This window comes from Mangifera indica, unplaced genomic scaffold (assembly GCF_011075055.1).
Source record: "Mangifera indica cultivar Alphonso unplaced genomic scaffold, CATAS_Mindica_2.1 Un_0007, whole genome shotgun sequence".
Lineage (NCBI taxonomy): Eukaryota > Viridiplantae > Streptophyta > Magnoliopsida > Sapindales > Anacardiaceae > Mangifera > Mangifera indica.
The window spans coordinates 91,243-163,331 of NW_025401099.1; the positions used below are offsets into that span (position 1 = coordinate 91,243).

Here is a 72,089-nt window from a genome sequence, read left to right on the forward strand (position 1 = left end):
TAATATAATATGTATAAATTTTTGAGATAAACTTTTTTATATAAAAGAATGAAACAGAAAGTTGATAGAAGTACATATTATTTTTTATATAAAAATAAATGAATTTGAATGCATAAATTTTATTAGGACAATTTCAAGTAAATAATTTTGTATACATAAACATCCTTCTTCTACAATAATATTAAATTTATGTATATTTTTATTTCGTATATTTAGTTAGAAAGACAATTAAATAGGTACATGACTACTAGTTCGGTAAAGAAACGTGTTGGACTTTTGCTTCGTTAGACAGTACGTGTAGAGTTGAGGTCATTAGAAGATGGTGGAATAGTAAAACCTTAGGTAAGCTAGCGACGCTAGAAATTCATCATGCTACACCTCTTTTTTCATTCAATTCCTTTTCTTTCCTCTTCTCTTTTTATCTACTTTATTTATTATAATACAAATTCAATCATTAATAATATTAATAGATTAATATATATATATATATATATATATATATATATGGAAAAAGTTGCTTGAAAAAAATATAAATAATGTGCTATCCTTTACTTACATTAGACTTTTTGATTAAAAAAAATTGATTTAATTTGTTTTTCTAAGGTACACATCCACAACATCTTTATAAGCGCCCTTTTGTGGAAGCACCCAAAGATACCTATCAGGATCGCAACATAGCTTCGTAAGAGTGTGTGCAACACACCATAGGCAGAGAGCCTCACTTCGCTTCACCAAAATTTTCATAAGTGAGAGTTCCTATAGGTGTCATGCCTATTCTCATATAGGTTGATGACTCTAATACTATTTCAACAATTCAATCAACAATTGTTAATTTTTATCAAAAATTAATTCTCAATCTTCATTCATTTATATCATGTATATATATCATGAAAATTTAACAATTATATTATTAAATATATGAACATAAAATAATTGGAAGAGATTTAATGATACCTTGTAATTGCTTCTTGAAACAAGTAATGAAATCCTTGAGAGAAGAACAAGTAAGAAAACTTTCCTTAAATTTTATACTTTGCGTAATTTACATCCTCCCTCATTTTATAGAAGAGAGTTATGGTTCGGACTCTAACATGATTTAAGTCTGCCTGACATAATAATTTTGAATCTAAATAATTGTACAATTGGCTTATTCAAAGGAATCAATTGACATTATATGACAATTGTTTTACATTTGACATTGGGGTCTATGTCTCTCATGTGTTTTAATAATTATTAATTCAAATGAAAAGTGTTGGCAATATTTTGAGCGTTTAATCACGAAGTGTCGGCAACATCTTATCCTTCCACTTGTCTTCTATATATTGGGTACACATCATGCATCTACGTGTTAATTGTTTAATTTGGGTTGATCAAATCTCCCACCTTCTTAGGCCTAAACAAAAGGTTTATCTATTAGGTCCATGAAGTTTCTAAAAGTGTCTTGAACTCTTGCATATTTGTTTAGTAAGGTGACTATTATCCCCTTATCAATATGAATCGTACTATCCTTTCTCAAGAGTTCATTTAATTTAGTTTGGACTTGCAATAGTTTACATATATGCACCTTGGTCCAATACCAGTCCTTTTTATCAAGTTTTTCCTAAATTTGCTACAGTGCAAATTATCCCATTAAGACATCCTCTCGAACCATTATCTTATACCATGGTTCTCTTACAAAAAATTCTCATATCTGTACAAGTTGAACGTTGTCATCTTCTTGAATGGAAGAAGTAATAACACAAGTGAAAGTGTGAATCTTTCTATCCAATACACAGAGTGCTTGTTTCATTGTATTTGATATCTTCGAGTCTACCGTTGCTTCCTGTACTTCAATTTCTATTACATCGATTCATCATCTCCTTAAAAGTTATCCATACTATTGTTTTTTGAGGAGTTTCCATGGAACATGTAATTCCATAGCTTTGTCTAAAATACAAATAATCCTGTTAGAAGATCTTTTACATCTTCTTCCTTTAGGGATGCTATTAAAGTTTCTAAAATGAGTTCTTCTTCTTCGTAATAGATCTTGTCTACTTCAAGCTAAGCTGGTCTTATTGCTAGCTTTTGCATTAACTGACTGAGCTTTATTAAGCCTAGGCCTGTCACTATAGTTATATGACCTTGAGTCTGTAATATTCTTAAATTAATAAAAAGGGCAATTTGGTCATTTTGTTATCATTCAATGTAATATTTACCATCCAATTATTTTTAGTATAAATCTCGTGCATGAACCTATACACAAAAATTATATACATCTGAGGGAAAACTCTAACGAGCATTACATGACTCTCTCTATATATATATGTGTGTCTATGCTTGAATATAATATATATATATATATATATAGTATGAGTAAAATTATCTGGAAGGTAGTGTATGTAAATGGGAATATGAATCCCAACAATCAATTTTTAGTCGACTTTGCGTAAAATATCTCATTCAAATTTGGCAATTACTCTTGGTATGATAACACTTGTCGTGAATCATTCTGCTGAAAGAAGTTTTGGAAGAAAAGACATAAAATGAAGAGGCAGTTTCAGAAGCCTCTCAGAAGAACATCGTTTTTCCTCTTTTTGCTTCCTTTTCTTACAAGAAAATTTTTTTTCTCTTCCCCTGTATGCACGAAAATACTTCTCGAATTCTCTTTTTACACAAAAAAGGAGGGAGAAGGACCTTCTATTCACTAGCTAGAGAAGGAAGTCATTGAAGAGACCATTGCCATGTAAAGACCAACGTAATCACCAGAGGAGAGGTAGACCATTATGTAGGATCGAATGGCCTAAGAGGGAGGGTGAATTAGGCAATTTTAAAACAATCTTTACCGAATTTGAGAATTAAAACAATTTATTCAAATCAATGAATGTTACCTATTTTTAATCCAATTTATGAGAATAACTAAAATATTCTAAATAATCAATACAATCAAAATAACATAACATAAAGTATGAGTTTAAGAGAAGAGAAAATCAAACACGCGATGTATAGTGGTTCGGCTCAACCCGACCTACGTCCACTCCTCCAAGCTTTCTCCCTTGGAGTATTCCACTAATCTTTGGTTGACCTAAACCTCAACCAAGCTTTTCTTCACAACCAAAATAGCTTTCAAGGTGCTATTAACCTCTACAAATGTTGAAACTTAATTTCTCTCACAAGAAATTTTCTAATCTCTTCAAGAGTGAACCTCACTCCTTTATAGCACGAATTTTAGTATGAAATTAAAATATGATCTCTCTCAAGAGTGTATATGAAAGTTAAAGCTTAAACAACCCAATACAAATGAAATTACAAAGTGTATAAGTAAGGGTTTTGATTAGAGAAAAGAATTTGCAAGTGAATAGCTCAAATCTAATTTGCTCTCAAATATATGAAAGTTTTTGGTGGTAAAAGTTCTTTTCGAATGAATTTGATTGAGTTTGTATAGGGAAAAATGAGGAAACTTACTGTTATGCACAAAGAATAGTCGTTTTAGTTTTCTGGAAAACGCACAAATCAATCGATCGGATGGAATTCGGTCAACCGGATGTGACGTGGCACTTCTGTGGAGCTTACGTGGTCTAGCCGTTGGAAAAATTCAAACCAAAATTCGGTTGATCGAATTTAATTCGGTTGACCGAATTTCTGGAAGCCGAAATACATGGCTTCCGGACAATTCAGAAGCTAATTCGATTGGTCAAATTCGGTCGATCAAATTTTGTCGCATCTTACCCCCTAAATTTTCAAAAATCATTTTGACCCCTAAAACTTTGAAAAGTGACAATTTAACCCATTTTTGAAAATTCTTTCATAACCAACTTTAAGATATGAAAATATAGTTCACAAAACTTCATAATTTTAAAAGAGTTAATAAACTTTGGTGAAAAAATTGGCTTCACCCAATAAGTTTGAAAAACGACATTTTAACCTAAAATGTGAAAGATATGAAAATGAGTTTTCAAGTAAGCTATCTCATGCAAATAAATATTCTAATTAAAACGAATGCTCCAAATTACAAATATATCTACCTAAACTTGAGTTTTACTTCAAAACTTCAAGAATTCTTCACTTGAGTCTTGTCTTTCATTTCCATCTTGAAACTCCTTTAAGTGCATTTGATAAATTCTTGCAATCTAAGCTCACACTCAAGTAAAATCATTAGTTAATATGTTTAGAGACATATTAGTTTGTTATCATCAAAATAAGAGCATAATGACTCATTGAGTCAACAATCTCCCCCTTTTTGATAATGACAAACACATATGCACTTCATGGAATTTTATAAAATATATCAATGAATATATTTCCTTAAAGTTAGGAAACACTTGATTTTTTAAAAACATTTGCAAGAGTTCGCCTTAAAAATCAAGTTTCCTCCCTCTGAATATATGCAAATAATAATATGTTCAACATTAATCTCATCAATCACATATATCCTCATCAAAATATCCACAACATCAATGAAATGAAAGTATCAATCATCAATCTAACTTTTCTCCCCCTTTGTCATTATCAAAAAGAATAAGGCAATGGATAAAAAGATATAATCAAGGAGACAAAATAATGGAAAAGCAAATGATCACCAAAAAGGCCCAAAAATAATCATCAAGGTTTAGTGCATGAATATAATGTCTAAATAAGTATGAGCATCAAAATAAGAGCATTAACAATTCAAACAAGATAACGCATCAAAGCATGTGGAAAGTCCGTCTACATTAAATATTACATTCATGATCATAATCAAATACATCCGTAATTAAATATAGAATATAACATGTATAACTTCTCCCCTTTCGTCATTATAAAAAAGAAAATAAGTAAAATATATATCCAATAAGGCAAAGAAAGACTAAAATACCTTAACACATATATAGAAGATATGATTATCAAGGCTAAACCAAAAAAAAAAAAAAAATCCAAACAATCATAATCATCCAAGTAAGAGTACTAATGCTTAGACAATATAAAGTGTAAGTTCATGTAAAATGCACAAAGATATCACATAAATGAACAAATGCTTAACTATGCACAAACTAATCACATAATTATCAACTTAAATAAAATGAAGCACAAAAGTAAGTTTGAAATGGAAAATAGAGAAGAACAAGTATAAATGTCATATTGAATGCAATAAAATGTGATGAAATGCACCATGGCTTTGAATGTATGTACAAGGGAAAAAATGTAAATCTACATGAACATTCACACATTTGAAATTTGAATACACACCCAAGTTAAAAATGGTGAGAGAAATCCAATGGTATAATTGAAATCCAAAAAAAAAAAAGGATAACCAAAAGAAGTATTTTAAGATAAAAATCGAATTTTGGATGATAAAATTAGGGGTTTTCGATTTAAGACTTAATTTCAAAAATTGGTATTTAGAAAATATTAGAATGATACTAGAAGAGATAAATGTGTGTTTTATATAAAATAACAAAAAATTGGATGAATTTGAGCAAATATCAATTTTTTAGGGTTTAGAATTTTTGGAGATTTTGTTGAAATTTTAGGTGAATTATGATGTTTTTGAAAGAGAATTTTGGTTAGAAAGTGTAGAAAAAATGTTGGGAACCAATTTGATAAAAAAAAGTTAAAGAAACATGATGTAAAAAGGTGGAGAAACATTTGCCCTTATACATTGCAGAACACTGTAGAAAACGGTCGACCGAATTTTGACAAATTAGGTCGACCAAATTTTCCAATTCGTCAGCCAAATTCTACAAAATTCTGGTGTATATTTTATGCACTTTGTTGTCCCATATTGAGTATAAACAAGCCAAAATGATCCAACTATGCAATTTTGACTCAATAACATAAAGTACAATGAAATTTGATGCTAAATATGAGGAAAAATTAAATCAAACACATTAAAAATCAATGCAAGAATAATTGGTACAAGAAAACTTCAATATTGCCAAACATGAAATGATGCATAAAACATATATTAACACTTTTAATTCAACCAAAACACCACAATCACAATAATATTCAAGTGCAAATGCTAATGTGGTGATTCCATGATCCCAAGCTCACCTCTAATTTTGCAAAACCGTTCTTCCCCAAGAGGTTTTGTAAAAATATCCGCAAGTTGATTTTCAGTGGATACAAAGTCAAGACAAATATCAACCTTTTGAACATGATCTCTAATAAAATGATATATAATTTCTATATGCTTGGTTCGAGAGTGTTGAATGGGATTTTTGGATAAGCTAATAGCACTTGTGTTGTCACACAAGATTGGAGTTTTAGATAGGCTAACTCCATAATCCCTAAAGGTTTGTTGCATCCACAAGGCTTGAGCACAACAACTACCGGCGGCAATATATTCCGCTTCCGCAGTCGATAAAGCTACGGAGTTTTGTTTCCTTGAAAACCATGAAACTAATGCATGACCTAGAAAATGACAAATACCACTAGTACTTTTTCTATCGACTTGGCTTCCGGTAAAGTCGGCATCCGAATAGCTCACTAGGTCAAAAGACGTTTCTCTAGGATACCACAACTCTAAAAATCTAGTGCCATGTAAATATTTGAAGATTCTTTTAAGGGCTTTTAAATGAGATTCCTTGGGACATGATTGAAATCGAGCACACAAGCATACACTAAACATAATATCAGGTCTACTAGCGGTTAAATATAAAAGAGAGCCAATCATACCTATATACATTTTAACATCAACATTTGGCCCACTCTCATCTTTGGTGAGCTTGATAGTTGAACTCATTGGGGTGCTTGAAGCTTTTAGTCCTTCCATGCCAAACTTCTTTAATAAGTCCTTGATGTATGAAGATTGGTTGATGAAGATACCCTTTTTGCTTTGCTTGATATTAAGTTCGAGAAAATACTTGAGTTCTCCCATCATGCTCATTTCAAATTCTTTGCTCATGAGGTTAGAAAATTCTTCACACAAAGAGACATTAGTAGATCCAAAGATGATATCATCAACATAAATTTAAACTAAAAGTATATCATTTTCTTTTCCTTTAAATAAACAATGTAGTATCTGTTTTTCCAATGCAAAAGTCTTTTTCAAGCAAGAATTTACTCAAACGTTCATACTATGCTCGAGGTGCTTGTTTTAAACCATAAAGAACTTTTTGAAGTTTAAAAACATGGTTTGGGAAATCATGACTTTCAAACCCAGGAGGTTGTTCAACATAAACTTCCTCCATGATAAATCCATTTAAGAAAACACTTTTGACATCCATTTGATATAAAATAAAATTTTTAGAACATGCAAATGCCAAAAGCATCCTAATGGATTCTAGTCTAGCTACCGATGCAAAAGTTTCTTCAAAATCTATTCCCTCTTCTTGGTTGTAGCCTTGAGCCACTAATCTAGCTTTATTTCTAACAACCACTCCAGACTCATCCATTTTGTTTTTAAAAACCCATTTTGTGCCAATAACGGATTGATGATCCGGACAAGGGACTAGTTCCCAAACATTATTTCTTTTGAATTAATTTAGTTCCTCTTGCATGGCTACAATCTAAAATTCATCATTCAATGCATCATGAAATGTTTTTGGTTCAAATTGTGAAAGAAATGCTAAATTATTACAAAGATTAAATGATGATCTAGTTTTAACACCTTGATTTTCCTCACCAATAATTAATTCTTTAGGATGACCATTTGCAAAGTTCCTCTTTAGTATCTGGAGAGTACCTACAAGAATCTATTTTGACTCTATCTTTTATATTTTTTAGTTTGATTTCAACAAATATGTTTTTCCTTTCCCAAAGTTTTAATGGCAATTCATCAAAACAAGGAGAAACTTCCTCTTTAAAATTCTTCATTTCTTCAAGATTTAAAGAGTCATCATGACTTTCTTGCATTAAAAGTTTTTCTTTATGCCTTATTACATCCATGCTCTCAGGGTATGCTTTAGAGGTGTCTTCCTCCTATGATCTACCTTGTGCGATCTGAGTTTTGTGATTACTAGGTGAAAACTTTTGAAATATCAAATTACAAGTCATTTTATTTTCCTTTTCTTGCTCAAAACTACCTGTCCACTAATTTTCCTTAGGTTTCTAGGAAAATATAATGTGATTCATTTCTACCCTTAATTTTTTAGGCTCAAACTTTAGAAACCTCTAACTTTGCAAGAATTAGGATCTCATGTCCTCCAAGAACAATATAATCATTATCTTGGATAAAGAACCTCACTTCTGCTTGCCTACACAAAAATGAGTTTTCAAGAATGAAATCAACTTTTAAATAGTTTAATAACAACACTTCTCTTAGAGTAAATTTCTTCTTGTTTAAAAGTATGGTTCTGTTTTGGACATACTTCGTAATTACACTTTGTCTTCCATTTGCGATGGTATTCATGATAGGTTGATCAAGTTGTTTCCATAATTCCTATGAAAAACAATGTTTTCTTGCTCTGTATTTTGTCGCTCTTATATCTACCAAAATATCTAAGGTATATAACTCATATTCTAGAAATTCTAGTTCTATAGTGATACAAGTATCTATTGTTCCACGTAACAAAGTATGACAGTGAATTTTGTGATTCATTATCATTCACGTAGATGAAGTTTCATATTCATAGACTAGTATCTAAACATATTTATAACCAATTATCCCCTTACAAAAAGAGTTCCTTGATTGACTTTTTGTATTTGAGTCATTGGTTCTTTTCTTTTCTAGTATATTGATCCGTGGTGCATTAGGTCTAGTATCTTTTCTTATCCTCCTTTTAGAAATCGAATTTTTAGGAGTAGGAAAAGTTATATCAACCCGATCACATATTTCCTCTATTATAATTCCAGGGTTTATTTCCATGTCTATCACGGTAGACTGCAGAGTGAAAGTTAAAGCCCAATTCCTTGGCCAAGTTAATTGTCAAAGATTAATCATTATTAGGTTTGTTGGAATTATAGAGTTAGATCCCAGGCTATGCATTTCAGTATTTGTATATCATCTTATATTGTATATCATCAATTGATATAAGATTAACAAAATTCATCAATTTGTATATCATCTTCTATTGGATAACTATTTCATTACTAAATTGTTAAAGATCTTCCAATCTAGATGTACAGACTTTAAGAACCATTATCCTTTTTAGGTTTGGATCCTTAAAGCTGACCATATATCCTGGTTAAATAGTACCATAAGAATCCTCTAAAGCCAAATTGGCATGAAAACCTCAAACTAAAGCTTTACTAAAAATGGTCCATCGTCTATCTAGTGAGGTAACCTGAATAGGAACTTTCATTTTTCCATGGAATAACCCATGTAGTGATACTTGTTTCTTGCCTGTTTGATAAGTTCACATGCCTTTAGTAGTCATTCATCATTCGATATAATGATTTCTCCTTCATTTGATTGAGTTAAGGCTACCTTTATAGGCTTTTCATGTATGTCCTCAAGTCCTTGAGCCTTAAATATCCATCGTGAAGTTCTTCCAAAGACATGAGAGGATGAAAGCTTTGGAAGAGCTTATTCATTTGGGTTTCTCGTTGTATCCTCGTAACTCATAGAAGAACTAATTACTGAGTTAGAAATTACCTCATTATCTAATGATATAAGTTCCTCATCATCATTGAAAAGATTAGAAGACTCATTCAAATTTTCTGCTCTATTCATAAATATGTTTAGCTAATGGAGAGTTAATGATTCCTTATCAAATCTTAATGAGCATTCCTTGTCAGAGTTACTAGATAAGTTTTCCTTTGATTCTTTAGAGTATTTTGAAATCAGTTCGTATACTAATTTGTCATCCAAGCAAACCTCATAGCCAAACACAAGCTCGTATTCAGAAGTTCTAGTTTTTAGATCTACATTTAGTAGCTTCACACTAGCTTTCTTTTTGGTTTTATTTGGACACTTGTCTGCATAGTGATATTTACTACCACAAATCTAGCACCAATTGCAATCTTTTGTGTTTTTACTTGAGGGGCAAGTAGCATAATGCCTTTTAGCTCCTTGTTCCTTCACTGTTAGTGAAGTTTTCCTTGTTTTTCTAATAAACCTTCCATGATCTGGAAGTCTTGATTTATTATAAACAAGTTTCTTCCTTATAGTTCAAAAGTGTTTAGACTTAAATTTGTCTTTCTTGAAGAAATTATTTCTTCTCCTATAAGTGTTCCTATTTTAAGTTTTTACTAGTTTATTACAATCATATTACCCTGAGACTCCCTCAAAATTGTAGCAATAAGTGTCATTGAAGTTAAGCGTTATAGCTTTTTTATCTAGCTTAGCATTTAGACAACTTGTTCTCATGAGTTGCCTTACAACTTCAATTCTTCCTCCTAAAGAATCAACAACTTGATTCTTTTCTAGGAGTAGCTTGTAAGCCTCATTAGCTACTTTATCCCATCTATTGGGCAACTTTGTGAAGAAGGTGTTTTTTATGACCTCCTATGTACCTCCAGGTAACTGGTAAAATATCGTCTATATTCACAGATGAAATTTTCATATTAACACGTCTCAAAGCCGAAGCTTTGTTAAAGCTTCTAAAGTTACCACCTCCACAAGGTTTTTATTGGATATAGATATCCTAGTAAATTCCCTTGAGAGCATGTCCTTGAAAAGTGCAAATATTCCTTTGTGACTTTTTAAGTCCTTTACCATGTCTAAGATATTGGTATTGGCTTCTGAACTCATCCAAAAGCTTCCTGCAATGTAGACCAAAAGAAACAATAATTTTGTCCTAGGTCAAATGATTTATTTTGGATATGGACCCAGTTTACAGTTTTCCAAACTCCGATTGTATCTGCTACATTGTTTACACAATCTATGTTTAGAAAACTTTCACTAGATGATATTTCCACCATTCTTGGTGTAAGTCTTAGTGTAAATTCTGACTTAATTTTTGTAGGATAAGTCCTGGGTGTATATTCAGGTTTTTCGATTTCCCTAAGAAATCCCTCGAAAGAATGTTAAAAAAAGATTTTTCATTTCTTCTAAAAAATCATCTTTAATCTCATTCCTTGAGATTAGAGATTAGATTTTCTAAATCATCCATTTTAAGACATAGAGAAATCCTTTTAGATTTCCCCTTTTTAGAAGTTTTCCTTCGTTTTTTAACTTCTCTTCGTAATATTTGCTAATTCTTTCAACATCCAAAAGAGTGATTTTTGAAAGTCCTTCTACCTTTTGTTTCCCTTCTTCATTCGAAATGAAGTATTCCTCTTTTATAGCCTTTAGATACAAGTTTTCAGTCTTCTCCTAATCACCTCGGGACTCTTAAGCTACAAAATTTGCACACCTTGGTGGCAAACTAGGATATTTATTTTGTAGACTAATAACAAACTGCTTTAGAGTTTCTTCGTTTGCTATGTTATCCTCAGTTTGGATATAGGTTAGCTGTTATCCCTAATTCTTCTAGGTTTTGTGATTCACTATACCAATATCCAATTACAGTTGCAACTTTATCGACCTTTTTGTTTCGAAATTCTAATTCGTGTGTTTCAATAATTATTATCCTACTAGTAACGAATTGTAAAATCTATGTAGCACCTTGCCTTAAGGCTAGATGAATCACGTCTAGTAGTCTCTTAACTCTTAGCCACTTCAAATCATCTTTTCGGATATTTGGATTCCTATTACAAAGGTCTATTGTCCACCTCTTAAACTCTTCTTTAGTATATCTCTCAATAGGTGTACTTACTTTATGTCACTCAAAGTCAATGACATACGATAATTTCCTATCTTAATGACAGTAGCATCAAAGCCAAAGTTCTTGACCAGAGTTTCATAGTTATCTATTTAAAAGAGTAGTTAACATACGTTCCAGAGTAATGATTCTTTGTAAATCAGAACTAACCTTTGTGATTGATTCGCCAATCTTACTTGGCTCTTGGTTCATTAAAAATATACGGTAAATAGTATAATTCAGTTTCCTATCGAGATTATTTAACTTGAGATTCAAATCATCGAGTTTATTTACGACAACATTCAATAAACCTATCACAAGTTTATTTTCGATTCCATGAGTCAATAAAAAAGTAATGATTAATAATGCTATAATCAAATAAAAAATAAAATTGCTTGGGATGTCATTGGTGAATGTTAAAATACATTATTGATTTTTTAATTATAATATTGTAAAAAATGAATTAAAGAAAAATATATGCTTAAAACCTTTTAAAATAGGATTAGTAAAAATTAAGGAATTTTTATGTATAAAAAATAAAAATAAAAATTTATTTTATAATATTAAAAATATTAAATATTTAATTTGTTTAATATAATAATAATAAAATTAATTATAAAATTTATTTAAATTTTATTTATTTAATATAATTGGTTTTATTAGGAGAGATCAAATCAAGGGGTATAAAGAATGGAATAGATAGAGGGAAATAGTGGCGGCGGGATGATTGAATTGCGAGCCGTCACCTAACCCTAGTGAGGTTGACATCCCTTTCTCATCATTTTTAACTAAATAAATAAGTAAAAACTACTTCTATTAAAATTCAAACAAACTTTTTAAACCTTGTATTAAAATCACACCTAATTTTTGTTCTTTCTTCTTATTCTTTTGACCAATAATATAACTAAATTTTATTCATCAGAATTTAACATTTCTGAGAGAATAAATTATTTAAAAATTAATTCAACAATATATATGATATTATTATTATTGGAAGATATTTATTTCCAATTGTTTATTTCAATAAAAATTCCTTTAATTTACTGTGATTCCTTTTTGTTAACAATTTATGTTTTCCCATGTAAAATAAATAAAACTTTTTATGTTAATGTTATTAGTGAAAACAAATTGGAGGTATTTTTTGTAATTCAGTCTAAATGCACTTTGAATGACAGAAAATAGAAAACAAAACGGTGGCTTTTAAAAATATAATAATAAGATTTTTATAAATTAAAAATAAAAATAATGAATAATTATACGAAAGTATATATTTTTTTAATTAAAATTGTTATTATACATAATAAATTTTTATTATTTAGAATCACTCTTTCCTCTCAAACATAAATTACTTCTGAAAAAGAATCTCAAAATTCAAAGGTGGGCAGTATTTATTTTAATTTATTATTATTATTTTTTTCGGTTTACTCTAATGAATTCATACTTGTTTCTAGCAACACAACATTACATAAAAAATAATAAATTAGTTTCCTTTCTTGTACACCCATCTATAAGAAGAATCACCAACAACTCATAATCAATCAATAAAACACCCCAAAAAAAAGTCAAAAAGGTTCAATATTTATCTTCAAACAGCTGCTCTTGCTTCTTAGGTTTTTTTTTCCTGGGCTCTTCTCTCAATTTCAGCTTAATTTTGGTAAATTCAGTGTTCTAAGTTCACTTTATTTTTACTGAATTACTCTTTCTTTCCTTCCAAATTTATTGTGAGAAAACGTTACTAATACAACTTGTGCCTCTAGGTTTATAGGGTACTTCTTGTTTTTTGTTTGGTGTTTTGATGATTTCTTACTATCAAAAGCTGCTTACTTTGTGTCTGTGATTTGGTTGTTATATTTGATTTGTAAACTTTGTTAGTATAATTTTTTGGGTTAGTTCGATAAGGTATTGTGGGGTGTCTTTGGGTTATCGTTTTTTGTTGTGTATAGTTTTGGTGAAGATGGTTTATTCATGGGGCGTAGAACAGTAAATATCGGAGCTCCAATTTATAATAAAGGCGTGAACAGGATGCCCAGCTACGGTCCTCCAGTTCCAACTTCTAATCAAATGTAAATTCTATCTTCTGTGTCACTTTTCTAAAGCTTTTGTTTTTGCCTGTCTTTTTTATTAGTTTTTTACTTTTTCATGACGTTACTAGAAGGTTTTCTGTCTGGCTAACTTGATTATGTTAATTATGTGCTTCTTAAAGGAGTATAATAGTATTTTCAGTTTTATGTGAGAATTGTTTGTATGGGGATGGTAGTCAAATTCGTTTCTTTTTTCTCAGGAGATTCCACCATTATAATTTGAATTTTCTAGGAACCAGTACTAGAGTTAATATTTTACTTTTAAAAATTCTTCTTGTATATTCACTTTGTCGAATCTCTGAATAGTCGTCTCATAAGATGGGAATCTTGTTTTACTGTCTTTAAGTGATGCTTTCATAAGTAGAATGTATGTCTTTGGGATTGATTTTCATGCAGAGAATGGGGAATGGGCTGTAGCATGAATATTTTATTTTTTAAGCTGTTGGAGATCAGATTAGGAAAGAGGGAACTTCATGTAATCTACTTCTCTAGTTGGTTGTCATCTATTAAGTATTAACTTAACATTGCGTATTTCTTTTTGCCATTATTGAGGAAATATGCAATTATGCCATTATATGAGTTGAGTAACATTATTGATTTATTTTTTGTTTTAAAGTGAATTAGGGATTTAATTCCTGTCTAGTACATGCTCCCACTCCATCATGTTCATTTTCTGTAATGCATTTGTCCATTCAGTTACTTAGGGACCTTATTAATTTTGATCTGCAGGGGCAAAGAAGCAAATACAGTTCAATCTGAAATTCCAGACTGTGGAACGCTTGAGCAATCACTCGGACTATGCATAGAGGATGCTGTTAACCTTAGCAGAAGTATGTAGGAACTTTTTTCTTTTTTGCTTTATCTTTCATTAAGGTTTTATAGCAATTTGTTGTGGTTGCTTATTCAATTGCTATGTTCACTTTTTGGTTGTTAATATTATAGGTGGAGGCTGCAATTTCCTTTTATTGATTGTCTATATTTTTGTACTCATTGATTTTACAATTTTCTAGGTAATGTACTTTATCAAATTAAGTCAAGTAGTCAGGCAGTAGACACTGATGACCAGTTTGGCTCTGTGAATAAGGTGAACCTTGGGCTTCCCTACACTAATTTTATATTTTTCAAAAACTTACAAAATTTAAAGTTATTCTCTTTTTCTCTCTCTCTGTGAGTGTGTGTGCTCATGCGTGCACGTGTATTTGTCTGGATTTTACACACTTGCAACCTCAGATTTTAATCTGTTTGCTGCTATTGTGGGGTCTCAGTTACTATCACTACCAAAAGAACTGCAGTCAAATTTGGTTTCTGTACGTAGTGGTCATCCAAAGAATTGGGGAGAGTCCAATATGGCAGAAGCCAGTCCTAGAACGGATACCTCAACTGATGATACAGAAGATAAAAATCAACAGGTGACCCCGCTTGCCTCCATGTTTGAATATATGTTATTTCCAGGAAGCAGTTAATTTCTCTTACTATTCTAAATAAAACTGCCTCGTGTCTGTCTTCCTCTCTTCATGTTGCAACTTGAAATAACTTATGCTTTTATTTTGTTGGTATTTGAATTCAAAATATATATTTAAAAAATGATCACCTTCCTTACAAGTGGATCTGACTGTTGGTTCTTTGTGGATACTAATATTTGTGTTTCTATTTGCAGTTTGAAAGGGGTCAATTGATGGCGGTTGCAGCCTCTGATTCGAGTGACAAGTCAAAAGAAAAATTAGGAGATCAGAAGGTTGTATTAATATAAGTTCAAGTCGATGATTAGATACTCAATTTGACCATGTCTATCCTATTGTTGTCTAGCAGACATTACGTAGGCTTGCTCAAAATCGTGAGGCTGCAAGAAAAAGTCGGTTAAGAAAAAAGGTAGCTCCTTTTAAAATTAGTTTTATCATGTTCTACTTTTGACTTACGTATTGTGCAAGATATGGACATGAAATGTATAGATGTTAGAGAATTTATTTATTTATTTATTTATTTTATTGTTGGTTCTCTTTACAATATGTGGTATTATTTTTGCATAGGCCTCTATTAAATTGTTTCCTTCTTTTTTTTTTTTCTCTTACAAAAAACTAGGCATATGTACAACAACTAGAGAGTAGTCGACTAAAGCTGACTCAACTTGAGCAAGAGCTGCAACGAGCACGCCAACAGGTTTGGCTTGTACCACAGAGAACTATCTCAAAGATTTTTATCATTTTCCAATGTCCTTTCGACAAGATGCACATTAGTTTAATTTCAGCCATTATTGTCACTGCAGGGTATATTTATTTCAAGTTCAGGAGATCAATCTCATTCAATGAGTGGAAATGGTATATAAAACTATTTATCTCAACTATCATTTATAGTTTGTTGGTTATAGTAGTGAAAGTTGATCTCACTAATTATGTCTTGTGGCTTGCAATTGGGTATGCACTATGTTGTATGGGATCCATAAAGCGGTATTCAGATCTATGAATGGTTAATAATTACCTTAGATAAAAATCCATGTTTCATAGGCGCAATATATAGTAAGATTACATGTGATCTGATTTGATTTATGGATGTTGTTATGTGTATCACTTCTGCATAGTACTTTATTTTATTTTATTGATTATGAATGCCTAATACATTATCTTGGATAATGCTAGGAGGGATTATCTTGTAGGTGTCATGGTGATGTAACGAATCATGTGAATGTCCCTTTTGTTGCTATCAAGAAAATAAAATGGAAAATGAATTATTTCATGTCCCTTTAAATTTAACTTAATCAAACTGATGTTGATGGAATTATGTTTGTGTTAGTAGATGTGCAAATACAAATAATTCAATCGTATGCTTGTATCCTTGTATATGGTGCAAGTTCTGGTGTTTTTCTCAAAAATGGGTCCAAACAAGAAGACAAATATAATATATGAAAAAAAGGGTTAGTTCGATAGGTAAACTGTACATTATATAGTAGTGAACCTTTTCTAAATAAGGATAAGATCAATGCTAGTAGGTAGTCTGGAAAGGGCCTCTGCAGCTTTATTGAGTGAGGGGAGCGGCGATTCGCCCATAATTGTGAACGAATCGACAGTAATACCTTGTGAAACCAAAAATCCACAAAGTTCACTAATATCTTTAGGGCGTGGCCAATCAACCATACACTGAATTTTTTTGGGATCTGCAGCAACACCCAAAGATGAAATAATGTGGCCCAAATATTCAAGTTATGATACGGCAAAGGAGCATTTTTTTCTATTTAAAACCAATTGGTGTTCAAAAAGCAATGTCAAAGCTGTATCCAAGTGCTCAATGTGATCTGCAAAGTCTCGACTGTAAATCAAGATATCATCAAAGAATACTAATATAAAACAACGCAAGTAGTCACGGAAGACCATATTTATCAAGGCTTGAAAAGTGGCCGGGGCATTGGACAACCCAAATGGCATCACTAAGAATTCCTAATCACCATTGTGGGTCCGAAAAGTCGTCTTTTCAACATCACTATCAACAATTCGAATCTTATGGTATCTAGATTTTAAATCTAATTTGTTAAAAACAATAACCCCAGATAATTCATCTAATAATTCATCAATAACTAGAATAGGGAACTTATTTGGCACTGTGAGCTTGTTGAGAGCCTTGTAATCAACACAAAAGCGCCAACCACCATCTTTTTTCTGAACCAGTAGAACCGAGCTAGAGAACGGACTAATACTTGGACGGATGATGCTGGCATTTAACATGTCTTAGACCTGTTTCTCTACCTCATTTTTTTGATGATGAGGGTAACGATAAGGCCGAATGCTTGGTGGAATGGCCCCCTGAATTAACCAAATAGCATGATCATGTGCCCGATGTGGTGGGAGGCCGGAAGGCTCTTCAAATAAGTGTTGGAAGCGTTGCAACACTGCAGCAATTTCTGGCTGTTTTGGCCTGTCTTTCTCAACCACAGTCCGAGTTAGTTTAATCCAATGGACAAGGTGGCAGTTTTTTAAGGTTTTACAGAACCCACGGAATGAAGTTTCTCTAGTAATTAATGAAGGGTCCCCCTGGAGAGACACTTGCTGGTCATTCCAATCAAACCACATAGTTAATGATTGCCAATCACTGTGGACAATTCCTAACGTAGACAACCAATCCATTCCAAGAATTACATCCACATTACCAAGCTGAAACGCATAGAAATCCTGAAGGAAATGAATGGAGCCCAAGTGTAATTTAACTGCCCTACATATGTCGCCTCCCTTGATGCTCTGTCTGTTACCTACAATGATTGAGAATGCCTTTCATTAGACCGGAAGAGCTAAGTTAGTGACTAATTGTTGAGAGAGAAAACTGTGAGTGGCGTCAGAGTCGACCAATACCACTACAGCTTTTTCGGAGATTTTTCCCAGCAACTTCATCGATCTGGGGGAGTTAATACCTGTCATTGCGTATCTAGATAACTCAATAGCCTGCCCAACCTACTGGTGAGCCTTTGGTGCTTCTTTCGTTGGCTTTGTGGACTCTGCTTCATCCTCTTCACAAAGCATTAGTCGAAGCTGTCGGAATCGACATTGATGGGTGGAGTTGTACTTGTCACCGCACTTGAAGCAAAGACCCTGAGCGATCCTGGCTTGGATTTCTGGTTGAGAAAGTCGACGGGGAAAAGAAGGCGGAGGTGGCCACCTACTTGAAATGGGTGGGGGATGCGTGGTTGGTGGAAGAGTTAATAAGTTTGAATGGTCGGAACTAGGGGAGGGTGGTTTTGGTTGGTCGGTAGATAAGGACGACGCTGAATGGGAGGTTGCGTTTGTCGGCGGTTTAAAATTGGTGGTTGAGGGAGTAGGGTGGGTGATATTTGGTGAAGAAGGAGTTTGGGTTTGGAAGTGATTTGAATAAGGGATACGGGTCTGGGCTATGGATTTGGCTGGGTAAGCGGATCGGGTGGGGTTTGTAAGATTGGGTAAAGGAGCGGCCTGGGTCGGAGGTGGGTTGTAAGCTGGGTATTGACAGTGGGCTTGGGCTGTAGGTATACTGGTTGGGTTTAGGTGTGAAAGGGTTGGTTCAGCCCAATCAAGCTGTGGGTTTTGGGTGTGGTTAGGGCTGTGTGATGTTGGGCCTATAAAGGGTAGGTGCGAAAAATAACCCGGTGGTGCACTGAGAAAAGAATTGACTTGACCCGGGTGGAAGTGGATAGCTTCAGCTTTACTGGAGTTCCCTCCCATGCCATATAATGCCCAATCGCGTTGTTCTACGTCTGTCGCCATCTGCATTAACGATCGGAGGTCCGTTGGTGCTAATAGCCGCAATTCGGCCTGAATGCGGGGGTTCAACCCAACCATGAAGGCGCCCTTCAACCAATCAATGGACACCGCCGGCAACATGGCCACCAATTGTTCAAAGCGTGCTCAGTACTCTGCCATTGTTCCTGTCTGTCGATGAAGAATGATTTGTTTATAGGGCGTACAGTTCTGTGTTGTCTCGAAACGGATAAGTAACTCCTCCTTCAACTCCCTCCATTCTCTGAACGGTTGCCCTAACTCCTTAAATTGCCACCAGCTCAAAGCCTCGCCTTCGAAACAAAGGATCACCGCCGGCAAACGTTCCCTTTCATCCATACCGTTCATCTGGAAATATTGCTCAGCCTTGGCGATCCAACCCTATAGGTTTTCTTCGTTAAACAAAGAGAGTTCCATCCTCCTGTGATAATGCTCCCGTCGATTCCAATGATCTGCATGTCCAAGGTGTGGCCTATAGTTGTTTCTGGAACCCTCCCCATAAACTACTCCAGCTCTAGGAAATAAGGGTGGCGGTGGTGGAATGGCCTGGTCAAAATTATCTCCCGTAACAACGCATGTCTCCGGTGGAGGTGGCGCTTGTGAAGGACCCATCATGGGTGTCGACATTGTTTCAGTTTCTTTCCCTTTGTTATTCTTTATCAGTAGTTGTTGTATTTTATACAAATTTCCATCTATTTTTTCAAGCCGTGAAGTTGATTGAGCTTCAGATTGCCCTAACTTCTCATCTATTGTCGCCACTTTCTCCGCCAAGTCCTTGTAATGCTTCTCTAATTCCTCAACTCTCCTTTCCATTCTTGTTGTTACCATTACCCGGCTCGTCGGCTTTGATACCAATTTGTTGCAAACCTGTGAGTGTGGCTAATTGACTTCCAAACTAGTGGTTCCAGCAGCTCTCAGCAACTGCTCCAGCTGGTTCTAAGCACGGCTCCTTCCTACAGATTCAATGTTCCAGTTTCCTGCCTACCTCAACACATTCATCAACTTCTTAGGATTCACTTATGGCAACAAAAAATAAGATATCCACAGTTTCATAATCATTCTCATGAGCGTTCCGTCTGTCATAAATGAACATTTCCGTAGAAGTTTATATAGAGCAGATTTGATAATTAATTCATTCCAAATCCATATAATAGAGATGATTTCTGTAAGATGACAAATCCATAACCAAGAGTTCAACAAAATAAACAAAGTTCCACACAAGCAAATAACAAAACAATTATAGATGAGAATAACTCTGCTGGGTTTCGAGAGCCAGCCCTCTCCCTATTTCTCTTCCAGTAGCAACAAACTTTTCTGTGATGATCCCCTAATGCCTTCATTTTTCCTTTATAAGGGCAGCCTCCTAACTGTCGCTAGGCCCCACCACTGGACTCTTTTCTGAATGCTGGCAGGAAACTTCAACTAACTTCAGCTGCACTAGTGAATTCTCCATCCTGCCCTCAGTCCCTTGGTCTTTAACTTTGCTCTCAACTGGGCTAACATCCTCACCTCCTGGGCTGCCTACTGGATTTTTCCCTTTGGGCCTGCGGTGGTAGACCTTTGTAATTAGGTTCCCATCAATAATGATAGGAGATATTTTAGAGAATAAAGGGGAAATATTCTCTATAATGACAGAAGGTATGGAGAGATATTAGGAATTTCAACAATAGCAAGAGTCATTATGTAGTTGTGTTGTTCCTTCAATCCTAGTCTCCCGGTTACTAGACGTTGGGGAGCTTTAGATTTTTAAATGAATAGTAACACATGGACTTAACAGTCGGCTGTTGTTGGGACCTGAACACGTTAACAGTTTTTGATATATGGGCATGTTGTTGGATATCTGTACTGTGGAAACTCTATGGTGACATTTCTCTATAGTGTCTTCATTTGGATGTTGTCACTGACACGGTGGATAAAATAAATTAGTGTAGTGTTTTGTGTTTTTAGTGTTTGCTCCCTTGATTGCTGGGTAATATTTGATGCCTAGATTTTTTTCTTCAAATCAGATCTTCCAATTTTAAACTGATTGGTTGGTTGAATTATAGGTGCCATGGCGTTTGATGTTGAATATGTACGGTGGCTGGAAGAGCACAACAGGCAGATCAATGAGTTGAGAGCTGCAGTCAATTCTCATGCTGGTGATGCTGAACTCTGCACTATTGTTGACAATGTTACAGCACATTTTGATGACATTTACAGACTCAAGGGCATTGCTGCGAAAGCTGATGTCTTCCACATCTTGTCTGGAATGTGGAAGACACCAGCAGAAAGGTGTTTTATGTGGATTGGTGGGTTCCGATCATCTGAGCTCCTTAAGGTGTGTGTGTCCCAGCTCCATTATGATTTCTGGTGTCTTGCAGCTGTTCTTATAAATGAATAAAGTAACATGTTTTTTGAGGGGGTTTGGAGGAGAGGCACAACTCCACCAAGTGAGATCCTTCTGTCAGTCTTAAAAAACTGTACATTTTAACTTAATTGAGTAATTTGCCAATATCAATACATATTTAAGGAACATAAGTTATTGCACAGTATTTCAGTACTTCATGACTTTGTTTAGACTTCTACTGCTCATTTTTGTGATGAAGAAACCAATCTTATTTATTAGCTGTCCTGACTATATTGCTTTACAGTTTCTGCTCAATTCAATAATAGATTTTTAGTTTTCCTTGGCATATGCTTACAAGGAAGAATTTTATGATGAGCCAGTGTATATGTATAAACATTGAAGATTCAACTTTTAACTGGTTTGGGTTAGTTTAGGGTTCTTGTTCTAGGTTGACTCCATGATAGGTTTTTAGTGAAGACATTTAGTCCATTTTAAGGCCTTATGAGAACTTTGTGATTCTTGGAATATATTATTAAGTTCGTAATTACAAAATGTGTACGTTCTCTAGTAACCAAACATAGTATTAAAAAGTTTACTAATGGATCTTACATTTAGATCCTTGGATTTGTTAAATTATTATATTTGTTTTGCTTTTTTATTCTTTTTATGTGCTTTGGAGTCTAGAGATTTATCTGTGTCAAAAAAAAAAAATGTGGCTTTTGATCTACATGCAGTATATGAGAGAGAACAGTAGAGCTGAAATATAATATTATGTTCACAAGTTTTGCATTAAATTTCTGGGTATTCTTACTAAAATATATATAGAGACATTTCCAATGAGATGATCAAATGCTGCCCATTCAACAAGCTAATAATGGACAGGAATTCTGACTTCATTTTCCAGCATGTTTGAAGGCCTTAGGTTCATGTTATTGTCAGTGATACTTGACACTGTTACTCTCTATGACTAATCTCTTTTGTTGGCATCCTTCTCCCAAAAATGCTCATAGTGTTCATTTTAAAGGTTCTTTTTATAAAAGAAAAGAATTCTTAAGCTGTCAAACGCTTATCTTCAAATTCATCTGTATAAACATCCTTGTTTGCTCCTCAAAACATGCTCCCTAACTTCTCTCTGTCAAAATTTTCTCAACATGACTTGTAGTGAAGAGTTAAATCAGGTATTAATATTGCTTTGACTGGAATTTTTAAAATTCCCAAGAAACATACAATTGTTGCCATTTTTCTTTTCAATTGATTAATATTTTTGTCAAAGTTTTGGCAAATTTTGGTCTGAAAATTGTAGCTAAAAATGCAACGTTTGCAACCCACTGTTTTAATCCAACCTCATTTTGTAATGATTCTTTTTATACATTACATTGGTTTATTTTTGTGATTTGTTTTATAAACTGGATCAATTCTGTTGCAGCTTCTTGTGAACCAATTGGAGCCTCTAACTGAGCAGCAGTTGGTGGCCATGTATAGCTTGCAGCAATCATCCCAACAGGCTGAAGATGCCCTTTCACAGGGGATGGATGCATTGCAGCATTCTCTGGCAGAGACTCTCGCCAATGGCTCTCCCAGCCCATCAGGATCATCTGGAAATGTGGCAAACTACATGGGTCAGATGGCCATGGCAATGGGAAAGCTAGGAACTCTTGAAGGGTTCTTACGTCAGGTAATCATTTGTCTGTCCTGTATTTGGAGAAATCCTTAGATCAAAAGAGTCCAGTAATTCACTATTCTGCTTTCCTTGTGTGATAGATGCATTGAAATCATTTTATGTTCAAAATTCTTTCAGATTATAGTGTGGCATGTCTAATGAGTTATGCATATTTCCCTATATTATTTATGCCCTTTGGACAAGTATCATTTAAAATAGTTTTATTTGTGGGCATTACCAGGCAGATAGTCTACGTCAGCAAACATTACAACAAATGCATCATATATTAACGACTCGGCAATCAGCTCGTGCCCTGCTTGCAATAAATGACTATTTCTCTAGGCTTAGGGCTCTCAGTTCCCTCTGGCTGGCACGTCCACGGGAGTGAACAGAGTAGGTTACATTGGGGTTAGCTAAGAGCTTATGGGTTTAGGTGCTGTGATATGAATAGAATATATTTAGTGTTGAAGGCCATTGGGAGCATATATATATATATATTTATATACACACTGTATTTTTTATAGGTTCCATGTCCATGTCCATGTGTAGTTATAACATGAAAAATGTTGTTTTAGGTGTTGTATTGTAAAACAAATAATCTGAGAAATGTTTACTGTTAGAATCAGAAATGAAATATGTAACATAGGTTCAACTGTACCAGATATCATCACATTTAATCAGGGTGGAATTGGCATAGGTATCTTTTTTGTCTGTCTGTCTTGTTCAATGTTTTTTTTCAGCTTTTACGTTGTGTTTTGTTTTAATGAAAAGAGGATGAGATGATTGTCAGATCCTGTCATAGAGTTCTAATTAATAATTTACTCTAATTATAATTTGTAATAGTATGGTTATTTGCATCGAAAAAGTACTCTACGAATTCTTATATATCACATCCTGAATTGAAATCAATGTTCATGAGTTTTCTCTCAGTCTCAGACTATGTACATTAAGGGTCAAGGGTCAAGGGTTGGGTTGATACAATTATAACAAACAAACTCTTTATCTTATACCAACAAAGCCAATTAATAATTAATCATATATCATTTTGCCCTTATCCTTCCTTAATCTTCCAACTAAAATAAAATAGTCTGAATTCTGTCAAAGTGTTAACAAAAACCCTAATTTAAGCTTTCGCCTTTATCAGTCTCTAACTCTCATTTGTAATATCTTACACTGAAAATATAAAATAAAATAAAACAAGAAAGAGCATTACATTCAAATATTAAGAAGATAACTCAGAAATTGAAGTATGTATACATTTTTATATAATGATTGTTTATTGTTATTATGTTGATTAACTCTATTACTTTACAATTGTTTTGCATAAATTTAACAAAAATGGGTATGTGTTAGTTGGATTTTATCAGTTGCCTATATCACCTAAAAAGTGTAACAAGAGTAATCTAAGTAAAATTTCTGAGTATAAAACTAAATTACCGTATGTGGAGACTTCGTAAGTGGAAACATTTATGCCAAAAATATAAGGGGTTATTGTAAATTTCACTTGACATATCTATTCATAAAAAACTCATAAAATCAACCTGATTTCACCTAAGTCAGGGGGTAAAAGTAATCCTTTTATGCTTACAGGTGGTGGAGGGATTTTTCTTAGCTCGTTTAGGGGAGTAAGCATAAGAATTTTATGCCAAGAGAGGATTACGTGATTTACCACTTGACACACATGTGAGTCATGTAAAATCTCGATTATGAAACTAATTTGGTATATATAAAATTTTAACTCCAAAAGGTGGTGAAAGTAATTCTGTTGTCATGTACAAAGTCTTAAGTTAAGAATTTTACACCAAATGGGATAACTGAATTTACCACTTGATTTGGCGTATGTAAAGATAAGTGAACATTTCACACCAAAAGGGGTAAATTAACTAGCTAAGTATGCTATGAGGGGGGTTACGTAATTTACCATTTGACGTTACACGATTTACATAAAATCTGGAATTGATTCTATATTAACAGAATTTTACCTCTTTATATTTTAATATAAATAAGTGTACATATCTCATGTGCTTTTATTGTAAGGTTAGCAATGCTATATATATTTACTTTAAATATATAAATGAGTATATTTATATGTGTTATTATACAATTATGTGTTAACTTATTCTTAATTCAAAATTATTTAATCACATAATGATATACATAATTGATAAAAAAGAGAAAATGAAAGAAGGAAATATGAAAAGAACAAAAACAGTATACCCAATAAGAACACAAATTTCATAGTAATTCTTGTACAACACTCATTCTAGTAATAATAATAATAATAATGTAGAAGTAGACATTTTAATCATTGGATTGAAGCATGTTAAAAAGCATATGTAGATATGTCAATTGGATCAGGCTAAATGAAGGTCCGACATTGTAGCATGCTGGCTAGACCTATGGTGTTGTTGGGCCGAGCTGACAGCTTTAGCATCAAGCTAATAAATCAGCCTGACATATTAGCCCGATGGACTGATCTGGGACTGGCCCAACCCATTGATGTCTCTTATTATCTGTCTTATTTATTTATTTATCTTTAATTATTTTCTAAAATACTGTAATAAACTAATTTAAGTTTTTCCAGATTTTAATCCTTTAAGTCTTTGAATTGAGTATGACGCTGATGAGAAATCGCCTCAACAAATTAAACCTTATTGGTAAATAACTGTTGTCCCTGGAAAAATTCTATCTTAATTATTATAAAAGTGGTTAAAGTCGACACGTAAAAAAAGAATTATTTAGCGCGGTATAGGGGGTGGGTGGTGACGCTCGGAACGAGAAGGATTGTGGTTCCCACGAGGCGTGGCGGCTGAAGCACGAGCAAACTGAGCAAAGACTTCTGCATGGCAATGCCAAACACACGCACTTGAACGTCCACCTCCTGGAAGCCAAATTCTCCCCGCTCTCTTTGATGCTCGTTTATAAAATTAATTAAGGCCAAAGTACTATATTCCACCCAAGTTTTGATGCATTTTCAAAGTTATACTCATAAAATTCCGAAAATTTAAAATCTCACCCATAATTCAATTGTAGTTTAAATTTTTTATTAAAGATAAGGTAAAATTATTATTTTTCAAATAATAATAAAAGACATAAAATTCATTATATTTTCTCTCTAAGTTTTAAAAATTAACAACTTTACTTTTACTTAAAGTTTTCTAACTTTGAAAACTTAGATTCCCTCCCCTTAAGTTTTCTTTTCTCTGGCGACAATAATGATGACCATCCCCATTCTCTTCCCTTCTCTCTCTACCACTACTAACAACGTCCTATGATGGACGAAGAAGCACCGACGTGATGAACTAAAGTCGAAGAAGCTGTCGTCGCATTTTCTTCTCTTCTCCCTTAAATCTGTCACAATTTCTATCAAATCAGCTTCAGACGAAGCTTTCATCGTGCGATTCATCTTTGTCTGAAGCTGAATCAACAAAAAACGAAGTCATTATTAGAGAAGTTGAGGCTTTATTGCCTTGGTGCTAGAGAAGCCAAATTCTTTCTCTTCAATTGATTGTGTCGATGCCTCTTCCATTGTCGTGAGACATCCTTGGCGGTGGCAAAAAGAGAAGAGAGGAGAATGGTGGCCGTCATCGTCGCTATTGCAATCACTATCGCCAAAGAGAAGAAAACCTAAGGGTTTGTGAGGGTGAAATGTCACTTTTTCAAATTGAGAGACTGAATTGAAATGTCACTTTGTAAAATCTAGGGGAAAAATGATGTAAATTATACATTTTTAAATAAAAAGATAAAATAACGGTTTTACCCTTATTTATAATTGAAAATTTGAACAAAAATTAGTCTATGAATGAGTGTTTGAGTTTTTAAACTATTACAGGTATGCTTTTGAGACTAGCTAAAACATGGGTGGGAAATAGTTATTTGGCCTAATTCTTAAATATAAAGACAGCAATGGCCTTCGAATCTACGTCATTCATGATCTCATCACCATATTTAATTCAATTGGGTCATAGGCTTTACGAGGTCTCAGTCTCAGTCTCAAGTTCCATATTTTTATCATTTTAATCTTTATTTTTATTCAGTAAAGTGTGCAACTTCAAATTTCATAACCAGGGGATTAGTTATATTATGATCTATTCCTATTCCTATTCCTATTCCTAATGCATAATGTTACGAGTATACAAAGACTCCATAATCTAGTATGAAATCTCATTTGACGGATTAATTAAAACATGTTAAATCATACTAGATCCTGCTTATATAGCAATTCTTACTATTTTTCATTAACAATAATTAGGTCAAACTTTTTGATTTAATGAATAAATTTGTTTTTAAACCGAAACTTAACATTTTAAGAATTAAAATTGTTTAGAGTGACTATGTATGAGATTACCTTTTTCCTATCAATTAGTTAAGTTATTAATTATGGACTCTTTGAACTGTGAAAATATTGTTAGTTATTTTCTGTTATAACTACAAACCTCTTTAGGATTAATAAGACTCCAGGTGTTACATAGTGAAAAAACTTTAATCAAATCAAGACTTTTGAACAAATTTATAAACAAGTTCAATCAAACATATAAATGTAAAATGTTTCAAACAAATATTTAATCCAAATCAATCACTTAAGCAATATTAACAAGGGTAATTAAACAAAATCAATATTCAACAAACTATCACTACACATATATATAGAAATTAAGATAAAGAGAAAGAAATAGAAATGCTTAGAGTTTTTTGAAATAATCATCCAACAATTGAATTCTTGAAATGTGCCACTTTAGGGATGGGCATCCTTTTTTGCACCTTCAAAATTCAATTCTAGAAACTTTAGATAAAAAGGGACTAGTAGAGGACCGCTAGAGGAATGGGTGTCCCAGGTATGAGAATGGATATCCTTGTCATGGGAATGGATGTCCTTGATTTGGGAACGGGCGTTCCTATTTTGGAGATGAACGTCCCTGTTCATTTGATAAAAATTCCCAAGAGTTCTAGACTCGTAAGGATGATCATAGGACGAGCAAAGGAACCATCATCTCATAGGGGACGGGCTTCCCACATTTGGGGATAAGAGTCTCATGTCTGAAAAGATGAAAAACATATATTTTGCCCATCTTTTTGTCATAAGAATTTTATGTCATAGACTTAATTAGCTTAACAGATATAAATTAACAACTTTGAACTTAGTTTTGACATAATTAAAACACCTAGGGGTCCAACACCCCCTTTAGAGTTTAGTTTTCAAATTTTGATGTCATTGCTAGTGGCCCCTCCCTTCTGACACTTCCTCTCCTTTTGATGATCTCTCTCCTCTCATATGGACGTCTGGTCAGTGTCGATTAAAGTCGAGAAGATGAAGATTTCAGCTTTGTCTAGGAAGACGATTATCTTCTTAAATGAAGATGAGGAAGATGCTCATTTTTGTCTTCCTGGCTTCAATTGATTCGATCAGATGTCTAGGTGAGAGAAGAGAGATCGTTGGAGGGAGAGGAAAAGTTGGGAGGGAGAAGTCATAGGCAATGGCATTAGAGTTTGAAAACTAAACCCAAGGGGGGGGGGGAATGTTATTTTTTAAAACTTGGCCAAGGGGTGAAATGGTTTATTTTTAGGCTTTAAGAGGGGAATGAGATAAAATTTTAAGGAGTTAAGCTTTTGTTAACTTTAACCTCTTATCGGTCAGTTAATGAGATTTCCAAAATTAAAGAGTGGAAAGTTAGGAAAACAAGATACTTTAGGTGGGAATAAGTCCTTCAGCGAAAATATAAATAGAAGGAAGAAATTAAAAAGGAAACAAATGATTTTTATGTGGTTATGCTCAATGATCGGAAAGTCTACGACCATGATAGTGTTGTTGATATGTGTGTATTACAAGATAATGATAATTTAACAATATTTTTGATTGTCTAGTGTTTGGGCTTCTTTTTATTTTTCTTTTGTTTCCCCTCACTTATCTTTACTTGGATATATGAGACGTCATTGGAGGGAAAAGGTACATTTGAATTTGATTATATTAGGATTATAGTACATATATTCGTAATTCAAAGTTAAATGGGAAGGAATATTGCAATCATCAACAATATCTTGGTTAGGAAGGTTGTTAATATCTCCTTGTTGAATAAGCATTATGACCATGTTTTTCCTACTATTTTGGATTGATTCCTTCTATGCAAAGGGTGTTGTTTTTGCCTCGATTTTGAGAAACTTTTTTCTCCTCATAAAATATTCAATAAGAGTTGTCTAGTCACTTGTCGCTGCTTGAGACCTTTATAACTCAAATAGGATTTTTACAAGCTACGGACTGTTGCACAACAATTGCCCCCTTGTTTTTGAAGTGCAAAGAGGACCTAAAGGATTTCAAAAATCTTTTTCCACATTAAGATCTTTAACCTCTTATAGATTATGCAAGTTGACATAACTACTAAGGGCACAACCTCGGACCAAGGGTTGTAATTGCAACAAAGAAACTAGGCTACTGAAACTAACAAGTTCCTAGTGATTTTTTTTGGTAGTCAGAGACCTCCCTATATTAGTTAGATGGATAAATTTGAGGCATAGTGATTGGATCTATAATTACGGTAAATCAAAGTTTTACAAACATAACAAAAACTTGAATCAAAGTCTTCTCCCTAAAAGTTCTAATAATCCACTAATTTTGCTAATTTTTATAGTCTTCCTATTGATCTTCACCAGCATCTATATTTACACATATGAACTGGTAGGCAGTTACAGCTAGTGTTTTAGGTCTTGCTTTTTTTTTTTTTTTCTAACTTTCTTTTTTCAGTTTATTGTGTTCCTAGTGATTTTGGTTTTTTTTTTTTTTTAATTTTCGGCTAATGTATAATTTGCTCACCCCTAGCCACAATAGATGAGAGAGAAAATCTGATACATGGCATAAAAGATATCTGTTTGGGGAATGAAGTATATATGATACTACAGTAGTGTTTCAATTGCAGTAATAAAAGTTAATGTTTTACCTTGTATATAATAACCTTAATAATAGCAATCACTATAGGTGAGAAAGAAAGAAAAACTTATACTTTACATTAGAGATTTATTTTTTTATTATTTTTTTTTTGTAGTATGACTAATTTAATAATATTTGTTGTTTTAAGGTTTTTTCTTTTTCATTTCCCTGTAATCCATAGACTTGAAAGTGAAAAATCAAATTCTAACCTATGTATAAAAACATTAGAATTTAACTAGGTCAATAATTGAAAATTTCAGTCACAAATTTACGTATAAAAGTTTTAAGTGAAATAATATATATAACATATTAGTGAAATTTGTTTTAAAAAATGAAATGTCATTTTAATTTGAGATCAGGTGTGAAAAACATATTTGTCTTAGAATTTCGAGTAAAAAAAAAAATATTATTGATATTGAATTAAAATTTTATTTATTGATTGTTATAATAATTGTTATGTTATTTATTTAATTAAAAAAAAAAAGAAAAAAAGAAAAGAAAACCTCTCATGAGATTACCTTACGGTAGCGGATGTATCATGCATTGCTGTTTTTATTGTTATAGAAGCAGATGCATCAAATATTTATTTTGAGGTAGATAGAATGTCATTATCATAATTTAAAAAAAAAAAACCATAGACGTTTGATTTGAATATATATATATATATACTAGTCATGATCATCAGCCTATAATCAAACTTGGTTTCAAATATTGAATCCGAAGCTAGCAATAGCATATACAAAAAAAAAATGTCTGCAGTGTATCCAGTTTTACAAAGTTTGGGGTGGCCCTTGGAAGAAGTAACAAGGCAGCAGCAGCAGCAGCACAAGTACATGTGTGGAGACACTGACACTGTTGATTCAATCCCTTATGGGTCTGCGTGGGGAGACCCATCTAATTCTATGGCTAAGAAGCTCTATCACAATGCCAGCGAGCGTGATCGTCGAAAAAGGATCAACACATTGTATTCCTCGCTCCGTTCATTACTTCCTCCTTCGGATCAAGCAGTAAGTCCATCTTCCTTTTGTTTTTAGATTAGATTAATTAATTTGTAGAGAGAAGAAGATCTGTGATCCTCGATCCTACCCTATATTCACTTATTCAAAAAAAAAAAAAATTGTTATTAACGTCGTTACAGAAGAAATTAAGCATTCCCACCACAGTTTCACGAGTACTAAAGCACATACCAGACCTCCAACAGCAAGTGGAAAGACTTATTCAAAAGAAGGAAGAGCTCTTGTCAAGGATATCCAAACAAGGGGCTCTTATTCATCAAGAAGACCAAATAAAAAACTCTGCTGCCAACTCTTTATCTTCCATATCGGCAACTCGCCTAAATGATAATGAAGTTGCCGTCCATATTTCTACATATGCGCTACATAAATGCCATTTATCTCGAATCTTGTTTAGTTTAGAGGAGGATGGCCTTCGTCCTATCAATGCTTCTTCGTTTGAATCCTTTGGAGGAAGAGTCTTTTACAATTTACATCTTCAGGTCTGTTTTTTAATTATTCATTATAGGTATAGCTACTATATAAAGTATTGGGTTTTTTTCATTTTCTTCCCACGATATCATTTAATATTAATCTCATCACTTTGTTAAGAATCCATTAAATATCTTAAAAAGAATTATTATAAAATTCCATAGTTTCCCTTAATACTTTCTGAACAAAATGAATAAGGTTAATTCTTAACAGTTTAATAATTTAAGTGGGAGAAAATAAAATATATTCATATAAAACTATGTCATATGTCCATTTATATGCTTGTTTTTCATTCTTATTTTATATATTTACTTAATTTTTTTTAATTATATATTTTGGATTATATAGGTGGAAAGAAGCTATAAGTTGGATTCTGAAGTTTTAAGTGATAAACTATTGTCGTTATACGAGAACAGGGAAGAGATGTTTTCTTAAAATTAATGCTGGATGTAAATACTGCATATTATACATACATAAATGCATACATACATAAATGTATGTATTAGCTCCTCTAGCAAGAACTGAAGATGACAAGAGCAATCACATGACGGTTTTTGTAATATACGAGAAGGGTGAAGGCATCTCTTGATTCATGGATATTTAATATTGTGTTCTGTTAACTCAGTTACTGGATGAATATCTTTTCCTTTTGAAAAGAAAAAAACTGTACACAGAATAATTTATGGTTTTGTCAATTAATCTGGAATGTAAAGAAGAAAGCAAAAACCTAAAATGTGTCAAAAAACCTAATCCCTATGTATTTATATTGTTGTGATAAGTATCAAGGAGAAGTACATCAAATTTGGGAGACTACAATAATAGTTTTATGTGGTTCAGTAAAAAAGATAAACAACCTACATCCATGTGGGGTTGCTATTGATATTGATAAGAGGGTATTACAATGTATGCATTATTAAGTTATTAGTTATTGAGTACTTGTAGCTAATCTTTGATGATCCCTCTTCCCACTCACCACTTGTGTATATAGTGGTAGGGCTACATAACTTTTACAATAATACATTCATTAATAGTGTAATGGGTATCGTGGTAGTTTCAATATGGTAGAAGCATAAATGTATTTTAGTAGTAATTGTTGATTTTTAGGAGAATGACTCCTTAATAATCAAAAAATTAGTTGATGCTAGGTGATTGTTCTGATTATGGCAAAGAGTGGTCATTGATTATTGTTTCGATACTTCTCGAAAAGATAATTTCCTTCTTGAGGCTTGGCCCTAGGGTAGTATCCTAGAGTCAATCATCACTGATGTAATTTTGTAATCATTATTATTTTAATTAATAAAATATGACATTTCATTATCCAATATTGTGTCTGCAATTAAGATAATTTTCCTAAGAATGGTTGAATCTGAGGAGAGGCTTAATGCAGCACAACTGATCGTAAGAACTATATATGTATATTAAGTAGTCATTCTTCAATCACAGAGTCCTAGCAGCTCCTTGTGATTGAATTGGCCTCCTTTCGAGTTTGTGTTTCGCATGGAGACCAAGGCGTCACCTCTCAAGGGTTAGATAGTGTATCATATCTAGGCACGAAAAGAATGAATGAATCGTTTAACGTAAACATAATCTCATTAACACTCTATGTTTGTTAATGTTTGCTCATGAAATATATGTTCAAAACGGTATCTTGAACATATATTTTGGGGATGAAATTTTAAATTTTCTCAAGAGTTTTTTAGGATTGTTTGTTTTAAATTTTTAAATTTTGTTGCATTGCCAATCACTACAAGAAATACACAATTTTAATTTTAGGGATGAAATTTTAATTTTGTCTTAAAATGATTATTTAAAGAGACGAAATTTTAATTTTATCCCTTAAAACTTAAGATTAATTTTTGGGGATGAAATTTGACTTTTGTCTCATCATATTACTTTTAAGGATGAAATTAATGAGACAATTTTAATTTCGTCCTTAAATAATAATTTTAGAGACTAAATTTTATTTTTGTTCTAGAATGTTATTTTTTGGAACAAAATTTTAATTTCGTTTTTAAAACTTATGATATTATTTTTAGAGACAAAATTTAACTTTTATCCCACAATATCATTTCCAGGGACAATATTTTAATTTTATTCTAAAATATTATTTTTAGGGACAATTAAAATTTTGCCCTAGATTGGGTAGTTTAGGAGAAGTAATGAATATTAAAAAATTTGCTTCCAAATTCTATTTTCTTTTTTGTTTAATTTCTTTCAAATAATTTCTCTTTACTTTTATGAACTTCCTGTTTTTCCACTTACATGTGAAAATTTAGAATCGTTTTTATTTCTAAATAATCTTCAGTCATTCACCGAAATTTAGATTTAGTTGGACGTGAGTTTAAGGTAATTTTCTTTTCCTCTGTTTTTCTTGGTAACCAAACGTGCGAACAGAACCTAATCGAATATAACAGTCTGTGCTCGATTCAGTCCTTTAAGTTCGAAGGAGAAAACTAATCACGGCAATAGTATGTGCATTCGTGGCGTCGACTCTGAAACTTTCATTTTCGAGGTCTTATTTCATCACAATATCTTCTTACGTGTCTCACGCAGTGTATTTGACTGTACATGTTATTTGTGGGTAAATATAGTGATTTTTTTCATGATATATGGCAAGATGAGAAGGATGAAGATTTTAAGTTCAGCTTTGACAGAGTGTTCTATGAGAATTCTGAGCAGGCTGATGTTTACGAATTTCTAGCTCTGCATATTATTCGAGGTACAAACTTGTAAGCTTTTGTGTGTGTGTGTGTTAACTTGAATGTTAGAAGTTCTTATTAACTGATTGTACACATAAATTTCTGTTTCATCTTCAAGGTGAAAAGAAAAATTGTTTGCAGCGTCTTCCTCAAGAATTAATTGAAGCTTTCATAACTGTTGTTCTCATGTCAGGCTTTTAACTATATAATCTGTTCATCTTGATGATACAGATGCTGTTAATGCAATAAATGGGACCATCATCACTTATTGACAGGTGAAAAATATTTATTTCCAATTGATATCATATAGAGTGAATTATAGTTAATTGAATGAGAGTTTAGATGGTTTCCACTGTTGGTAGTGAAGAATTGTGGAATCTAGATCCACTACCTTTCTAGTTTCTTTTATTAGTGCTGATGGTCATTGATTGTGATGTTTAAGTTTTGCAGAACAATGGAAATCAATTAAGTGGTATAAGTTATATCATAGCAATAGTTAGTCCACAAGACACATGAGAAACATAATTATGAATCAAGTCAAGAAACAATTTGTTTGCTAATTATGATTGTACCAAATAGAATTGTACTATTTGTACACCAATTCAGAAGCTTCATAATACAGGATTGCTGTAGGCTAAGTTAATCTAAATTAAATTGTTTCTTTTACCTTGTTTGAATTAACGTGCTGCTTGTTGCTTTGTCTATATATCATACGTGAAAGAGAAATGTTGCAGTTTTGGTTTAAGGCATTAATGAGATTAAAATGTGAATTTCCACATGTATTTCAAGCTAGTTTTCCCTGTTATCTTTTTCTCTGTTTTTTTCCCTGCTGGTCAGTGCCTTGAACAGGATTGATTGCTCTGAAATTTTGCCAGTTCTGCCTGGCATAACATTAACTCTTGTGCAGAGTGGTTATGCAAATACTGGAATTTGGAGACTGAAATTGGATTTTTGGTGACACTTGGCCAGTATGTGAAAATATTTTCTGTAGGATCTGACTGTTGGCTTAATGAGCAATTTATGTGCAAATTCTGGAATTTGGTGATTAGAATTGCATTAGACCTAAAATCCAACTCAACGTCTTTGAAACATGCTCTCCTCTCCAGTTCAGTTCCAGTTTGTATGGTCAAACCACATCGATTCAACGACTTCAAAATGTGGAAAAGGTAATTTTTATTATTTACCCAAAAAAAAATATTATCTCTATTGAAAGAATCCCAAATTTTAATGAAAATTCTAACTCAAGAAGAGTTAAAAATCTCTTCTTTGATTGAGTGTTGCAGAGAATTGTAAGGGTTTTGGTACTCGCAAGAGGTGTCATGGAGATTAGAAATGTGAGGCTTACTAAATAAGTAAATAATGTAATGGAAACACACCTTTCTATTTATGCTTTTGATTGTAGATTGGTATTGATGTAGAAGAGAAGAAAAACAATATTTTAGCTTTTGCATAACATTTATATATTGGTATTTGTAGATCGGTATTAATGTAGATTGGTAGTCGTACCTATTTTCATATTCAAATAGTGATGAAAGTGACAAATTTTAGCATCCAATTAACAAAGAAAGCATAATTTTTTATCACTAATGGGTGACACTTTCTATGTTTTTTCTCGTTTATGAGTTAGTTATGATTAGATATTTTATTGGAATGTTCTTGCTGGTGCCTTCATTATTGTCAGATGGAGCCAGGAAGTTCAGAGCAATATGTTTAGATTTTTTCTTTTCTGCTTAGATTGCAAACTCAACTTAGCTTTTTGCCCAGTTGGAATTTGAGCTTGGGTGTTGGCTGATGCCCTTTGTTTGCTGGCTGACGGGATTCTGCCTATGGAGTCTTGGAGATAGTCAGTGTGGCCCCCTGCTGTGAACCCTGATCCGACTACTTTTCTTGTTGCACTTTCTGCTTGGGTGTATTTTGGTTTTGCTGCACTTTTTGCTTTTGTTGGAAATTTAAATCCTGCTGTTGCATCCCATGTTGCTGTTGTGCTGCACTTTCTGCTTGGGAATGTTTTGGTCTTGTTGCTCTGTCTGTCTTCTTTTTCTGTTCTTTTTGGAAACTCTAATCCTGGTGCTGCTTCCTCCGGTTGCTGCTTGCTGCAATTTTTGCTTGGGAGTGTTTGGTTTTGTTGCACTTTCTTCTCTTGCTGGAACTTTAATCCTGTTGGTGCATCCCTTGTTGTTTTGTTATACTCTTTGTTGTCTTGCTTGCTCTTGGAGGGCTGTTTGGAATCTATGAACTTAATTTATTTGTTTTTCTTTAGTTTGGTTGTTTTGTCTCTTCTTGAACTCTATCTTCGAATCTCCTTAGATGGTCAATCAAGGGGAGTTGTTTCCCCCCTTGTGATATCCTTTTCCTCTTCTCCTTGGGGTTGTGTCCTTCGGGTTGAGGGTTGGGCTTGTCCTTGCTCTCTTGTTTGTAATTTGTATAGATTTCTGCTTGTTTCTTGTCCTTTTGGTTTGCAACAACGTGAGCTTTAGTTGTTTCCCCAGTCTAGCTAGGTCCTTTTGTTAATATATGCTTAATTACTGAAAGAAAAAAATTTAATTATTACGTTTATAGATTTACACTATTTTGTTAATATTTATTATTAGTTACTTTGTTATAGTAATAATTTGACATGAGTAATATTTTTTATTTAGTTGAAAGATGTTTTATATGAATTATTGGATTTCGAGAATTAATATAATTATTAATTTTAATTTATAATTGAAATTCTCGTATCAAATTTACCACATAAATAAGGTAAAAAAATTTTTTCTTCAATTCACAATACAATAAAGGATGAAATTTTTTGTCCCTAATCCACTACTTAATCAAGGGTAAAAATTTTTGTCTTCAATTCATTATACAATCAAGAATAAAAAAATTGTCTTTAATTTCTTACACAATTATGGACGAAAAATTTTGTCTCAAATTTGTTATACAATCAAGGGCAAAAAATTTTGTCCCTAATTCTTTACACATTCAATAACGAAAAAATTTATCCTCAATTCAAGGTATAATCAAGAATAAAAAATTTTATCCTTAATTTATTACACATTCAAGGAAGAAAAAAAATTGTTCCAAATTCAATATATAATCAAAGATGAAATTTTTTTTTCCTAATTCATTACACATTCAAGGACAAAAAAATTGTCTCCAATTCATTGTATATTCAAGAACGAAAAATTTTGCCTTTGAATTTGTCTTATGGGACGAATTAGAGTTATTTGGGACAAAATTTAATTTATTTATAGATAAAAAATTTCATCCCAAAATATTTATCCCTTTATGACAAAACATCATTTTGTCCTTTATGATTGGCCGTTAAAAATGATTTCCTTTGTAGATATTACTCTTTGGTAACACATATTTTTTGACAATTTGATCTTTTGTTACAATTGATTTTTTAAGATGAATTTTGACTTTTTAGGATGAAAATTTTCATTAACCTTTATGAAATTTGTTGTAGTGAGTTATTAGCACTCCAAACACCTAATAGTGGTATCAAAACCATCATTTGACATATTTTCACAAAAAATATGCCTGTAGGTTATTTTGATTAATTTTATATATTGATAGCATATAATTGATTTAATTAAAACCTGGTTTAAAATTTGTTAATAATGATTTGCAATTGTGTTATCGCATGATTGTTGAGTTTCGTATACAACATAAATTATGTTAAATTTATTGAATTTTGGTTATTTGGATTTTTGTTTGTTTTTGATGAATTTGTGGGTTTGTTTAATTCAGTTGACTGACTGTTGATTTGGTGTGGTTGCATGAAATTGCCTTCAAATTACGTTATTGTGTGTTCCAAAGGTTGTTGTTGGTGTGAGGATGGTTTACCGGCCATGTTACCTCATCCCAGTATTAGGGCTTGCTAGATTTTGAGGAATTTTTCAGTGAACTACCTCATAACAATCATTGGAAAAACATGCTTGAAACTCTTGTGCACATGATTGTGCAGGATGACATTTGGAGTGCATGGTTGCTAGAATGGGCGTTGCCTTCCTTAGCATTGAAAGTCCTATGGAAAATCTAGCTAGACATTCTTCATGCGCAATCATGCTTTATGAGAATTTTAGTGATGTCACAGGGAGTACCAAGCGGTTCCGCACGCCATTTATGTTTGTAGAATTTTGGTAAATTTTAAAATTGGGGCATGTATGGTTGGGACATTCACCTACACATCCGACTGAGGTAGAATTTTCTATTTAGATCTTGTTTTGATGAACAGGGATTGAATTACAAATTTTCTAGCCTTTAGGGTTGAACTGGAATTGTGCAAAGTTTATAGACCAAAATGTAATTTGATACTTGGAAAATAATAATTAAAAATTTAACTTTTAATTTGGATTTGTGTATGTGTGGATATATATATGTTGGTGCTTAGTACTTGGTCAATGGACCTATATGTTTAGTTGTATTGATTTTCTGGGTGTAATTTTATTAAATAGGGTTTGGGCGCCCTGTCTTCTCTTTTACTCTACTTTTAGATTAGATTTATTTTTGTTTCGTACAAAATTGTAACTAGGAAACAAAACTATGTAATTATTGAATATTGAAGACGAAGGATAAGTGTGAAGACCCAAAGATGAAGACTAACCTAAATTGACTAGTTAAACCCCTCTTAGCTCAAGGGCTTGACATTAATAATGAATGTGTACTAGCACGTTTAATTTACATTGTAGAATGTATGCATAGGTTTTATTTTTACAAACTATCACCCAACATATAGATTAAAATTGATGAGACTGTTTAATTAAAACCTATAAATTGAATATTAAGATTAATATTAAATTGGTGTCTTTCAATATGACGCCTTAATTAAACTCTTATTCATTGGAATCTTGTTTGCCAAAGTGAGAGGTGAAAAATTAGGAGTTGATCATATTGGATTTGACTTAACTAGTGTTCTTTGTTTGTTCGGCAAAACAAAGGTAAAGTATATTATATGTATGGGTAGAGAATGCATTTGTCGATGCAAAGTGATATGTAGTATCCACCTTATTGATGTCACATGATTTATTGGGGTAACGCTAGATTGAGATCATAGGTTTTTGATGATTAATTTGAAATTTACTTATTTGATTAATTTGAACTTGTTCACCAAAATGAAGGGAAAAATTAATGCAATAAGATTTTGGCCCACTAGAAAGTTCATCAGAACCTCTCGAATACAATAGTGAGGGCTATTTGCTTAAGGAAAATAATGAAAACGTTTTAATTAATTAAATCCGTAATTAAAATGAATACTAACAAATTAAAATAAAATTACTGATTCCTTTTATCTGTAATTGTAGATGACAAATCACCATGTCAAACTCGACTTACAGATCAATTCTTGAAAAAGAAAATAGGCTCATGCAAGTAACTTTACTGATTAGTACAAAAATCTTTGGATTATACTGTGTTAGGAGAAAAGGTTGTATATCCTCAAACGGTTATCACCTCGTGAGCCTACTCCCGATGCCACCCAAGAGCAAACATATACTTTTAAAAAGTATCTGGATGACTATACAAAGATTTAGTGTCTCATGCTAACCTCTATGTTGTCTAAGCTTCAAAAACAACATGAAGAAATGGATACACCATTTATACTTGCATACCTTCAAGAGTTATATGACACCCGTGTGAAGGCTAAATAATATGAGGTGTCAATTATGTTGTTTGATTGTAAACTTTTTGAAAAAGGCCAAGTTGACCCTTATGTGGTCAAGATGATTGGCTACATTGAGTAATTGGTAATCTTAGGTTTCATCATGGATAATTAACTTGTCATTTGCCTGGTGCTAAAATCTCTCCTTGAGTCTTGAGCTAATTTCTTTATGAATTTTGACTTGAACGAAAAGGAAAAGTCTCCTAAGAAGTTACTATATATATTCAAGATAACTATACAAGAAGTATGTAAAGCTGCTTCCAATAATGTGCTCATAGTTGAAACCAAGACATTCAAGGGTAAAGGCAAGGCTAAGGCCAAGCCTAAGTCCAAAGGCAAGAAACAACCAGATACTACTACTTATCCCACTGGTGGTATAGACAAAGAAAAGGTTGTCTACTTCTTTTATGGCAAAGTTGGTCACTAGATGAGATATTGTATGACTTTTCTAGAGAATAAGAAAAAGAAGGTAGTTGAAACCTTTACTTTAGGTATGTTTGTCATTGAGATAAACTGTTCTCTTTGTTGATCCTAAGTTGTAAGCATAGGATATAGTTATCATATTTATTCTAATATGCAAGGATTGTGACAAAATTAATTGTTTGCTAAAGGAAAAGTTGACCTACTTGTTGGAAATGTAGCACGAGCTAATCTATTATTTGTAATAGTTTATTATCTTAGGTTACCCATTGGGCTTGTTTTAGAATTAAAGAATTTTTATTATATTCCCTTTGTTTCTAGAAATCTTGTTTCTGTGTCTATGTTAGACAAAGATAAATTATTATTTTCGGTTGTTAGTGGTACTATAACCATCAGCTTAAATAATATTCTCTATGAAACAACTAAATTATCTAATAGTTTATATATTCTAAAACTTGATAATGACATTCTTAATGTGCAAATTAATAAACGATCAAAATCTTCCAAAATGATAAAAAAGGGGAATACTTAAATGTTGAATTTAGAGGATACCTGAAAGAAAATAGGATAGTGTCTTAACTTACTGTTCTTGGTATACCATAAAATAATGGTGTATTTGAATAATGGAATATGAACTTGATGGAAATGATCAAGTCTATGATGAGTTTCATATACCTACCTCTATCTTTCTGGGGTCATACCCTGGAAATTGCTATTTACATACTAAACTGTGTTTGGTCTAAATCTATGAATAAAACTCTATATGAGTTATGGATTGGGCGAAAACCCAAGCTAGATTACTTGAAGATTTGGTGCTGTGAAACTTATGTCAAGAAATTGACGTCAAACAAGCTGGACGTTAAATCTGAAAAGTGTATCTTTGTGGGGTACTCGAATGATACTAAAGGATACTGTTTCTATCACCTAAAGGAGCAGAAGGTCTTTGTTGCTTGCATTAATATCTTTCTTGAGAAGAAATTTATTCTTAAGAAGATTAGTGGGATGAAGGTGAAACTTGATAAAGTTCTAATACCATAAATTTTAGATAAGACAATGTGTCATCGTAGATAGTTGATTATAGTGAGGAACTTTAACCACTTCAAGTAGAACAACCTTATTGCATATAAGAGTTATATAGGTCTACAAGAGTATGCCATAAGCCAGAGAGATTTGATTTTCACTTGACTTAACACGGTGATGTGCTAAATATCCATGGTGACAAGCCAACAACCTATGATAACACTATTTCAAGTTTAGATTCCAAAAAATGGTTAGAAACCATGAAGTCCAAAATAGAATCCATACACCAACACCAAGTATGGTCTTTGGTGGATGCATTTGAAGAGGTAAAACCCATAGGGTGCAAGTGGGTTTTCAAAAGAAAATTGACATAGAAGGTAACATGCATACTCATAAAACACGACTGATTGCCAAAGATTTTACTCAAAAGCGTGGCATTGACTATGATGAAACTTTTTCACCAGTTGTTATACTTAACTCTATTAGGATTATGCTTGCTATAACAATATATCACGACTATGAAATCATTTAGATGAATGTCAAGATTGTCTTCCTGAATGGTAACCTTGTTGAAGATGTCTATATGACGCAACTTGATGGTTTCATTCTGGTTAGACAAACAAGTAAGGTATACAAGTTGTAAAATTCTATTTATGGACTTAAACAAGCTTCAAAGAGCTAGAACATTTGTTTTATTAAAGCCATTCGTGTTTTTAAATTCGTTAAAAACAAAGATGAACCATGTATGTATAAGAAGATTAGTGGGAGCGTGATTGTATTTCTAATTTTGTATGTTGATGACATTTGATTATTGCCAATGATATACTAAACTTACAATTTCTACATGCTTGGTTATCCAAGTGTTTCTCTATGAAGGACTTTGGGGAAGTAACCAACATTCTTGAAATTAAAATCTATTGAAATAAAACATGTAGACTGCTTAGTCTAAGTGAAAACACGTATATAGATAAGGTATTGACTAGATTTAGTATGAAAAAAATCCAAGAAAGGATTTCTACCTATGTTCTATGGTGTATACCTCTTAAAAGAGATGTGTCCATATACACAATCGAAGAGAGATAAGTAGGATCTATATGCCTTAACTATAAGATCGATCATATATGTCATGTTAGTACCAGGATTAACGTCTTATACGCTTTGAGCATTTGTGGTAGATATCAATATGATCCAAACAAAAAACACTGGACAACTATCAAAAATACCTTAAAGTATTTGTGAAAGACTAATTATGTATTCTTGGTTTATGGAGGAGATTCTAGATTCACTGTAATAGGGTATAATTATGCCAGTTTCTAAATTGATCGAGATAAATTTAAATTCCAATCAAGATTTGTCTTTTGTTTGAATGATGGTGTAGTAAGTTGGAAAATCTCCAAACAAAGTGTAGTTGCTGATTTTACAACAGAGTTTGAGTACATTACGCTCTTAGAAACGTTAAAAGAATCTATATGGATTAAGAAGTTTGTAACATAACTTAGAGTGGTTTCAAGCATTGTCAAACCCTTTGAGCTCTATTACGACAACGATGGAGCTATTGCTTAAGCAAAAGAATTGCGATCTCATAAGAGGTCTAAACACATACTCAGATGATATCACCTAATTTGAGAAATCATTCAATGTTATGATATATAGATAACGAGCATTGAAACAAATGAAAACTTAGGTTGACCTATTGACAAAGCCGATGTTATAGTAGAAACATAATAGGTATGTAGCCATATCAATATTAAATATGTGACTGCTTGACTATAGTGCAAGTGAGAGATAGTTAAGGTTGGTGCCTTAAAACCAATCGTATTTAACATTTGTAATTGTAATTTTATATTAATTATTAATAAAAAATTTATTATTATTCTATTCATATGCATTTTGATTATATAATCATATGAATAATATGCTCTTAAGATGGCGGAACTGTGATGATGGGATCACACAACTAATCGTGGGAACCCTATACACATATTACATAACCGTTTTAGAAATGTCTGTAATCTTGACATTACTATGATTAAAGGTACTAGTAATGATTATGAGATTATCATAGTGTTTAGCAACTTCATTGAAAGGTGGCAATAGTTCTCACGTGTTGAAACTGTTTATAGACATCTTAGTGTAATACATGAATTCACGTTATAGATCGATTCACTGGACTAACCTGACCAAAGGATATCTATATAAATGTTTACTATAGGTTCATGTGATCTTTTGACTTAAGGTTGCCAAATTGTCTTATGTAAGAATTAGTATGGTTTAACGCTATCTAATGTGTCGTTATAACTAGGGTAACCATAAAGGTAATAATTGACTATATCATGAGATACATAAAGACTATAGTTGATCAATAAAGAATTCATTACTCCCAAATATAGGAGAAGATATCTCACATGAGAATACTAAAAAACATCAATGATCATTTGTATCATAGCCATAGTAAGATTATGTTATAACTTGATCCATGTTGAGCATTGATGTGTATCAGTTCATAGCTAAAAGCACTAAGATAAACACACTTTTATGTCTCAACCTCAAGAGATATTAGTTAACGAAAGGATTGAATTACACATTACTGTGATGTTATAAAGACTTAAGAGATGTTTATTAACACCCTGTTGACCAAGTGGCCATGATGCCTTCTAGAGGCCAATCTTGGTCTGTGTTCAAATTTGACTTAAATTTAAACACTACTAGCTCAATAAAGAGCTTTTGGGTCATACGTTTATAGGAGTTGATTCGAACTCAGAGGCAAAGATTATTTGATGATAATCTTAGTGTTTATGAGTAAGGGTGAGATAATGAATAGACTAGACTTATCCATTAGGATTGAAAACCCAGTTTAACTTTTTCTTGACCATGCACGCCCGTGCATTGTTCTTACTAGTTGTGTGCCACTGTGAGCAAAGGAATGAAGGTTTCCCTTTTAAGGAGTTGACTGTTCTTGGTGTTTATTTATTATAAATAGACAAGTGTGTTCGTAAAAAAAAAAAAAAAGTACAAAGTTTTCATTCTAAGACCTTGATTATCCTTCTCACCCTAAACAGGTGCATATTCAATCAAAGAGCCCTAATAACCTCTTGTGATTAAATTAGCCTCTTTTTGAGTTAGTGCATCATATGGATACGAAAGGGTTTCCTTTCAAAGTTTAGATAGTGTATCATCTCTGGCCACCTAAAGAACAAATGAGTAATCTAACATAGATATAATGTCATTAACACCTTATGTTTGTTAATGCATGCATATGAAATGTATGTTCAAAATGATTATCCTAGCTTGGATTTTTTAGGATTTTTTGTTTTAAAGTTTTAGATTTTGCTATGTTGTTAGTTATTGATACCCTGAAAAACCCATCATACTACTTACCCCATAACTATCATGATCATTTGTACCTACACATATGAAAGTAAAAGAATAAGTGATAAAACACTTAGTAAATAGGAAACTATACTATTAACTTATACATAATCTCTAAATTGCCCTTGGCTTAACTTATAATAGCTTTGTCATCTGAAGTCTATCTCTAAACTCTTATTAAGATGATACTAGGTCCTATATCTCATTACTGTACTCATATTGCTTTCAGGAACCTCTAGGCTACATTTTATAACTCTTAGGTCATATTATGACTCGTTTAGTCCTTCAAGAATCACTCAACGAATTCCTAACTAGTGTGACCATATTGTCTCTAGGGTTTACTGTGTCACACTCTGTCATTAGGAACCATTCCTCCAATCCCTACTAGTGTGACCATAATATTTCTCAATGAAAGCTTCATTATCTAAAAGTTATGTCCTATAGTTGTATGCTAGGTTGATCAGATTGGATCAAATACAAGGATTTGACACATTGACTATATGAACACTTGTTATGCAGTTTCCTTGCTTACACCACTATTGGACTGTAAAACATCATCATTACTAGGCTCTATTGTAAGCTAGTACCCTATTGTTAGTATGGTGTCTTATTACAGACATGCTCTATTCTGAGTAGTGTAAGAAGTTTTTACTTATGATGCCTCTTCGTAATGATCCTAAGTTGTTTGGTATGTATGCATCTTAACCCATAGATCACATCAAGCTTATCATAGCTTTCACTATAATCTTAACTCGTGCCCTATTAGTTTTCATCTCCAGGGCATATTTGGTACTACTGCGTATCCAGGATATCTATATTGTCTCTCGGGAATATCCCTAAACCTTTTACCTAAATTCCATTTCTTTATTTATTTGGCCTTTCATGAAACAAGACTATCTTTTCAAAGGCATGTCTTTACTGTGCTTTATACACTGGTATGCAATTTCTGGAACACGAGCATGTCACATTTTTAAATCATACACGATCTTTTCTTATCATGGCCTCTCCTTATGCAAACATTTTCTTTTATACACAAGGGCGTGTGTCTCCTAACATGGGCATGTGCCCTTTCTTATTCTTAGGCTTATTATTCATCTTAACTTATCTCAATCATTTACTTTTCAAGGGTATTTTAGTCATTTTACTTTACATACTGTCGTGCATATGACATACATGAGTGAACTTTATGCCCTGGTTAACCACTTAATGGTTTTTAGAAAAATCTTATCTAAATCTTGGGCTTTGTGCATATGGGTGTGTGTCCTATAGTACACGACTATGTGTCAAAACCCATAAGCTACAAGTAGACCTAAAATTGAACACTAATTCGATTCCTATGCAATTCTTCCTTTTTACAAACCATCTCTAGCAATTCTAATCAACCTGAAAGCATTATTACATTAAGATATTGTATTCCAACATCACCAAAACACAATAACATTTCCCATACATAAAATAACAACAACTTCTTCCCCAACTATACTAATTATTAAACCCAACAACTTGAATTCAATCTACAAGAACTCGTACTATAATAATTTAGTGCATTATCCATAAATAATCATTAACTAAACAACCATACATAAGAAATTCAACAGTAAACAGATCATGTTCTTTATCACAATTTAGTCTCTTATCATGAAATCTCATATAATCATGAATAATTGTTACTTAAGAATCATAAGTAGACATTGATAACCAAATCAATAGAGGCAAAATGCCTCAATCCATAATCAAACATGATTACCGATAAAGGAAAGACTTCCTACTTACTTTTTCTGTTGCTTGATGATTCACATTGCCCTGTAAGCCTTTTTCACACCCTTATAATTATTCTCTTCACCGAAATAGCCTTGTTGTAGTCGAATTTTGCTTTTAAAGGCCAAAAGTCGATTTAAACTCTTCTTTCTCTCTTATGAACTGATTCATGTGTTTGGATTGGGATAAACAAACCTTAAAACATAGCAAACATACTCTATAAAACTAAATTCGCGTAACATCATACACGAGCATGTGTTTCACCACACACGATTGTGTATGACTTTAGTCAAATTTAATATGGTGATCACCTTATCTGGTTGACGTGACAATCAACACAAAAGCATGACTTTTCTATGCATGGTTATCTGTCACTTTAAAATGATACTTTAACATTTAATTAACATTCAATTCATCATATAACCACGTACACGTATAAAATTACTATTATACCCTTAAGACGTACCTATGGGTGTTACATTAGGTAAGTGAACAAAAGATACACATAAGTCCATGGTCTCAAGTTAAAGTAGTTATGCTGATAAACCAAATGACCACAAGTGTAACTCTTAGAACCTCAACAGTTAACAAAACTAGTGGAGCATTAGAACTTTCAAAGTGAAAACCTAGGTTCAAGCCTTTGTTGCGCTTATGAAATCTTGACTTACATGGTACAGTGGTTGTGGCTCTGATCACCGTGTCTTGGGTTTATCTATCCAATAAATATAAGCGAGATCCCTAGTTACGAAAAAATAGTGTAACTCTTAATTCTAGTAGGGTGGATATAACATATTATCATGCATCGATAATTGTATGTCCCTGCTCAGCCTCAAACATATTCTACTTTCGCTTTAGTAAACAAGTTTCATATGTTAACTAAGTTAGACCCATCACAAATGAACACTTGATTTTTGCTTAGTAGAAGTGTACTTTTCATTTTGGCAAACAAGATTTTGATGTATAAGGGCTTAATCTAATTGTAGTGTTAAAAGGTTTCTAGTTATTTTTTTACTTAATAATAATTGAAAGATTCTTGAATCACGATCTCACCAATTTTAGGTTTACATATAAGGTGGCTTAATTCAAAAATTAAAACTTAACATGCAGCCTAAACACAAATCTAAATCATGCTTCTACATAACCTATCTAATGTACACTTCCTCGAGCCTAAAAGGATGAAATAATAAAAGAATATGGTTCCTACTCTTGATATCTTCAAGACTCCAAATATGTTACTTCTCTTTTGTTCGACCTTCAAGTACATTCCAAATTTCATCTTTTACATAAATAAAACACGTTCTAGTTTTACATTAATAAAATTAGCAACCTTGACTTATATATGAAAGAGTGAGATAAGAAAAGAATGTATAGCGAGAATATAAGAGATAGTGAGACACATATGCCTTATTTTATAAATGCAAACATACATTTTATGAAATATTAGCATTCATAGGTATAAAGTCTATGTACTGAGCAACATTCATGGCATATAACATAAAAAATTAAAATTAATTTGTATTTATTTACAAATTTGTTAAATCACATTTTGCAAACTTAATTATTACAAAATTACAATTATGACAGAAATCATGTTTTGGTGAATAAGGTTAAAATTGTTATTTAACCTTATTAAAAGGGTGTAAGACAATGTATAAAATATTAGCTTTCATAGGTGTGTATGTATGGTGCATAAATGTTTGCAATGTGTTTTTTGTAATTTTACTGTGAAGCAAAACACTAGAAAACCCTCCTAAAATCAAACAAGTCTTTGCTAGAGTGTGAAGAAAAGGCATAAAAGCCTGTCTCATTTTAACTATGACTTTTGTTGTTCATAACAACAAACAACGAATGCAATTTTATACGACAATATGAAATTTAAAACTTTAATGGCTAAAATGATAATAGAAGGGAGGCAAATAGGATCTTTAATAAATTTTTAGTGTACAAATACAAATTTTAATACAATAATGGAAATGAGCAATAATAAGGAGACAAGGGATAAGAAGTGCTCAGTGTTTATAATGGTTTGGAGCTTTCTCTTGCAAGTCTCCTATGCCCACTTCCATAAGCAATCTGCTAGAAGTTGTTAGTGTATGCCCTACGAACCATTCATATTGTCAGTTTCAAGGCATTTTATCTTGTATACATATGTAATAATGATTTATCAATAAAAGAAAGAGTTTTTTTGTTATGTACATAAACTACTTCCTTTATCACTTAATGAGTATAACTAGATTATTGAATTGTTCCATATGGATGTGATATTAATTGGGTGATAATGTCACATAGTAGACATACTAAATGCCTTCACTGAATATCATAAGATGACATTATTTTGGGTGATGATGATGGTCGTATCATTAGAGAATTAGTGTAGATTAACAGTTAGTAAACCATTTTTTGAATGTTGTAACATCTGTTGCTAGTGGGAGAGAATGAAGGATTGGAGAGTGCTAGGGCCACATCTTGCTAATAGAGAAGCTTTTGAGGAATCGTTCAAGCCACGAGAACACTAATATCATCATTGTATCAAGGTAAGTAGCACGAGTTCTAGTGTTATTGCTATATTGGATGTTATTGATGGTTTCGAATTAAGTGTGAAGATGATACTTGATTGCTTAGATTAGTTATATATATATATATATATATATATATTGGAAGTAAAGATTGATTGAGTTTTTCCATGATTGTGGTTCTATTTGTAGTTTAGAATTGTTTGATCTCGGTTTAGTAATGATTTTCTTTATATATGGTTGTTTAATTTAATGTTAATAGATTGTTTAGGTTGGTAGAATGATAGAAAATTCATTGAAATTTGTATGTGGATGAATGGACCTTTGATGTGTAGTGTAGAATGGGATAGGCATATTAGGTATGTGTTGTGCCATGTTAATGTTGTTTAAATTATTGACTCACATATGTAGTACAAAATAGGGTTGTATGGTAAGACATTGGTTATGAAATATGTACTTTTAGAAGGATTTTAGTTGTATTTGGATGTGTGGAAATTACAAGAGACTTAGGATCAAAATTCTAAAAATTCTAAAATTTCAGCGATATATGCCCGTTTACATTTAGGAATATCTACCCGTGTAAGATTGGGTACACGAAGGTGTAAAATTATGCATGGACACACGCTCGTATGGTATGGGATGCACAACCGTGTGCCCTGTACCAAGGATACATTTCTATACGCTTTTTTCGAATGTCATGTAGATTATGTAATACACATTCGCGTATAAAGGATATATACTTGTGTACTTTTAGGAAAACTTGAAAGTGTAATAACTTAAAATGGATTTAGAATTTATGAAGCATTGCTATGAATATACAAATTAGAGAAATGGCTAACTTACCCCTATGAAGGATATTGAGGGAAGAAAACTAATAATAAGACCCTAATGAGAGTTCTTAGTAATGGAAATTCATAAGGGTGTATCTAACTGTGTAGATGACAACATGTACCTAAATAGATCCTATTCGGATCAAAAAGTTTGATATGATGTATAATAATGTTATAGGCCATCAAACAATGTGTAAATTGGTAGTGAAAGCAACAGGCTAATAAATCTATGTAATTTCATACCGACGATAGGTGTCATAGCATTTGGGATACGTGTACGAAGATGAAAGTGGTCTAGGGACCTACTATTTGAGTAATATTGTCTTAACAGCCCAAGTCTGACCGATAAGTGTATGAATTACACATAAGAATGACATTTGAGACGTCATAGGCGTTTACATGATGTTTAGGATGTCAACATACATTGTAAAGGTTAGTCATTTGAGATGACACCTCGTTACTTGCATATGGGTATCTAGGATGCTATAGAATACATCTGTGAACTTTCCTAGGAAGGAAATAACACCATTACATTTATTACTTTTGCTATTTGCTTAGCGTAAATTCACTCACATGTTTTATGTGTGATTTTACAGGTAAGGTTTCGAAGTAGTGAGGTGGTAGTGAGAAGACTAGTGGTATGACTCGTTACAACACATGAGTGTAGAGGGACTTTGATGTTTTTCATTATCATTTACAAACCATTCATTACACACTTACGAATTCTTCGATATGTATTAGTGCATTTGGATTTTAATCATTTGTATGAGCTCATGCTTACGATTAGAAACTTTCTTTTATATTATCCAGATAACATTTGAACTATTGTATTACATTTTAGTACACTTTTGGGATGGTGGGTCTATTTTTAATGTCTTGTATTTAATGATTAAAATAGCATACTATAGAGTTTAATAGGTCACATCTCCCAAGGTGCATATTCTGAATAGGAGTAAATGCCATAAGAAAGGCGTTACATTTATGGTAACAGAACATTATTTTGGGAATCTCAAAAGTGATTTTATGCTTGTATAATCATCTAAAACCTTTCTTCTGACTTTTTCTACTCCCTTCGTCTAACTACTATATGTAGAGTTATGACCTGCATATAAATAGTATTATGCACAATTGAAACTGTGTGTTTGATTTTAAGATAAGGAGATATAAAAGATTGATAGGTAATGATAAGATTGATGAGATTCTAGTTCAAGAGGAGAGCTAAGATATAGCTCAAGAACCCATGCTAGATGTAGCTACAGTATCCTATAGAAATGATAAGCAGATCATAAGGATTCTACAAAAGGTTCTTTAAACTAATTACGAAACATCCAACAATACGAGTCACCCTATGCTAGAACCACCATTGGCTCAGCAACATCCCTTATATATGACATATCACCTAAAAAAAGGTTAGTAGATGAAGGCTTACAGCGATGGGGGTAACAAAAGGACACATGTAACATCCTTCCCCAGAAGTACTACCCTTCAAAGGAGAAATGTTATAAATTAATATCTGGAGCGTTTATTTTTTTTTTAAATACTTTAAAATGAACGCATCACTAAAAGTGTTTAAAAATTATTTTAAGAAAACAAAGGTTAGAGATTTGATACTTTTCTAAGCTTCAGCTCTCTTCCTTTCTCTTACTACACCATTTTTGAGTCTAAATTATACTTTACTATGAGCATGCTCTACTACAAATGGAACCTACTGTGGGTCTATGTCCTATTATGGACGTGCCCTACTACGGGCGGTGTAGTGTAAAGTGCCCCCTCATAGTTCATAGCATGCATGCGTGCATTATATCTTACTAATCTTGCTTCCATCTAAAACTATCCATAACTCACCAGACTATACTCTTAGGACCCTGAATGTTGAGCCCCAAATTCCTTTTCTTGTGTTTCTTTCTTTTCTTCTTCTTTTCTTTTTCTCTCCTTTATTTCCTTTCCTTTCTTTCCAAAAACTGAAATATACTGTTTATGGGACTATTCATGTGGTAGGGCAGCCTTCTTTTTCATACAATTGAATAGTCCCAATGGTCTCTAATTCATATAAGCTATATATCGTTGAAAAGAGGATTCAAAGAGCTTTCCAACAAGCTATAATAGCACTCATAATTCATTAGATAAGGTAGTCAAAATGTGAGATGAAATCAGTGACAAAAAACTATCTTCACTATTTATTTGGTAAAACAGTCCTTTTGGTTCATATAATATTTAACAGTCCAAACAATCTCTAATTCATACAAGCTATATATCATTGAAAAGAGGATTCAAAGATCTTTCCAACAAGCTATAATAACACTCATGATTTATCAGATAAGACAGTCAAAATATGAGACGAATACAATGATAAAACTATAAATATTATCCAACTCTCTGTCATCAACAAAATTACACACATAGATACCCCAAATGGCAAAACAACATTTCTCAACTTCAAAATCATCATTTATAACATAGATCCAAGGCAGAAAAAGCATAAAACATGAAACATATCAAGGATAATACCCCTTACCTTGTTTCAAGCCAAATATTTACAAGTTGGCTCCCTCTTTTTTATTTTGCTTCCTTTTCTTAGTTTTGCTTCCTTTATCACCAAAACCACTTTAAATTAACACCAAAACACACAAACATACTCACATAACATGCATATAAACATAGGTAAAGGGAAAGGAAGGAGATCTTTTGGTTACCAAGGCTTCCAAAGTGCTTCTTTGTTTCTTTTTCTTAGTTTGTCTTCCAAAACCCCTTCAATTCCTTCCTTTATCTTCACAAAACAAAGAAAATAACATGAAGAATGTTGGCTGCTGGAATGGATGGGAGAAGATGATGGAAAAGCCTTGAAGTTTCTTTGTTTTGTCTTTTTTCTCTTTATATATATCCACATCTTTTTAATATATATATATATATATATATATATATATATATATATATATATATATATATATATATATATTCTATATCTTTTTATCATTATATATATATATAAAAGCACACACATACATGTGAACATATATATTTAAATTGAAAATATCTCGAAATAGGGTTAAAAAACATAAATACCCCTAAAACGTACCTGAGGGTATTACAACACAGGGGCCAAATTCACCTTATTTACAGCCTCGCAGGTAGACACCAGCTTTAGAGTTGCATGAGACGGATAGGGATGTTGTGTTAGTAGAAGATTGACTAGAGGTCGTGAAGGAGGCAATATAGCTATTTAAGATGTTGGATAAGCAAAATAACTAATATGTCAGTTACTTGATGAGAGACGATGTTAAGGTGTAGTGGAGAGCCTTTAATGATACCCAACAAACTATTATTCTGCATAGGCTAGTTTTAGAAAGACATTTGAGAAGGAGTTTCTAGGAGCTGATGTACAATATGTTAAGGCATAAGAATACCTCAAACTGAGATAGAAGGATACAACAGTCAAGGAGTTCTCTACCAACCTGAACTCTTTAGCTTGATACACTTTAGGTGTGGCTAATGCTAATAAAGGGAAAACAAAAATCTTTATCAATGGGCTTTAAGCTGACATCGCCAAAGACGTGCTAACAGGAGATAACCATTCCAGATCTTATATTGAGGCAATAGGCAAAGCTCAACAATCAAAGACCATGAGATTGAGAATGGCTAGAGAAAGAAAAAAAAGATACAGATCCACCAACTCAGAGTCATGACCCATGTAACCCTAAGAGTAGTCGTGTAGGAAATAGTCATAATAGTCATGACACTAGAGGCAATATAGATAGTCAGGGTAAGAGGAGTTCAAGTCCTGAGCTCCTAAGAGAGGCTAAAAAAGCAAAAGGTTAAGACGTGAAGAGTGACCAAAGCGAGGGGAACTATCAAGGCAAGAAGAGATCCTTACATGTCGAAGATATGGTTGTAGACACACTGGTAAGTGTGTACCTACTCAAAGGTTTTGTTTCAGATGCAAACAACTAGGATACTTTGCTTGGGAATGTACTGTATCAACATTAGCCTCGACAAAGCAAACAACCGAAGGAGGAGGATAGACTAGTGTTTATGCAAATACCCAAACTCACGCTAAGGCTAGCTTATATACTATGACTAGTTAGTTAATTTTTCACTCTTGTCTTTTATATACATTGATAGATTTTGGTGCTACACTTAGTTTTATTACTCGAGGGATTGTGGAAGGTAGAGGTTAGAGCCTGCCACAGTGTTTAACATTAGTATAAAGATGCCAAATAGAGATAAAATTTAAAGTAACCAAATATTATTAGATGAGACTGTGTTCTTAAGGGGTCGAGAGATAGTGGTGGACTTAATAGTGTTTTACATGTCAGACTTTGATATAATATTAGACATGGATTTCTTGAACCACTATAGAGTTGACATAGATTATAAGAAGAAGAAAGTTTAGTTCCAATTGGAAAACAGTGAGGAATTCTCATTTGGTGAAGGTTGAGTATTGAACATGATAATCAACAACTTGAAAGCCAAAAAAATGTTAATGAATTGGTGCTCAGGGTATTTAGCTCATACAATAAGCAAGCTGGTAAAGACCGCCTCGAGTTTGCAATCTACCATAGTAGCGTGTGAACTCTCTTATGTGTTTTCAGATAAATTGCTTAGCCTAACACTAATGAGAAAAGTGGAGTTCAATATAGAGTTGGACCTAAAGACAACACCTATGTTTAAGGCCCTATATAGAATGACACCATTGGAGCTTCAAGAGTTGAAGAAATAGCTATAAAAGTTACTTGATAGTGGATTTATATGACGAAGTCATTCGCTATAGGGTGCATTGATCTTTTTTGTGAAAAAGAAGGATAGGTCGATGTGTATGTGTATTGACTATAGGCAGTTAAACAAGGTCACAATCAAGAACAAGTATCCACTACTACAAATTGATGAGTTATTTGATCAATTAAAGGTGTTTCAATATTTTCAAAGATTGATTTCAGGTCAGGATACAATCAAGTCAGGGTAGCCAAGAAAGATATTTTGAAGATAACTTTTTGAATAAGATATAAACACTATGAATTTATGGTGATGCCTTTTAGCTTGATAACTACACCAGTGATCTTGATGGATTTAATAAATAGGTTGTTTTAAGATTATCTCAATAAATTTATTGTGGTATTTATTGATGATATATTGGTAAACTCTAGGTCTTATGAGAAGCTTGAGAGACATTTGAGATTTGTGTTATAGAGACTACGTAAGAAATAGTTATATGCTAAGTTTTCAAAATATGAATTCTAGTTAGATTGTGTTACTTTTTTGGGGCATATGGTATTAGTTGATGGTATCTCAGTAAATCCAGATAAGGTTGAGATAGAGCCAAAGTGACAGAGACCTGAGACCTTAAAGAGTTAAAAACTTTTCTAGGATTGGCAAATTATTATAGATATTTTATGAAGGGCTTCTTTAAGTTAGCTTGACCTTTGACTGAGTTGACCAAGAACAATGCCCCTTTTAAATGGTCCAATGCCTGTGAAAGGAGTTTCCAGGAATTAAAGAATAGATTGACCTCAACACTAATTTTAGCCCTACCTATAGAAGGATAAAAGTATGATTTGTACACAAATGCCTCCTATCAAGGTTTATGAGTAATACTTATATAGAAAAGGAAAGTGATAGCCTATGCCTCTAAACAACTAAAGAATTATGAGATTCAATATCTTACTCATGATTTGAAGCTAGCCACGGTGGTTGTTGCTTTGAAAATTTGATGAAATTATTTACATAGAGTCTATAGTAATATTTACATAGATTATAAAAGTTTAAAGTACTTTTTCACCAAGAGAAAGCTAAACATGAGACAGAAGAGATGGATAAAACTAGTTAAAGATTATGATTTTGACATTGGGTACCATATTAGAAAAGCAAATGTAGTGGTAGTTGCCTTGAGTTGAAAAGTGATGTTATCATAAGTCACAACTTGTTGAATGTTACAAAGGGAGATAAAGAAAGACCAGATTAAGCTAGTTATAGGAATGTTGGTAGATCTAAGGATTCAATCAATGTTGTTGAATAAGATTCATGAAGCTTAGTTATCAGACGAATCCAAATAAAAAAGTGGATTGTTAAAAGTGTAGTATCTGATTTTAATATCACTAAAGACGTGTTGAGATTTATGGATCATATGTATGTTCCTAAGGTGTCACATCAAAAAAATCTCACCAAGCATATCACATACACATAGAGCTGAGACATGTATTATGAAATCAAGTTTTTTTTCCTTTTGGATTTTTAAGCCATGGTCACATTATATATCATACATGCAAGCCCCTAATTCATGTATTCCTTATACTATACATAAAATAACATAAAAAATCAGAATGTATAGCATCTTATGCTTCATTACCTTGACATGCGTCCGTCATCTATGACTCAAAAGTTTAGCCTACGAGCCAAAATACATATACATGCCAAAAGCAAATATATTCACATGCAACCCATGAACACTACATCATGTACATGCATTATACTACATTTTCTTTATCTTAAAATCACTAGAACATGAAGAGAAAAATGAAAACACAGCCAAGACAATCCAATCGAGACACTCATGAAGAGAACATGCTTGGAAATCATGATTTCAATGCAAAATTAGAACATGCATGCATATATATGTTACCAATAAATACTTTTATGCATTTTATATGCATATTTGGCTTCAAAAAGGACATGCAAGGAGTTTTTCTAGCTTTGATACCATTTGAAAGTGGTATATGAAAAAGAAGATTAAAAGAATATCATGTATGTAGGAAGAGCAAAAATCAAAATATGATTAAAACATATAAGAGAAGGATTAGAAGTTTACCTTCTCTTTTGGCTCCTATAGTGATATAGGATGATGAATAAGCCTTCTAATGTAGAAGCCTCTAAAGAAAATCCACCTCCAAGCTTGGTTCTTCTCAGCTAAGATAAGAGGGAGAAAAGAAAGGGTTTTAGACTTTTAGTATGAGAAGAGAAAATGTGAAATGAATTAGTAGTCTAAAATTGGACTAAGTTCACTCTTATATAATGGTGGCCTCTTTTGTAATTTTCAAATTCTTATTTGGCCCAACTAATTCATAATTTGAAGTTTATCGTGCATGTATATCAAATATACACCTTACCCACCGAAATTTCATCTCACTAACATCTTAATATTTAAAATGTTGTTTTTACAACCATATAACATTTTATACAATTTTCATTCTCTTTTAGAAGGTGTTAGCCAACCCTAGATAATTAATTCTCCCTCTTGTAAGCTTGGTTTACTGGTGTGACCTTTTAGGTTCACCATGACATACCTGTGAGTCCTGTTTCAAACGATCCAAAAGTGTATTCAGAAACTCAACGACTATGACAAATATCTAGCAATATGTCATAACCCCTAAACCATAATGAAGAAATACTCTATCAAATCTAATATCTCCAATCATGTATTCCGTGTAGGTAATATGCTCCCTTTGTCCAATCAAGATCAATTTCGGACTTATAAATTATCAAAGTCCTAATTTCGATTCTTTATGAATCATTAATTTAAATATTCAGAACTTGTCATTACGAACATCCTTCGCATGACTTACATTATACTCAGGCTAGAGATTTCGATTTCAAATATTTATCAATGTTCGCTTCAAAACTCATATTCGAATTGAATCAATGAATCCCTTCTTGATATCATTCGTCTTTATACACAAATAACACATGACTAATATGGTCCTTTATACGAAATATGGTTAACCCCATATTCATACACCACATGAATTATACGTATCCGTATCTGATCCGACCATAACATCTCAGGTCAAAAGATTTCTTTATACACTAATATGATTATATAACTCATTGACTATAATTTAATGACCATATGACTTATCCATTATTAGTCATGTTTGAAAATGGTTCTCTAATTGTTGATCTATAATAATACCCTAATGACATGACCATCATCATCATCACACTAATTTCATCCATGACATTTAGCAAAGGTATTCAGTATGCCTATTATGTGATATAATTACCCAAGTTATATCACATCTATAAGAAACAATTCAATATTTTAGTTTGTATTAAATGAGTCATCCAGATAGTTCACATGCATACTTTATATTATTGAAAATAAATGAAACAACTCATGCATATGAATAAAAGAACTGCTTCTTTATTAATAAATTATTAAAAGAATATATACAAGACAAAATGCCTTAAAACCGACAACATTAATAGTTCTTAGAGCATCTACAACAATTCATTATTTTTAAAACTAGGAGGTTGTTTAACATATACCTTTTCTTGAATAAAACCATTTGAAAAAGCACTTTTGACATCCATTTAAAAAAAGTTTAAAATTAAGATGACATACATAAAACATAATATCATAATTGCTTTTAATCTAGCTACAGGATAAAAGTTTCATCATAATCAATACCTTCCTCTTGAGAGTAGCCTTGGATAACTAGTTTAGCTTTGTTTGTTACCAATTTTGTGTCAATGTTGGGATGATCCATTGGCCTTGGAACTAGTTCCCATACTTTGCTTATCTTAAATTGGTTCAACTCCTCTTATATTACCAACACCTAACATTTATTTTCAAGACCTTCATCCATCTTCTTTGGCTTCATTTGTTACAAAAATGCCACAAATTTGCATGTGTTCCTTAGTGAAGTTCTTATTTTAACTCATTGGGTAAAATTTCCAATAATTTTGCTTTCCTTTACCTTTGGATATGTTATCTTTCTTTGTGGTTCTTGAGGTTGCATAAGTTGATCTTTTTGTTCTTTAACTTCATTTTGATGATCTTCTTCTTCATTTGGTTGCGAGGTCTCTTTGATTTGTAGATCTTCTATAACCTCAATGACCTTATCTTCATTTATATTATTTGTACACTTAGAAGACTCATCAAATAGTACATGTATAGATTTTTTAACTAAGAGAGTTCTCTTGTTGAATACTTTATACGTTTTGGAGGTAGAAAAATAACAAAGGAAAATTTCCTCATTTGACTTGGCATCAAATTTTTCTAAGTTATCCTTCCTATTGTTAAGCACAAAACATTTACAAACAAAGGGATTAAAATATTAAATGTTAGACTTCCTCCTTTTGAATAACTCATAAAAAGGATTCTTAAATAATAGTCTAATCATAACCTATTTACAATGTAGTATAATGCATTAATGGCTTCACCCCAAAAATACTTTGACAAATCATGCTCATACAACATAGCCATAGCCATTTCTACAAGTATCCAATTTCTCCTTTTAACAACTCCATTTTGTTGAGGAGTCTTAGATGCAAAAAAATTGTGCTTAATGTGTCATCACAAAATGATTCAAATTCAAACTTTTCAAATTCTTTACCATGACCACTCCTAATATTAGTAATTGCATAATCTATTAGGTTTTGTAATTTTCTAATAAATGGCACAAAGGTTCTCAATGTATCATTTTTGTATGCAAAGAGTAAGACTCATGTAAATCTTGAAAATCATCAATAATTATAAAGCAATAATGTTTTCCACCTAGACTTGTAGTTCTAGATGGTTTATACAAATCCATATGTAAACGTTAAAGGGGTTTAGAAGTTAAAACACAAATTTCTAGCTTAAAACAAGTTCTTATTTGTTTCCATTCATTGAAGCATGAGACACATGATCCTTTTGAAAATAAGTTTTAGTAAACCTTTGACTAAATTTCTTTTTGAAATTTTTTCTAAAACATCAATGTTTGCATGTCCTAGTCCCTTATGCCATAGCCACATGTTTTTTTCCTTAGTTGACATGAGACATAGGTCTTTAGATGTAATGTCATGTAAATCTATGATGTATAAATTAGAATACCTATGACCAGTGAATGCAATGACATTGTGCTAGCATCAATAATTTCATAAAAAAGATAATAAAACTAATTTTGAAGGCTTTGTCACACAATTGACTTATACTAAATAAATTATGTTTAAAAACTTCAACAAGTAAATCATTATTAATTTGGAAAAAAGAGTTACATATAGTGTCGATACCAATAACCCTTCTTTTGGAGTTTTCACCAAAGTTGACGTTTCCTCCATCTTTGGCGTTTAATGAAGAGAATAAATCCCTTTCCCTCGTCATGTGCCTTGAATATCCATTGTCGACGTACTGCTTGTTAAAGGATTCCATTTTTGTTTCAAAGCATACCTACATAACAAATTCATTCATTTATTATTTGGTACCCAAATAGTTTTGGGTCTAACAATGTTAGCCTTCAATATCTCTTTAGAAATCTAAACCTTTTTAATTTTGAAAGGTTTGTCATTCCTAATTGGACATTATCTAATCGAATGCCCAATAATGTATTCGACTTTTGTAGTAGATGTTACCACTAAGTTTCTTTTCTTTGAAAACAATGAGACTAACATGCTTACTAAAATATGATCAATGTCATTTGTAATTTTCCTATCAATTTGATATCCCCTGAAATTGGCCTTCAAAAATGCCCTTAGTTCAAATAATGATCCTTTAGGATGCCACAAGCCATGTTTTAGGTGTGCTTAAGGTATCTAAAAATCCTTTTTATGACATTTAAATGCAATTCTTTAGGATTAACTTGGAATCTTGCATAAATGCATACACTAAATATTATATTCGGTCCGGATATGGTTAAATATAATAATGCACCTATCATGCTTTTATGTGCTTTAGTGTCAACATTTTTAACTCCCTTATCTGCATCTAACTTGATTAATGTGCTCATTAAGGTTGGTTATTTTTTGGCTTTACTCATGTTAAACCTCTTAACGAGATCTTATATCTTCTTAGAAAACTTTCTACATAAAGTTTCATCAGTAGTACTAAAGATGATGTCATATATATTTATATAATTAAGATATCATGCTTTTGCTTTTTAATAAATAAAGTGGTATCCACCTTGCTTTTGTAAAACTATTTCAATAAAAAATGTACTTATCTTTTATTCCAAACTCTAGGAGGTTGTTTTAAATAACAAAATGCTTTAGTTAATTTGAAAACATGCTTTGGAAATTCATTATTTTCAAAGGCTAGAGGTTGTTCAACATATATCTTCTCTTGAATAAAACCATTTAAAAATGCAATTTTGACATCTATTTGAAAAATCTTGAAATCAAGATGACAAGTATAAGAAAGTAATATCTTAATTGCTTTAGATCTAGCTATGGGAGCATAAGTTTTATCGTAATCAATACCTTTCTCTTGAGAGTAGCTTTGGGCAACTAGTTTAGCATTGTTTTTAACAACAACACTAGTTTCATCCCCCTTATTTTAGAGTACTCATTTTGTGTCGATGGTGGGATGATTCATTAGCCTTGGAACTAGTTTCCATAACTTGTTCCTCTCAATTTAGTTGAACTTGTCTTATATTGCCAATACCCAACTTTCATCTTCAAGTGTTTTCTGCACTATGTTTTGCTCCATTTTGTAACAAAAAAGCTATGAATTTGCATGTGTTCCATAGTAAAGCTCTTGTTTGAACTCTTTAGATAGGATCTCTATAACACCCATAAGTTCATCTCAAGGGTAAAATAGTCTTTTTACATGAATATGTTTGATGTTGTAATAATTAAAAGTGAAATAAAAGTTAAAGTGTAATTTTTGGGTGACACACGACCATGCATGGAAAGGCCACGCCCATGTGTCATTGTCATGCCACCCGGATAAGATGATTTCCATGTAAAATTTGAATTATGTGATACACGACCATGTATGGTGAGGTATAGGTCCTTGTAAGGTGTTACACGAATTTAGTTTTAAAGGACATGTTGGTTGTGTTTTAAGGATTATCTATCCTATCCAAAACACATAAAACATTAGAGGGAAAGAGAGTCATTTGAGTTGGATCTCTAGGCTTCTTTATGACACCTCTAGAGTGATTATCCAATAAGGAAGACGGTAGAAATCCTAAAGAGAAGAAGGCTTACTTACTAACTTAGAGTTTGTTACAAAAAAGAGGTAAGTAGGAACCCTACCCTTATCTCTCAATATTGTTTTTGCATTAATGGTATATTGAAAGGCTTTATTCCTTGCTAATATATGTGTGTATGATTATATATATGGAGTAATTGAATATTTAATATAACCATAATATTGGTGATTTGTGTGATGTGGCACTATATTCATATGATAAGGCTATTATATATGTATTATTGAATTATGGGTATATTATTAGCCAAGACCATCCAACTATGATTGTTACTAACAGGTTAATTACCAAAAGTTTTATAGTATGAACTTTGTGCCTTGATGATATGTGAACAACGCTTGTATTAGTTTAATGTTCTTTATGTTATAATAGAGGGTAAACTCAAAGTATTATGAATTCATGATTTTACTCATAGACTATGCGATTATTATATGAAATAACATGGTGTGGAGTTAAAACCGTTTTATGTTTCCTTGATCTGATTCTGGGTTATGGAACCAATTAAGATAGGTAGAAATCTATTCAGAATGCGATTTAAATTTCCTTGATCTGATTCTAGGTTCAACCAATGACTGTGTGGTATGGGACACAATCCTGTATGCTCGAATTCTAGAATTTAAGTTAAGTTTTTTGACTTTCCAATGATCATTAGATGTCGATGGTCATTGATTGATCACCAAAGCCACAAGGGTCATTCGTGTGTGATTTTTTACATGATTGTGTGTAGGGTGAAACTAAAAACCCCTAAAAGTAAAATAGTCATGATGAGTTTAAAAACGAAAACTATGCTAAGTATCAAGAAGGCAAACGCTTGTGTTTATGAGCAACACCTCTATGTATAATCGATTTTGGTTACAGAGAGAGAAGTCGTGCATAAATTAGGTTATGTATGACAAAAAGGGGATACACATTTGTGTATCTTAGAGAATACGCCCATATGTGAAGAGCAAATTAAATAAAGAGACAAGGGAATTAGGTTAAGGATTAGGGGGTCATCTAAAAAGACAATATAGTAATTCCAGGTACACAGTAAATCTAATGTGTCAAGAGATGAAATATTAAATAGGCATGAGATAGGATATACATGAAAACCGTGACGAGTTCGAGATGAATTAAGTTTCTAGATGCATGTATGCTAAATGTTTTGGGATCATTATGAAATGGCACTGTGAGTATATTTTCCCTACACTACCCATCATAGGATGTTGTACCTATAATAGGGTACTTGCTCTTAATAGAACCTAGTTGTGATTATGTTCTTGTGTAGTGGAATAGAAAGGAAGCTCACATGGCCAAGGTGTCAAATCTTTGTATTCAATTCAGTCTAATTAGCGTAGTATATCATTACAGACATAGTTTTCAGATGATGATGTTATCACCAATAAATGATGTGACCACGTTGGTTAAAAATTTGAGGAGTGGTTCCATAATGATCAAGTGGGACACAGTTAACCCTAGAATTTATATAGTCACACCAGTTAGGAATCTAATGAGTCATTATATAATGACCAATTAGGTCATAGTTCGATCTGAGATTCGTAGCACATAGTCTAGATGTTTTCAAGTTTAGTATGAGCACAAAGATGAGATATAAGACCTATCTTCATCCTAATGAGAGTTTAATGTCTAACTTGGATGACAAAATTTTTTACAATTTACAGTTTAACAGATGATGTTTTTCAAAAAGGGTATTTTTGTAATTTTTTTATAGTTTAACAAATGATGTTTTGTTTAACAAATTTATGAGAATTTATTTATGATTTAAAATTGTGAGCATAGTCAAATAGCCTAATAAGTGAGATTTCCTTCTAAAGGGCAATATTTCTAGAAGGGGTGCTTCATGTTGCTATTGGAGCACGATTTTGATGCTTAAAGGATGTTATAAGGATGTATGTAATTGAGTAAGAATGTAAGTTCCTCATGTCATACTCACTGTTAATCACTGTAAGTAAAATTTTAAAATACCTATTAAGTTTATTGAAGACTCATAGTTATAGGTTTTTCAAGAAAAATAAGGCGGATAAGAGCTAATGCCAAAATTATTAGCAAAAAACCCACAAGCGACCTATAGTGAGGCAAAAGTTCCCTAAGTTTCTTATGCAAATTTGAGTGTCAAAGATATCAAAAATTTGATTTGAGAGGTCCTGAATGAGTAAAGAGATGTTCTAACCTAGGTTAGTGAATCAGTTTAGGTATAAACACCACAAACACCAGGCTCAGTGAAAGAGACATTTGCATAATTTCCAGAGACAACTAAGACTCAGTTGTATCCTATCTTTAATTTGCCCAACATGCACTAGTCCTAGAAATTTGATGGTACTAAGGATCTAATCATAACTGATGAGTGGTTAGAGTCAATTGAAATTGTTATGCCTTTACATGAGGTGACAAACTAGGAAAGAATTATATACAACACTTATTTCTTCAAGTCTAGTGCCAAAGTATAGTAGAACCTAGTTCGAGAGACAACCAAGATTTCAAAGATAACCTAGTCAGAGTTCAAAAAAAGGTTTGAGGCTAAGTATAAAGTACATATATAGCTTGTATTAGGTTCTAGAAGTTTATTGCTTTGACTTAAGGGACAGGCATATTAAAAAGAAAACATCAACAAATTCAACAATTTGGTAAGGTATGTCTCTAAGATTACCAACACAAAGATTGGACGAATAGAAAATTTTATGTATGGGCTTGATCCAGCCAAAACCTTCTGAATTATCTATTTATAGCAATCATCCTCAAACACGGCTATATTGACCTCTTCCTATGAATCGTTAACTATGACAAAAAAACCTTTCTATTGAAAGCATCTACAACTAAATTAGTTTTGCCTGAGTGATACTCTAAATTATGAGTGGGGTTTTTGGTCTTAAAATCCTTTAACTATCTCAAGGCATATGCTATTACCTTGCCTCGCTATATTAATACAACTACCAAACCATTGTGAGATACGTTAGTGTACAGATTATATTTGACCTCATCCTCTGGTATGGCCAACATTGAAATAAAAGTCAATTTCTTCTTGAACTCTTAGAAACTATCCTTATATACATATAACCATTGGAACTGAGTTTCCTTTCTAGTGAAAGCTATGAAAGGTCTCGCTACCTTAGCAAACCCTTTAACAAACCTTCTGTAGTGCCCTGTTAAAACCTATAAAACTGTGAACCTTTTTAATAGTCTTCAACCTCTACTAGTCTAAAACTACCTTAATCTTGCTCAAGTCAACTGATATACCTTCTACTAAGACTATATGTCCTAGGAAAGTCAAAACTTACATTTAGAAAACTTTGCATATAGTTGTTTTTCCCTCAACCTTTGCAAAGTAAACCTTAGGTGTTACTTATGCTCTTCATGGCTCTTAAAGTACACCAAAATGTCATCAATAAACACCATAATGAACTTATCTAAGCAATCATAGAAGGCTTGGTTTATTAAATCCATGAATACTATAAAGGCATTTTTCAATCCAAACGACATTACTACAAACTCAAAATATCGTATGTCATTTGAAAAGTTGTTTTAGGTATGCTTGCTAAGCCACCTTCACTTGATGGTAACTTGACCTTAGGTCTATCTTAGAGAACACCATTAATCCTCTCAACTGATCAAAGAGATCGTCCTTTTTGGGTAATAGGTACTTGTTCTTAACTGTTACCTTATTCAACTCTTGATAGTCTATACATATTCTCATGGACCCATATTTCTTTTTCACAAACAAGATAGAAGCTTCCCAGGGAGAGTGACTTAAACTAATAAAACCATTTTCAAGTTACTCGTAGAGCTACTTTTTTAACTCTTGCAACTCAGTTAGGGTTATTTTGTAGGGTGCCTTTGAGATAAATGTTGTGTCTAGTGCTAATTTAATATTGAATTCTATCTCTCACGTATGAGCTAACCTTAGTAACTCTTTAAGGAACATATCTGGAAACTCTTAAATGACCAGTTTCTCTTCTATACTTAGGTTGACTCCACCTTACTCACCACATAAGCTAATGAACCTATGCACTTTTTACTTAACATTTTTCTCACCTTTATGGCATTAATCAACAAACTCCAAGTGTGCCCCTTAGTGAACTCAAACTTGTCTCCATTTTCAAGGCTAAACCAAACTTTCTTATACCAACAGTCAATCTTAGCTTAATTACTCCCTAAGGAATCCATTCCCAAAATCATATCGAAGTCTGACATCTTAAACACTATCAGATCCATTAAAAGTTCTTTGCCTTTAATCTTTATAAATTGCCCCATTATCATCTCACCACTTATTACTAATCCACCATCTAGTAACTTTATCCTAACTCTCTCGATTACCCTAACTGGTTGTACTCCTAACTTATCAATTAGGCTCTTAGCTAGAAAGTGATAAATAGTACCATCATCAATTAAAATTTATAAAAGAAATCTGACTATTAATTGAGGTTGGGTTGGTCTTGATAGGCTTTAGGTGATGGAATACACTCTAACAATGGTTCCTCCTATTGGGTACTCGATTTGGACTAGAACCTTAGGATAAGATCTAGTCATATGCCCTGGTTGATGGCATATGTAATAGATTGCTTGCCTAGTTAGACATTCTCGTCTATAATGTCTATCATATATCTGATAAACTAGAATATCTGGTGTTTTTTGTTTTTTGTTACTTTTCCAATCCTTTCTATTTCCCTTAGGTTAGAATAACCTCTTTCCCTTTCTAGGGCATTATAGTTACCTAACTATGGCACTGTAGCTGAGATTGATATTAAGGTTGACTAAGCTTAGGTCTGGCTATACATCCTCTTTACAAATACTTTTGCTCTTAAGGCTTTACTCAAGGTCTCAATGTAAGTTTGGGTAAACTGTAGACCTGTCATCACATCTAGGTTATAGCTAGGTCAAACCCATACACAATCTTTTACATTCACCTAATCTTTGTATTGGCTATCTTAGGGGTATATCTTACCAGGTGATTGAACTTATTATATCACTCTTTTATGGAGTTTGTGTCCTGAGTCAACATAAGGAATTCTTGAGCTCTAATACATGTCATATATGCTCCTCTATACTTAGCCTCAAACCTTTTGTTAAACTCTATCAAAGACATCTCTAAAATCTTTGTTATCTTTCAGACTAGGTTCCACGACGTCCTAACACTGGGTTGAAGAAGTAGGTGGCATATCTAACTCTCTGATGATTTGTCATGTTAAACAAGACCATCACATTCTTTATCAACTCTAACCATACATTAATTACAATCAAGTTCTTAGCACTATCAAATTTCTAAAGCTAGTGCAAACTAGATAGGTTAAAAATATGATAAAAGTAAGTCATGGCTACTGCTATTATCGGTGCTACCGTTGGTGCAGAAGTTATCTTAATTGAACTCTAAGCCTCTATTAGTAGTACCTGAGCTGACTCACTAACGTAAGCTAGAGCATCTCCCTGCTTCATAAACATCTCTTTATATATGTTTTTGACATCCTGAGCACTTAAACATGCTTGAGGAACTTAAGTACTACCTCATCACTCTGATTGCTTTATGGGTTTTCAGTCTAGTTGTTTTTGGTGCTAGCACTAGTTTGCCTCATTTTAAAAAAAAAAAACCCACGCTTATGAGTTTTTATATAAACTTACCAATAAGAATAAAATTTTACTTACAATGATCAATTATGAGTGCAGTCACCATACTGTGAGGGACTTATATTCCTACTTTATTTGACTACACATATACCTTAGGGCATCTTTTAGGAATCAAAATCATGCTTTGATACTAACTTGTAACACCTCCTCTAAAAGTACTACCTTTCGGAGGAAGATGTTACTAAATTGACTATTTGAGTATTGCTTTTATTAAAACATATAATTAAACTTGTAAAAGAATTGAACAAAACTTCATTTATTAAATTTTACAAAATTACCAAAGTGCCCTTGTCAAAGACCAAAGCTGGAATCCTATAAAAGATACCATAACTCAAAACATAACTAAAAGATAAAAAAGTGTATTCAAGTACATAAATAAACTCATAATAAAATAAAGACTCATAAAGGTTAAAATGACAGAAATGCCCACTTTATGACTATTACTTACCTTGTAATCGTCACAGTTACCTATACTTAGACACAAGAAAGTAGGGAAATGAGTGATAAAACACTCAGTAAGTAGGAGACCTCATTGTTAAGTTTTACTGAATTCCCCAAATTGCCTTTGATATTGACCCTTACTAACTCTATCATTGAAGTTGGCATTAAACTTCATAAGAATGATGGTGGGTTATGCTCATACTGTACTCTAAGTAATGTCTAGACTACATATCTTAACTCTTAGGTTAAATTATGTCCTATTCGGCACTAAGGAACCACTCCTTGGGTTTTTATCTAACATGATCATAACTTAACTAGTGAAAGCATTTATATTTGAAAGCTAAACTGGTCTGTATACTATGACAATCGAAACAGGTCAATGACATGGATTTAGCACCTTGGTTGTATAAGTTATCTCTCTGTTTCACTACACCAAAACTATATCTCAATTGGCTCTACTACAAGAAAGTACCCTATTGCAAGTATAGTGTCTTACTGTATGCATTATTATAGGCAGTGTAAAGAATGTGTACTCATGGTGCTCCCTTGTAATGACCTTATGATTTCTAGCATGCATGCAATTCAAGTCTGAGCTAACTTTGGCTTGTACTTGTTGCCATTTAAATATAAATCTTTTGCCCTAATAAAACTTATTTCTTAAAAACATAGGGTACTACTGCATACCCGAGATCTTTGTGCTGGCTATTGGGACAACCCATAAGTTCTTAGCCTAATCTTCTTACTCTTTTCTTTATTCTGCTTTACACACACAAAGGTGTGTCTCTTTATTTCTTGCACACGACTATCTCCTCGTGACAATTTTCTTAAATACATGAAGGTATGCCTTTGTCTATACAAGTTTGTGCCTCTTTATAAGATTATTGCACTTTTCTTTTTCTATTCTCATCTTGATCGCACTACTTCTCATGGGTATTCTAGTCATTTTAATCCACACATGGTCATGTTAAAACTATACACGGGAAGTCCATGTGTCTTAGTTAACCACCCATTGATCAATGATGTCCAACAATCATTGGAATGCTAGAAAACTCAAACTAAATTTTAGAACCCATGCATATGATCGTATGTCTCATACTATATGAATGTGTGGCATCTTTAGAAGGTAAGTGAAAGACCTACTTTCACACCTTTCTGAAACCAAACACAATTTCACCCATACTTACATACAATTGAACTAAACAACATCACATCACTAACCTCAGAACCATCGGTATCTCTTTAACAATTAATCTAATATATGAGAAAGGTTTTAATGACATAAGTTCTCTATTCTAGCACATAGATTAGAAATCATCACATCCAATCATCCAAACGCAACAACATCATTAAGTAGACTAACAATTCATAATCCATACCCCACTCATTTTTATAGGGTTATCGGACAACCATTACAACCCATCAAAAATAACAAATTAGTTGAGACATAATCAAGAAAATGAACTTATCACTTATATGACATTGATTCATCAAAGTACTATAAAACTTTGTATTCAATCATAAACTCACCACCCGCAGGTATGCCCAAGCTTATTTTTGTCTTTTGGCTATGTGTGTAATATTACTTAAATAATTGCATAAGAATGGAATTCATGACATAAGACCATATGGGTAGGCCACACACTCGTGTGTGTTGTGAAATATGGTGAAAATAATCTTTTCTCATTTGTTGTTTTATATTTGGTTAAGTTTAGGAGATGTACACGTCCACGCATGGGGTATGCATACTTGTGCATCATCAACATATTTAAATTTTGGGATAAGGATATGTTTCATAGGGATCTCAGAACTTGGCTTTAATTATGCAATGACATACAAGCTCATGTGTCCTTAATACATACCTATATATCGTTGTCTAGAATGAAACTAAAATGAGCAAATTCACATTTGGCTAAAGCTTTTACCCTATTTTCACAAAAAAAATTCAGAGCAACAGGGAAAGGATTTGGGTGCTTTAGAGGCTAAAAATATAGAAAAGGTTAAGAGGGATTAATCAACGCTATAGGAAGATCATTTGCGACACTAAATATAGATAAGTAGACTTTCATTGTCAAGGTAGGTGCCCTAAAGCTAATCGAACTTGGCATTTGTGATGTAATTTTATATTAATTAATAATAAAAGGATTAATTGCTATTTAATTCTTATGTTGACTATTTATATGATTGTACGAATAACATAACCTTATAATGATAGAATTGTGACAAGGGGATGAAACAACTGATTGTGAGAACTTTATTTAAACATTAAACGGTCATTGTAGAAACATCTATAATCCTAACATTGTAATGAATAAAGGCAAGTGTAATGATGATCGGATTATTATAGTGTTAAGTGACCCCAACAAAAGTGACAACAGTTCTCACATGTAAAACTTTTGTAAACAACTTGGTGTAACACATAGGTGCATGTTATAGATGTGTTCATTAGATTGACCCACTAGAGGATATACATATAGGTGGTTACTTCAGTGTCTATGAAATAAATCCTCTAAATACCGTAGGTGCATGTGATCCTCTGACTTGAGGTGACCAAACCATCTCATGTGAGGATCGTTATGATTTGACATTATCTAATGTGTTGTCGTAACTAAGGTAACTATAAAATAGTAATCAGCCATATTGTGAGATACATGGAGGTTATTGTTGATCAATAAAGGATTTGTCACCCTAAAATACAGAAGAAGATATCTCACAAGAGAATACTGAAATATATCTATGACTATTTGAATTTGTGGCCATAGTAGGATGAGTTGTACCCTAATCCGTTTTAGTCATTGATGTATATTAGTTCATACTAAGGAATCATTGAAATATACACATTTTCATGTCTTAGTCTCGAGAGATATTGGTTGATAAAAGGATTAAATTGCATGCAACTATGATATTGTAAAAGCTTAAGAGATATCTTCTGATATTTTCTCATCCGAGTGGCCATGATGCTTTGTTAAAGGCCAATTTTTATTTGTGTTTGGATTCTCCGAGAATTTGGATATTATCGACTTAATAGAGAGCTTATGGGTCACACGTATAAAAGAGTTGAATCAAACTTAAAGGAGTGGATTTTGTATTGATAATCCTAGAGTATATAGTCAAGAGAAAAACATTGATTAATATGTTTAAAACACCCTATAAGTGTTTTTACATGTTTATGATTAATATGTTTAAAAGGGGTATTTGGTTAGGGTTTTATAGATTGTTTGACTTTTAAAATTTTTAAATTTCATTGCGTTATCAGTTTTTGGTACCCTAAAAACCCTAAGTGGTATTAGAGCCATTGTTTAGCATATTTTCATGAAAATTATACCTGTTGTTAGTTTTGATTAATTTTATATGTTAATTACATGTAATTGGATTAATTAAAACTGGCTAAAATTTGTAAAGATGATTTATAATTGTGTTGTTACACGGTTTGTTAAATATCTTGTGCAACGCAAACTGTGTTAGAGAATTGAATGATGATTCCTGACTTTTGTTTGAGTTTTTTTTATATATGCAGGCTTGATTTTGGTCGAATGCAACAAGTTTTGTGTTGTTACATGAAATTGTCTTTGAGTTATGATGTTTGCATGATTCAAAGGTTACCACTAGAATGAGTACGGCTTACGTGCCGTATTCCTTCACCCTGTTAATTGCCCTATCGAAAATTGGGAGGTTTTTTGGATTTTTTATCATTGGTAAATCCACAAAGCTGTGACTAAAGCATTAAATCATAAAGCACGACTAGACCAATTTTTGGTCCAGCTGTGACTATTTCATGGTGCCTTGGCATCATGTGTCTTACATGACTGGACCAATTTTTGATCTAGCCATGACTCTTTGATGGTGTTTGCACCATGTGTTTTGCACAACTAGCCCAATTTTAGTCCAGTCATGATTTATCCTTGGTGCTAGCCACCTTGGTTCTTTTTAATCGTGTCTAAATCGTGACTCTAGCTATGCAATATTATGGAATTTTGGTGAATTTCATATGCATGGTTGGACATCATACCTATACACTCGATAAAGTTGAAAATTTAGGTTTAGTCATGTTTTATCGAATTTGGGCTAAATTAAGATTTTCTTGAGCTTTGGGGTTGGATTATAATTTTTTCAAACTCCAGAGATCAAAAGTAGTTTAACACTTAGGATAACAATAATTAAAATTTTATTTTTAATTGGTATGTATATGTATCAAAAGTAGTTTAGAGAGGTCTTTCTTCGTTTTATGTTTGTTGAATCAAGCTATATGTATTGTCCCACAAAGGAAGAGTGAGAGAGGTTGGAGGTTGTTTGTGACTTTTTACAAATATTTGATGAGATAACAAAATTAATTTATGGGTCGTAATATACAACTGCAAATAGGTATTTTCAAGAAGTGTTTAAGATAAAAGAGATCCTTAAAGAGCGAGAATTCGATGAAGATTATGCTATAACAACAATAGTACGAGCAATGTCAGAAAATTTTAAAAAATATTGGGGTGAGGTGAATTTTCTTATAGTGATTGCTAACATCATGGATCCCAGGTACTTAAGTTATCAAATATTAGCCTCTCGAATAACTGTATGGAAAGGGCAGTTGTGTTTGGTAAGGTTATTGTG

At 32.6% G+C, this 72,089-nt stretch overlaps 3 protein-coding genes across 12 annotated transcripts; all 3 read left to right on the plus strand.

The window, feature by feature from the left end:
- Nucleotides 1–13,038: 13,038 nt before the first annotated feature.
- On the plus strand, nucleotides 13,039–23,591 carry LOC123205480 (transcription factor TGAL1-like). 5 transcript variants are annotated; one of them, XM_044622434.1, is made up of 12 exons: nucleotides 13,039–13,236; nucleotides 13,526–13,645; nucleotides 14,393–14,493; nucleotides 14,674–14,747; nucleotides 14,929–15,072; nucleotides 15,321–15,398; nucleotides 15,473–15,532; nucleotides 15,743–15,820; nucleotides 15,927–15,978; nucleotides 20,940–21,211; nucleotides 22,647–22,895; nucleotides 23,122–23,591. In XM_044622434.1, the coding sequence occupies exons 2-12, from the start codon at nucleotides 13,548–13,550 to the stop codon at nucleotides 23,266–23,268; spliced, it is 1,353 nt and encodes a 450-aa protein (XP_044478369.1). In that variant the 5' UTR covers nucleotides 13,039–13,236; nucleotides 13,526–13,547; the 3' UTR covers nucleotides 23,269–23,591. The 5 variants fall into 5 exon arrangements, with proteins under 5 accessions (XP_044478369.1, XP_044478370.1, XP_044478371.1 ...); XM_044622435.1 differs by having other exon boundaries at nucleotides 13,040–13,236; nucleotides 13,559–13,645; XM_044622436.1 differs by having other exon boundaries at nucleotides 13,040–13,236; nucleotides 13,564–13,645.
- Nucleotides 23,592–30,515: 6,924 nt separating this feature from the next.
- LOC123205483 (transcription factor ORG2-like) lies at nucleotides 30,516–32,031 on the plus strand. Its single transcript, XM_044622440.1, has 3 exons — nucleotides 30,516–30,806; nucleotides 30,938–31,294; nucleotides 31,632–32,031. The coding sequence occupies exons 1-3, from the start codon at nucleotides 30,549–30,551 to the stop codon at nucleotides 31,716–31,718; spliced, it is 702 nt and encodes a 233-aa protein (XP_044478375.1). The 5' UTR covers nucleotides 30,516–30,548; the 3' UTR covers nucleotides 31,719–32,031.
- A 1,406-nt stretch (nucleotides 32,032–33,437) lies between these two features.
- Nucleotides 33,438–35,952, plus strand: LOC123205471. 6 transcript variants are annotated; one of them, XR_006499852.1, is made up of 5 exons: nucleotides 33,450–33,795; nucleotides 33,875–34,002; nucleotides 34,214–34,257; nucleotides 34,890–35,148; nucleotides 35,266–35,489. XR_006499852.1 is itself a non-coding variant. In XM_044622420.1 (3 exons), the coding sequence occupies exons 1-3, from the start codon at nucleotides 33,852–33,854 to the stop codon at nucleotides 35,772–35,774; spliced, it is 438 nt and encodes a 145-aa protein (XP_044478355.1). In that variant the 5' UTR covers nucleotides 33,438–33,851; the 3' UTR covers nucleotides 35,775–35,952. The 6 variants fall into 6 exon arrangements, 2 of the variants coding, with proteins under 2 accessions (XP_044478355.1, XP_044478356.1); XR_006499854.1 differs by having other exon boundaries at nucleotides 33,440–34,002; nucleotides 34,101–34,257; XR_006499853.1 differs by having other exon boundaries at nucleotides 33,444–34,002; nucleotides 34,974–35,148.
- The last annotated feature ends 36,137 nt before the right edge of the window (nucleotides 35,953–72,089 follow it).

Excerpts from the sequence above, each read along its gene's own strand:
- LOC123205480 (XM_044622434.1), top strand. The coding sequence starts at position 13,548 with ATGGGGCGTAGAACAGTAAATATCGGAGCTCCAATTTATAATAAAGGC. Across the intron at positions 13,646-14,392 it reads GTTCCAACTTCTAATCAAAT|GGGCAAAGAAGCAAATACAG; the intron begins GTAAATTCTATC and ends TTTGATCTGCAG. Across the intron at positions 14,748-14,928 it reads AGTTTGGCTCTGTGAATAAG|TTACTATCACTACCAAAAGA; the intron begins GTGAACCTTGGG and ends GTGGGGTCTCAG.
- LOC123205483 (XM_044622440.1), top strand. The coding sequence starts at position 30,549 with ATGTCTGCAGTGTATCCAGTTTTACAAAGTTTGGGGTGGCCCTTGGAA. Across the intron at positions 30,807-30,937 it reads TTCCTCCTTCGGATCAAGCA|AAGAAATTAAGCATTCCCAC; the intron begins GTAAGTCCATCT and ends ACGTCGTTACAG. Across the intron at positions 31,295-31,631 it reads TTTACAATTTACATCTTCAG|GTGGAAAGAAGCTATAAGTT; the intron begins GTCTGTTTTTTA and ends TGGATTATATAG.
- LOC123205471 (XM_044622420.1), top strand. The coding sequence starts at position 33,852 with ATGTTATTTGTGGGTAAATATAGTGATTTTTTTCATGATATATGGCAA. Across the intron at positions 34,003-34,889 it reads AGCTCTGCATATTATTCGAG|AGTGGTTATGCAAATACTGG; the intron begins GTACAAACTTGT and ends ACTCTTGTGCAG. Across the intron at positions 35,149-35,746 it reads GACTTCAAAATGTGGAAAAG|TTGGAATTTGAGCTTGGGTG; the intron begins GTAATTTTTATT and ends CTTTTTGCCCAG.